We start from the raw sequence: 70,365 nt of genomic DNA on the forward strand, positions 1-70,365 counted from the left end.
GAGAGGGTGTTTTAAAGACCAAAAAGGGTATCGGTGGGCTTTTGGTATAGCAGCTGTAGACACTGAGGATGTTACACAGCTGTCTACCTTACCCGGTCTTTCAGATGACCCTTCTGTTGTGGGACTGCTGAGGGTTGAAGATCAGCAGGTGCCAATTGCTACTGCCACGGTGCATCGACGACAGTATCGCACCAACCGAGACTCCCTGATTCCCATCCATCCCCTGATTCGCCGGCTAGAGAGCCAAGGAGTGATCAGCAAAACTCGCTCACCCTTTAACAGCCCTCTATGGCCAGTGCGAAAGTCTGACGGGGGACTGGAGATTAACAGTAGACTGTCGTGGCCTGAATGAAGTCACACCACCACTGAGTGCTGCTGTGCCAGACATGCTCCAACTTCAGTATGAACTGGAGTCAAAGGCAGCCCAATGGTATGCTACAATTGACATTGCTAATGCCTTTTTCTCTATTCCTTTAGCAGCAGAGTGCAGGCCACAGTTTGCTTTCACCTGGAGGGGTGTCCAGTACACCTGGAATCGACTGCCCCAGGGGTGGAAACACTGCCCTACTGTTTGCCATGGACTGATCCAGACCGCACTGGAGAAGGGTGGAGCTCCAGAACACCTACAATACATCGATGACATCATTGTGTGGGGTAATTTGGTGGAAGAAGTTTTCCACAAAGGTAGGAAAATAATTAAGATTCTTCTGAAAGCAGGTTTTGCCATTAAAGGAGGTAAGGTCAAGGGACCTGCACGAGAACTCCGGTTCTTGGGAATTAAGTGGCAAGATGGCCGTCACCAGATCCCAACGGATATGATTAACGGAATAACATCTATGTCCCCACCTACTAACAAAACGGAAAGACAAGCCTTTTTAGGTGTTGTGGGTTTCTGGAGAATGCATATTCCAGGTTATAGCCAGATTGTGAAACCTCTCTATGAAGTGGCTCGAAAGAAAAATGAGTTTCTGTGGGGCCCTGAGCAATGACAAGCCTTTGAGCAAATTAAACAAGAGATTGTGCATGCAGTAGCCCTTGGAGCAGTCCAAACTGGACGGGACATTAGAAATGCGCTCTACACTGCAGCCGGGGACAATGGCCCTACCTGGAGCCTCTGGCAGAAAGCACCAGGGGAGACTCGAGGTCGACCCCTAGGATTCTGGAGTGGAGGATATAAAGGCTCCGAGGCCAACTATGCTCCAACTGAGAAAGAAATCTTGGCAGCATATGAAGGAGTTAGAGCTGCTTCAGAAGTAATTGGTACTGAGGCACAGCTCCTCCTGGCGCCCCGATTACCAGTACTGGGCTGGATGTTCAAGGGTAAAGTTCCTTCTACTCATCATGCCGCCGATGCTACCTGGAGTAAGTGGGTTGCCTTAATCACGCAGTGAGCTCGAATAGGAAAGCCAGATGGCCCAGGAATCGTAGAAGTCATCACAAATTGGCCCGAAGGCAAAGACTTGGGGAAGGCACTAGAGGAGGTGGTGACACGTGCTGAGGAAGCGGCACCATATAATGAACTCTCAGATAATGAGAAACAGTATGCCTTGTTTACTGATGGGTCTTGTCGTATTCTAGGAAAACATGGAAGGTGGAAAGCTGCTGTGTGGAGTCCTACACGACAAGTCACGGAAGCTGCTGAAGGACAAGGTGAATCGAGTCAATTTGCAGAGGTAAAAGCCATCCAGCTGGCGTTAGATGTTGCTGAACGAGAAAAGTGTCCAATACTCTATCTCTATACTGACTCATGGATGGTGGCAAATGCTCCGTGGGGGTGGGTAAAGCAGTGGAAGCAGAGCAACTGGCAGCGCAGAGATAAACCCGTCTGGGCTGCTGAGCTGTGGCAAGACATTGCTGAGCGGCTAGCGAACCTAGTCGTAAAGGTACATCACGTAGATGCCCACGTACCCATGAGTCGGGCCACCGAGGAACATCAAAACAATCAGCAAGCGGATCAGGCTGCTCAAATTTTCCAGACAGACTTGGACTGGGAACATAAAGGTGAACTATTCTTAGCTCAGTGGGCCCGTGACACTTCCGGTCATCAAGGAAGGGATGCAACATATAAATGGGCCCATGACCGAGGGGTGGATTTAATCATGGACACTATTGCGCAGGTTATCCGCGACTGTGAAACATGCGCCGAAATCAAGCAAGCTAAATGGTTAAAACCTTTGTGGTATGGGGGACAGTGGCTGAAATATAAGTATGGGGAGGCTTGGCAAACTGATTACATCACGCTCCCTCAAACTCGCCAGGGTAAGCGCTATGTGCTTACAATGGTGGAAGCAAGCACCGGATGGTTGGAAAGCTCTGCCGTACCCCATGCCACTGCCCGGAATACTATCCTGGGCCTTGAAAAGCAAGTCGTGTGGCGACATGGCGGCCCAGAAAGAATTGAGTCAGACAACGGGACTCATTTTGAAAACAATCTTATAAGTAATTGGGCAAAAGAAGATGGCGTAGAGTGGATATATCCTATCCCCTATCATGCACCAGCTTCTGGGAAGATTGAGCGATACAATGGACTGTTAAAAACCACCCTAAAAGCAATAGGAGGGGTGGAACTTTTAAAAATTGGGACAAGCATTTAGAGCAAGCTACCCGGCTAGTTAACACCAGGGGATCCATCAATCGAGCTGGTCCTGCTCAATCAGACATTTTACATACTGTAGAAGGGGATCAAGTCCCTGTGGTGCATGGAAGGAATTTGTTAGGGAAAGCTGTTTGGGTTTTTCCTGCTTCAGGCAAAAGCAAACCCATTCGTGGGACTGTTTTTGCTCAAGGACCTGGATGTACTTGGTGGGTGATGCTGAAGGATAGAGAAGTTCAATGTGTACCTCAAGGGAATTTAACCCTTGGTGAGAATACTCAATCCTGAGCAGTATGATGCTGATCACTACATAATACTAACAGTGTTCCATACGTGCTTTTCAGGATAATAGAGAGGTGATGAAACCTGAGATAGCTTCATCAAGTGGCATCCAGCAAGCTCTTCAAGATGAACATGCTATCCATGGGCACAAACCAGAGTGAATTTCGTACCATCTTTCCTGCCCTGAGATGAGATCCTGCAATCATGAACTAAATGGACTTTTGCATATAACTTTTGTAGGTAAATGTAAACCATAGATGAGTGACCTGCATGTATCCATCTCATATATATAATCTGTGTGTGTGTAAATTTGATAGATAAAAGTAATAGTAATCTGAGCAAGATGCAAATGGTATGGAATAAGGGGTGGAATGTCCTGGTTTGAGGTAAAACAGAACCAATTTTGTTCAGTAACTTCGCTTGTTAGCTGGGCCTCTTCTAACTACTGAAATTAACTGCATATTGTGCAGACAGCGTTCACTCTCTCAGAGTGATAAGACCACTTGTTTGTAGCTGATGCCCAGACATGGTATGCAGAGAGGCTCTTGCTTATACTTATTGCTATAACCCCCAAGGCCAACCAACTTTGTTATTTGCCCCGTTGGAGGGTCGGAAGCGGAAAAGCATAGTGGAGTCCCACCTGCAGGGAGGAGCGGACAGGACAGGTGACCCAAAACTCACCAACAGGGTATTCCATCCCATCTGCCTCATGCTCAGTATAAAAGCTGAGGGATCAAAGGGTCAGCTCTTCCTTCAACGGCCGACGTCTGAGGAGGACTCTGTTCATCTGCCTGTGATCCCGATCCTGAATCCAGATCCAGAATCCAGTTCCCGTCCGTCACTGCGTCCAGCCCGGGACTGCCCCAGTGCCAGCCGGTGACGTCATTGTCATCTCGAGAGCTTGATAGGGTTTTGTGTCTATTTTTCATTTTTTCTTTTCTTTTATTATTAATACTTCATTAAAGTACTTTAGTTCCTTCTAAACTCATAAGTCTCTTTTTCCTCCTCTGCCTCTCTCTTTGAAGAGGGGTAGAGGGGAGCATCTGTCGGTGCCATCTGGGGTGCCACAGGTCCCCAGTAGTGGATTTTGGCCTAAACCACGACAGTCCCGTAGCTTGTGAATTTGACTGGTTTCCCTGTGCCATGAAGTCGATTTTAACCCGACTAAAGCAAGACATGTATTTAAAGTGAAATCAAAGTGTGCTAACCTTTGTATACAGAAAACAGTTGGAGTTCTTCTCTATCTCAGATCTTTGGCAGCAGAGGCATTGCTTTCTCATGGAGGCCGGCTCCGTGTGTACGTGTGCACAGAAAGGAGGAGCGGTGGGGCAGGGTGTCAGTGCACTCCTGAGAAGCTGTAAAACATTTGGTCCGGTCTCAGTGCGCAGCTGCAATAGCTGGGAAAACGGGAGGAAACCAAAGGCGGCAATGAGAAGACAGCTGTATCAGCCTGAGTATTTGATGAGCCATATACATAGCTCACAGTTAACCTCAAGTGGTAACATGAAGGAAATGAAAATGTTTCTTCTGGGGACAATGGGGCACAGGGGTGCTGACAGTTGGCCTGATGGGTGTTATCAAAAGTTGGAGACAAGTCCCCTTGATTGGCCGGAGCAGACGCCCAAAGGCTGTACTGGGTTGCCCATGGATGGCAGCGGGAGCTGTCCAGGGACGGGATCAATTGTCCCAGCAAAGGCAGTCTGGTTGCCCAGAGTCTGCACTGAGCTGCCCACGGGTGGCCCCGGGTTGCCCATCAAGAGCACCGGGCACCAAAGGGCTGCATCAGGTTGCCATAGCGGCTGCAGGGAGCTGCCCAGGCAGAACCCGGTCCCTGAGCGCCCTGCGCCCCTGGCAACGCTGCCCTGGTTCTGTGTCACACAGGGCACTGGGGACGCTGCAGTGTCTGGCAGTGCTGCCACCGAACCCCACAGCACAGCAGGGAGTAGCCGCCCTCCCGGGCACTCCCAAGCCTCTGGAGGTTTCAGGTGAGTATGTACCATTATGGGAAAGTATTTTTTATGCAAACTTCCCATTTTTGAAGGACTCAAGTGGCTTTCACGCTGTAACAGATGGGATTGAGCACATGCTTTGTGTCAAACCCCACTCCCACCCAGGCATCTTGTTGCAGCACACCAGTGTCCTCACCTTTCACTGGGCTCTGAGCCAGGCTGGGAGCCGTGGGGAAGGGATGGGGTACCTCCTGAGTCCCCTCCTGAGGGTTTGGCCTCAGATGCGGTGTGTTAGGGACATTTGCTGGCCCTCTGCATGATGTTTCTGACAACAACTGACTGATACCCTGAATCTGAAAAGAGCAGTAGCACCCACAATGCCGTATGCAGTTCTCGGTAGCAAAATCTTCACGTGTGGCCATTCCTCCTAGGGCTCCTGCAAGGCTGCTGTTTACACACCCCTCTGAAAAGACTGTCTGGGATTTCTCCTTTCCAAGTGCATCGATTTTACGTCAGGTGAGGCGTAGGCATTTTTCTTCCTTTGCAAGTCAAGAGAGGGCTGTTCTCTTGAGACTGAAATAGCTGGAGGGGGGTCAAATTTGGATATAGATCTGCAAAGCATCAATGCAAGTGAAGGTGGGGGGTGAGGATTGAGTCCCTGACCCACCAATCACACTGGGTTGGTCCAAAGGGGCGCAGCTATCGGGGCTGGAAAGGGCACTTTGAAAGAGAAAAGGACATCTGGAGTACTAGAAGATCAGCACATACGCCAACCAAAAGAAGCCAATGAACACAAGACAATCACCAGCTACACTTTCACGGGATTGACAGATTTGAGGAGAATGAAGGCTAATATCTGTCATTCTCCTGAGCAGCCACGCTTTGCTTTTCTCCGCATTTCAATACTTGAGGCTAGATACTAAACAAATTCAAATCCCTTTCCAGATACAAATGCTTGGGGTGCTGTGAGAAGGCATTTGCTTTCAAGAGTTTTAGGCCTGTACAGGTGACCTGTGGGTGCTGTGTGCATTGGTGTTTGTGTTAGAAGCTGCATGTGTTGCTGTAAGAAGGAAGGCAAGTGCAGGAGCTGACTGAGGGAAGTTGTCTTCTATCTCCTCCTCTGTGCAGGACAAGTACTTGAAGAGCAGTGGTCAGGAATGGAGGCTGTCGGCTTTCCCTTAACGGCAAGACGTGCCAAGGTTCTGCCTGCCATCAACACCATGACTGCCAGCTATAAAGACCGTTTCCCGTACTACCCGTTGCCTCAGAGCTCCAGCCTCCCCTGGATGCCCAGCACCTACTCTAAAAGAGATGCCATCAAACCAGCTTTGGCTCCCTTTTCCAAAACTTCCCAGGGGATGACCACCAGCGAGAAGCTCCCTTACATTTCCAACAGAACAACCCTCTTCACCCGCTACACCCCTGATGACTGGTACAGGTCCAACCTGACCAAGTACAAAGAGTCAGAGACTTCCCGGCACAATGCGGAGGCTCTGAGAGTTGATACCACCCGCATGATTGGGGATAAATACCAGCAGACAAAGAAAACACAAGCAGAAAGCACCAAAAGCCTGGGAGGACGTGTGAATGCTATTGAGTTTTGGAAAGGGGAGCTCTGCCGTGAGCTGGATGAGATGATCGGGGAGACCAACACGCTCACAGACATGAAGAAGAGACTGGAGAGAGCCTTGGCTGAGACGGAGGCCCCTCTCCAGGTAAGCACTCTGTCCAGTGGGCTGCAAGCTGTAGCCTACTGCTGGAACAACTGCAGCCATTCAAATGTCTAACTAAGTTCCACTGCAGCTCCGCAAGACCTAGAGAGTTTTTATGAAGAGACCATAAGTTAAGTTTGCAATGTCTTCCCATCTGCTGCATCCCCTATCAGCCCGTTATGAGCTCATCACAACTCCATTTGCTTAACCAAATATTTGTGTAGGCGGAACATCCAAATTCCTGGACTGGGAGACAGAAGCCCATGTCTTCCTACAACACCCTGGGGAGGTCAGCATCAAGGCTGACACAGGTGCCTGTGCCACAGCTCTGGTTGCAGCCGGGACATGTGTGCTCCCTCATGTTGATTTGATGCGTATGGTGCAGTTCGGTTGCTTGTGGTCAGCTGAAGCAGCCGCCCTGGGCACTTTGTTCCCCTGGTGTCCCCTCTGTGCCCGCCTAGAATTTCTTTTCTTGCATTTCTTGAGATGGGGACTCTCTCTATAGAGAATCCTGCCCCTGCACCCAACAGTGATGGCATGTCCCCAACAGGTCGCTCAGCAGTGCTTGCTTCAGCGGGAGAAGAGGATGGGCATTGACCTCGTCCATGATGATGTGGAGAAAGAGCTCTTCACGGTAAGTTGGGCCACCCAGATCATGTGTTAAAGCCAGTTTTACCTAAACTGCCCTACAGAGGCTTTGCAGCCTTCTTCCCTACCTGGCTCCTTACTGCTGGGGAGGTGCTCAGCTCTTCAACCCCCCAAAACCTGCTGGGCCAGGGGATGGTGTTCCCCCAGGCAGCAGCATGCCCACGCCATGTGGGTATGACTTGGCCGTACAGAGGATGGAATAGCTGAAGAGCAGCTGCGTGTTTGTGTAGCGTGTGGGGGTTCTGTGTCCCTCTTCAGGGAGTAGTGCACTAAAGACATGCACGCAGTTTGGGGGCACTTTCTCCACTCCCTGCCTGTTTACTCTGGGCAGAAAGACAAGCAGGCAAGTTCTTGCTGTGTGCTTGGTTGGGGAGGTCTGAGGGGACGAGTGGCATCAGGACAACTGAGTACAGACACTGATGATGGGGCCATGTGTCCTTTACCCAGGAAGTCAATGTCATCAGGTCGTGCCAGGAGAAGATGCAGCGGTACCTGGATGAAGCCAAAGCCCAGCTCACGTAAGGAGGAGCTCCTTATGTCATGCCCTAGGGCTGATGTGCATTTGCAGTTGTGATGTGGACCCCCAGCAGACCCCGACCTCTCCCCACACCCTGCAGATGGAAAAGCCAGGCGGGCTCCCCGGGAAGTGGGCAGTGATGCTCATGGGAGGACAGAGCTGCGTGGGAGGGAGCTGCGGGGAACTGGAGCGGGGAGGAAGCCCTTCCACCTGAACATCCCCAGCGATGGCTGTTGTTTGCATGTTGAAGGTCCAACAGGGCGGCCCAGCACGAGCTGGAGAGGGACCTGGCCCACAAGCAGGCGGCCCACCGCATCGATGACAAGTGTCACCACCTGAGGAGCACCTCCCACGGCATCAGCTACTACCCAGCGGTGGAGCGGGTCGATGCCACGTGAGTGCACGCTGGGCGGCACGCCAGCAGCAAGCTGTGCCCGGGATGCACGGTGCCTCTCCCTGGCAGGGAGCTGCTTGTCCCCAGCCCACTGTCAAGGCACGTCCATCCCGCCTGGAGACAGCTGCCTGAGTGGGACCGTTTCTCTCTGCTTATTGTTATTCTTACTGTTATTGTTATTGTTAACCTTACCTTTATACTTACCCTTACTCGTACTCTTCTTCTCATTCCTATTATCTGTTGTTGTTCTATTAAACTGTCTCTATCTCCACCCGTGAGTCCTGGTCTTTCTCTTTCCCCTCCATTGAGAGTGGCTGTGTGGTCCTAGCTGCTGGCCAGAGTTAAACCACAACCTATGCTCAAATTAAAGACGGAGATTTCAGATATATTTAATCAGTGCTGCTCCCAGGCAGGCTTCATGCCTGCCCACGTCCAGCTTCAGCACTACGGGCTTACCGGGGCTTCTTCTTCCCCCTCACCTCCTGAAGGATCTCGGTGCCGGACTCTTGGGCCAAGATCACAGACGACAACATCCTCCGCTCACAGAGCCAACGGGCGGCCTCCTCCAAGCTGCGGGACAACATCGAGAACCTGCTGGTGGTGGCGGCAAACGAGATGCGGAGCCAGTTCAACAGGGTGAACATCGCCTTCACCAAACGCATCAGCGAGACAGCCGATGCCAAGAGCAAGATCCGGACCCACCTGGCCAAGGTAGTCGGAACCCCTCCCTTTCGGTGTGTCACTGTCACTTCCTAGTGACACCCCTGAGGTGGGACCCTTAGGAGTTGGCACCGTAATTTCATCTCAAGGGATCTGTTTTTGCTAGGGCGTCCTCACTGGCAGCCTGGAAGCACAGGGATTGCCAGCAGAAAATGCCAATGCTGGTTGCATCTCCTGGTAGTTCCTTCAGAAGCGCTGGCTGCCCTCCAGAACGGCCTTGCTGGGCCTCTGCTGGGCTGCCTGCTGGGGGGGTTGCAGGCTTGCTTCTCCTCCAAGGACGTGCTTTCACTCTCCGTGCTCTGGGGCTGCTGCATGGGCATGCGTGTGTTTGCTTTGCCGAGCAGAGTCAGTGGAAATCAGTGATGGACACCTGCCTCAGAGCTGTGGGTCTCATAGAAAGCTTCCTGAAACGTGCCTGACACTGTATTGAGTAACTGAGGGAAGACGGGGCTTGCAGCACTGCGAGCTGATGCCACGTCTTTCAGTGAGGATCCATGAAGAACCTTCCCTCTCTGAGTTACTGTTGATGGATGATTAGTTCCAGCAAGCGGTAATTTTGGGAAGCTGGGAATTCAATAGGTCCATCAGTGCTCCAAAACCTCCTCTGATGTGACAGCAAGAGCCAAGAGAGGTTTTTCCCTGAAGAAAAATTACTCTTGGCTCTGCGCCTTGATGTGTAGCAGAATGACAGGGGTCTGAGCCCAGGGTCTGCTTATTGAACTTGTATTGTTCTGCAGATGGACAAGAGGAAAGGGTAATTATGTAGTCACTTGAGAAGATACTTTTTAATTTGTGCATGGGTTTCTTTTTTACGCCAGACGCTGCAGGAAATCTTCCAGGTGGAGAAGACCTTAGAAGCCATCCAAAAGGCCATTAGGGACCAAGGGCCTTCCTTAAAAGTGGCTCAGAGCCGGCTGGACGAGCGCACACGCAGACCAAACGTGGAGCTGTGCCGGGACACTGCCCAGCTCCGGTAAGGCAGGAGTGTGGGTCTGGTGGGCTCCTTGAGGAGTTACGGCTGGTAGCACCCGAGGGTAGCACCCGGGAGTAGCACTGCATGAAAAATTAAGCATGGGCTTTTTTTTCAACAGTCCTTCCATAAGTGCACTGCTATAATCAAAAGCAATGAGCAGGTATTGCAGCCTTTGGGTGCTGGGAGAGCTCTGCGCCCACAAAGGAGGCTGTACACCATGGCCGGGTATAGCCTGATGGCACCCCATGAGGGGATGGATTCTTCCCGCTTGGGTAAGCCCCATCTTCTCTCCAGCCTGCTTCCCGGCAGTTGGATGTGCTCAGTTTTGAAGGACGAGCCCTTTACTCTCCAACAGGATCCTGCTGAGATCCCTTAGGCCCTTCCTTTTGGGGAACTGCAAGGAAGGGTGCCCCCTATGGAGAAGCAGAAAGGGCTGTCCTCACCTTCTCCGAGGACACTGGAAATCCTTTCAAGGACACAGTGGTCTGTTTGGGATTGCACGCCGAGGAGCTGTGGAGGAGTAGGCTGGCCTGAGCGCCCAGCAGCACCCCCTCTGAGGCACCCCAAAGTTCACCCCTCCTGGGAGCCCGTTGGGCAAGACTCCAGCTGAAGCCTTTTCAGAGCAATTGAAACCCAGCCCCACAGCCTTTGCAGCATCTCGTACAACAAGGGTTTTTTCCATCCTCCCCTTGTTTCACATTCACTTTTAGCCTCTCCCAGATGTCCTGTTTTCTTTGTGTGCATCTGTGGGCATGGGGAGGATGCCTGCACAGGGAAATCCAGGAGGGGGAGCCAACAAACCCCCCAAACCAAGCAGGAACAGGAAACCACACCTGCTCATCCCTCTTCTTGCTGGCCCGAGCTGCTCTGGGAGAGGCGGCTGCGCATTGCCAAAGCCTTTGAGCAGACTTAACCATGCCTCCCCGCTGAGGTCTGGAGGAGCTCTGCCCTCAGCTTTCCCATGCGTCTGCCAGAAACGGGGGGTCTGAGTTAGTCTGAGCACGCTGAAGGGGGAAATCCTGTGACCAAGGGGCCCTTCAGCAATGCCACGCTAGAAACCACCCCCACGATGGCACTGTTAACCAGGGTTTCTTGCTGTTTTCCAGCCTTGTCAACGAGGTCCACAAAATCAACGAGACGGTCCAGAGCCTCCAGCAGCGCCTGAGAGACACCGAGGACACCCTGCAAATGCTGGTTCATACCAAGTCGGTCTTGCAGCATGACCTGGCCGTCAAAGCCAACACACTCTTCATTGATGAGGAGAAGTGCATGGGCATGCGCAAGACCTTTCCCAGCACGGTGCGGCTGCTGGGTTCCATTTAGGCTCAGCTGAACTCACTGAATCTGTTGTGGGAGGGATTCCCAGTTTGGCTAAGATGCTTTGGAAATACTTGATTAGAGTTTCACTTCCTGCTGAAAGCCATGAGTAGAAATTAAATGATCTTTTTGTGTGTTATACGGTCTACCGGTATTTTTTTTGCCTTTGGTTTTTCTCTTTCCACTGTACTTTCACGGTGTGCCAGAAAGTCACTGAAAATACTTTGTAAGCGACTAAGAGTAAATCCACCCACGGGGATTCAGTCCTACCCTCTCAGTCGGTGATTTTAGGAGAAAAACTGTCGTGTCTGCCTCCTTTTGAGTCTGTCTGATGTGGGAAAAGCACAGGGTGAAGCCATGCCGGCTGTCTCGAATCACCTCCCTGTCCTCCACGGGCCTTAGCATAGCTTCAAGGAGAGTCCGTTCCAGGATCTTCCCAGGCACAGAGGTGAGGCTGACAGCTGGGGACTTCCCAGGCTCCCCCTTTCCCCCTTTTTCAAAAATGGGTGCCACATTTCCCTTCTTCCAGTCACTGGGGACTTCCCCTGACTGCCATGACTTTTCAAATATCACCTTCTTAGGTGATATCACCCTTTCATTCCTTGGAGGTATTTCACTGGTGTTTCCTTCTTGCCTCATCGCTGGAAGACTTCAGGTGTCCTGCAGCGTAGCCAGCACATCTCAGAGCAACAGCCTGTGGGCCCTCGCTAGCACCCTGTCCCTCTAACCTTGGCGTGTCATCTCACAGCTTGTCACGGGCAAGCCTGATATTGTCCCCCTCTCCCTTCAAGCCTCGTTTTAAGCGCTGTCAGGGAGCCCTGATAGCTGGTGAGCAAAGACCTTCTTCCCCCTTTGAGACAAGTGAATCCCATCTGACGCCGGCAAGCCTGGTGCTGTGTAGGCCATCCCCTTATCAAAAAAAACAAAATTCTGTTGGTCACACCAGCCACGGATCCACCTATTAATAGACTGGGCCTGTCTGTATGTTTCTTCCAATGTCGCTGCCTGTAACTGGAAGGAAAGAGGAAAAAATAACCTGTGCCCCACATCCCCTTACCAACCGTCCCAAGGCCCTGAAGTCTCTTTTGATCGCCATTGGAGGACATGTTGCAGCTTCACCACCACACACACGGAAGAGTAATAATGGGTAATAGTCCGAGGGCCGTACCAGGCTTGGAAGTTTCCTAGTGATGACCTTAAGCTGGGGCCCAGGGAGGAAGCAGACATCCCATCGGAAGAATAAAGGTTTGGACCAATTTATGTCATTCATGTTCATGGTATGAAAATAATCTTGTATGTTATGAAATAATCTTGCTGGCCAGCTTGGGTCAAGTGCTCACGTCTCACTCCTCCTCATCCCTGCGCCTGGCAAGCTCAAAATCTCTGAGCCCTTGAAACCCACACACCATAGCCAGCTATAAAGTACATATTTTCACAAGTTCAGACACTGGAGTCTTCTAAAAGTGCAGGCTTCCCAACTATTAGAAGAGAAGTTAGTCCTGTGTCGCTCAAAGCAGGACACACTATAACAGTTTTTCATCGCAGGAGAGAGCATATTATTCTCTTTGCATAACCTCATGCAAAATGACTGCAATTCAAAGTGCAGAGCACTCAGGCCTGGTGGCCCTATCTCCCTTAAGCTCTCAGTTTCGCAGCTGCTCACTGAGTTCACGAAAAACACAGTCAGAGTTTTTATTCATTAAGCACAGTCTTTAAGGCAGCTATCTTGTCAGGTTTTGAAAGCCGAGCTCTTGTCCTCAGCTCCTCTGCTCTTCTCCTGGGCACACAGTAGCTACTGGAAACAGCTGAAGAGGCACTGCTCATTGTGTGTTGCTATCAACATATTTACATTAGTTTAGTCTAAAATACACCCCGTGATTATGTAAAGGTTTGGAAAGGACCAGGCCAAGTCGGGACAGCTGAGGCCACCTGGGCTAGTATCAATGCTGATTTGGTATTAGCAGACGATTGTTTCTCTTTGGAAGAGCAATTACACAAAACAGTGAAGGTGATCTGAAGCTTTGTTGAGGCGGGTGCACTGCAAACCCTGACCTCTGAGTTCATGATCTGCTTCCCCTCCTAATCAATGGGCAGAAATAGCACTTCTTTGATACAGTTCCAGTGACTTCAGACATTGGTTTTAACAGATTTTGACTTGACGCACAGAGGCACGCGTCTTTCCACTGAAAGAGGGTTTAGTTCATGACGAGGCAGGAAGTTGCAATAATACTGTTAGGTGAGATTGCATCCACTATGAACAGCCATGCAAGGATGATGATGGTTTTGAAAAGAATCAAAATTTTTATCACAGCTCCCATAAAATTCAATAGAGCCCAAAACCTCTGGTGCAAACTGTAGGAACAAATCTCAAGAATGTGGCAAAGTTCAAAGCACGGAGGGGAGGAAGATTTTTATTTCAAGATAAAAGTGATTTCACCCCTTCATGTGCATGCTGTCCTATCCTCCCAGCAGCTAAATGTGTATTTCCACCCAGCCTGGACACAATTCCCCGAGCCGAGACAGAGGACAAGAGACACAGCTTTGGGAGGCCTCTGCATATCTCCCGGATGGTCCCTGCCTGGGTGAACAACGCTCACATCTGCCCCTTCACACTGGGTTATACCAACAACCAAACCACTCAAGTGCCCCTACTGGAAGAGGCCTCTTGTGCAACTCGGAGACGGCTCAGGGAAGGGTCAACAAGGAATATAGACCTGGATGCTCTGGAGTGTGGCATCGCAGGTCTGGACGGATTGACCTCCAGGCTCAGGGATCCCACAGCCTCTCTGGCAACCCACTCCACTGCTTTATGAGTCTCACAAGGATTTTCTTCTGGATTCCTGCTCTCCAGCCTGAACCTCTCCACTTTCAGGAGATGCCACCAGGCAGTGCTGGCAAGACGTTCCAAGTGATGGGTTCTGTTGTCACCGAGGGATGGGCTCTGATGTCACCAAGCGACGGATTGTGAACACGTGCCCCTCGCTGCTTAAATCCGGGCGCCGAGTCCCATCCAGCTGGTTCATACCCGCATTCCAGCTGAGCAGTTGGCGAGGCTGGAGTGTTGAGCCAAGCCTTGGCGCTAGTGTCCTGACTGGGGAGTTAGTTGCTCGCGGCAGCTCTCCATCTGTGCCCCAGAGCCCGCAAAGGATTTTCCCTGGCCCTGTCAGCTTCAGGCAGCCGGGGCAGTCAGGAGGCACGCTCGCAGCAGCAGAGGTGAGCTGTGTGGGGACACCGCACCCTGGGGAGCTGGGAGGGTTTCTTTCTTGAGGGACCTGGGCATTTCTTCCAGCCCTCCTCAGGCCAGCCAGTGACCGTGGCCTCTCTTCCTTTTCCAGCCTGACACCGGCTGCTGCAGTGCCACAGGGAGGGAGCACTTGGTCACCCCCAGCTGCCCCTAGCACGATGCAGCGAGTGGAGAGCATGGCAATGGACCTGGACAACCGCTGCCCAGTGTGCCTGGACAGCTGGGACGATGCCGCCTATGCCATGCCATGCCTCCACCAATTCTGTTACCAGTGCATCCTGCGCTGGGCTAACAGCAAGCCCGAGTGCCCTCTCTGCAAGAGGAGAGTGCGATCCATCGTGCACTCGGTGAGGGCAGACAATGACTTCGAAGAGGTTCCCATCGCGTCATCTGCCTCAGCCCCCGCACCAGTTGGCACCCGGCAGGCCGGAGGAGCGCCCAGGCCCCCAGACACCCACAGCCCCCCTCGCCGCTCTGTAACACCTCAGCCGCTGGCAGTGGAGTCGGTGCCCAGGGCTCTGGTGGGCGGCCTCCAGCCCCATACCTGGGCGTTCCTCTTTGACGACCACCCGGCTCTCCTCCAACGCTTTCTGCCCTGGCTCCAACAGCAGCTGGGGCTGATCTTTGCCGAGGAGCCTTCAGCAGCCGTTGTGATGGAGGACCTCATCCTGGCCGTCCTGGGCTTCTTTGGTCTGGACGAAGAGGTCCTGGTCCGGCTGCTGCAGGTCAGCCTCCAGGATCGCGCGGCGACATTTGTACAGCAGCTTATCAACGTCGCCGTGCAACGCTGCAGCGCGGAGGCCCACCGTCTGCTGGGCCTCGAGGACAGCCATGCTGCCGAGGAGCGGGAGGGCAGCCCCGTGGCTGTCCCTCCTCCTGCTGCCTCCAGAAGGGGGTCTCCTGGCCCTGGCCAAGCCACCTCCCGCAGCCCTGCTGCAGACGATGAAGAGGAGCGACCCAACACCTCCACCGCTGCTCTTCATGGGGCTCCCGGCAGCTCCCCCGATGCCCCTGTTCCAACCAACGGGGAACAGGAGGAGCTGTATGAGGATCCAGGGGAGGTTGCCGCAGGTCCCTCTACTCCCAGCCGCAGCAGGGACCTCTCCCGTGGGGGGCCACGGCGAGGCCCGAAGAGGAGGGCCAGCAGCTCCCAACATTCACCTCAGCCACCCAAGAGGCCACCCCGCCGGCACAACTAGAACAAGGCCCCAGGAGCTGCCAAAACCAGGGCCAGGCCAGCAGCTGGGACACATGCCGGCCAACGGTTCAGTCAGAAGGGGGACTCCAGGGCTGGACCATGCCCCACTGCTAATCGTCCCATGCCTGGTCTCCTCCTCACCACATCATCTGCCCCCACCTCCCGGGGATCTGCTCTCCTACCAGCCTCTACTGCCCCGTCATGCCCTGCAACACTGGCACCCAAATCCTTCCTCCTGCTCAGAGTCTGCACCACTTGGCTCTGCCCTCTGCATCACCCCATGCTCACACCCTGCCAAGGCAGGAGCCACAAGAAGTTCAACAGGAGAAAGAAGTGAAGTCCAGAACCTGGCGAGGGACAACCCCAGGAACCAGCACATTTGGCGCGCTGCTCGGCTGGAAAGCAGCTTGGCGTAAAAAGCCCTGCAGGTCCTGGTGGCCACCCAGCTGATCATGAGCCAACAGTGTGCCCTTGCCACCAGGAGCACTGATGGTGTCCTGGGCTGGACTGGAGAGAGAGTCTGGCAAAGGAGTGTGAAGATGATAAAGGCACTGCAGCATCTCTCCTCTGAGGAAAGGCTGAGCGAGCTGGCACCGTTTAGCCTGGTGAAGAGAAGGCTCGCAGGGGAATTGATCAATGCATAAAAAGCCTGATGGGAGGCTGCAGAGAAGATGGAACCAGACCCTGGCTGAGCGGCGCTGGCTGTCTCTGCTGCAGCAGGCAGCTATCGCGAGATGACTTCCAGAGGTCCCTTCCAACCTCAGCCTTTCTGTCATTCAGTTAAAGTATTTGAATTGCCTAAAGAATCTATATGAATAACTTCAGTGCTGTTCTATAAAGTCAATAAAGAAGAGAAAGTAGTACAAACTTGCTGACGTTCCTCAAACTCTATTGATCGAATCATTAATACTGTGAAGTTCCAACACGCAGGGACGTCCCCAAATTCACTTATATGTTCTGGAAGACTGCCTCAGCTCAGTCAGCATGACCCCGACATGGGGTACAATTCTGCTGTGCTTATACTTAGTTGCCATCCTCAGGACACGTACCAGATGTATGACACAGGTGCAGGTTCTGCTGCTGAATAAAAGGACTGTAATCTAGGGCTGCTAAGAAAGACCCATAACAATTATGCTATAGAAGAAATATTTCCTCTCTCTTCTGCTGATCTTGCAATTTTTAGTTTAGTGGAAACTGCTCAGTTTTCTTCACCTTACTTTGAGTATTTCCCACTGTTATGCCTGTCCTCAAGGATAAAAAAACCAACAGCAACAAAATCACACATCTCTACTTCCACTATTACACATAAAACCATTCTGGGAGCTCAATACAGTTTTGTATATATTTCATTATTTCCTTTTTATTTTATTCTTAACGTTTTAGTCAAGTAGTTCAGTTCCTTCTGAAATCCTGAGTCTCTCTTTCTCTCTCCTGCCTCTCTTTGAAGACACGTTGACGAGAGCATCTGTCCTGCCACCCAGTGGCCAATCCGGCCCAAACCACAACAGCCATAGAGAATCATACCTCCAGTATCAACTCTGTGCTACAGCTCATAATCAAACCTTACCAGCTATTTAGTCCTCTCAGTTTTTATTGACACAGAGCAAGTTTTGCAGACCCAGTCCAGTTTTGTTCCGGGGAAATTCTATCTGGCCTCATCTTTCCAGGGCCAGGCATCACACACCGCAGCAGGTAAAACATCCTGTCCTGCAGAACGCCCGTTTTCATGGGGGAGGGAAACAGCACTGCGGGTAGCACTGATAACGTAGACCACAGAAGCAAGTGGGCAGAGCTCCATGAAAACACTGCCAGGCTTTTTGCCACACAAGGACTACCCCTGCAGTCTTGTCAGAGGTTGCTTACTTAGCTTATAGCAGTCCACCCCTCCAACGTCAAAGGTGTCGCCGCAAGACTGAGACCCCAGAGATGCCACAGAAAGCACCATCTCCACCCCTTTACCAAAGCGGTTCCCGGTTAAGTACCAACAGCAGGAATTGCTGCTGCCCACTGCTCTGGGCATCCGCCACCATCCACCCCACACAAAGGGCCAGCTGGGTATCTCCCCCATGGGCACACCAACTCTGCAGACTCCTTTCAGGTGTCTTTTCAGGCAGAGCAGACACAGACCAGATGAGTTTCAAGCTGAAACACGACTTTGTCATGCAGGCAGAGAAAAAAGCTCTCAGAACTTGAGAGTTTTATTTCTCAATCTGAAAAATGACACACAGCGTAGGTACAAAGACAAGGAGACGCTACAGTCCACAGCAGGAGCGGTGGTCAGGCACTCTCCCTGCACCTCTTTGCCAGGGACGGTGCTCTTGCACAGGCAGAGGTATCTTCTCCCCTCCCCAAAAGCGCACCGACCCCACAGACAGACATTTCTCCCACACCTCCTTTGAAGGAAGGCTACCAGCGACCCACCTGCAGAATTAGCCAGAGACTTCTCAGCACCTTATCATGCCGCTGTGCTTTCAGTCAGAACGGCATTTTTGATTATAAGCAACTAAGGGCAGAACTAAAGTAAATCTCTATCAAAATGCAGCAAAACCATGACACTGTTCTTATTCCTCCGGCTTCTTTCCAGAGTCATTTACAAAATACCATTCCTCTCTAGGCCACTCCTAATGGACAGCCTTTCAAGATTTTTCAAATCTACATCAGCATCTTCTTTAAGAGTTTAGCACCCAACACAGAGCTGAAGGCATTTCTCCTTCTCCTAAGAAAGCCCAGCTCAATCTCTACTTTGCTTCCCGTCTTCCCCACCCCAACTCACACCAACACAGCGCACGCACCTCCTCAAGCAACACTTTCTTTCACCAAAACACAGGACCTGTTTCTGAAGTCAACTGCCGGAGGGACCAGCGAGAACTGCTTGGGCTCTTCTACCTGTGACATTGAAAGGGATGTTGAAGTGGGATTTCAGTAGTGAACTCAACATGACAAACTCCAGCAGAGGTAAGAAAAACACGTTTTTTAGGAACTAGTTCAAAACAGGGCCCAGGAGCACCACTAAGTGTTTCAGTGCCACATCCCCCCTCTCCAGTAACACCAGAGTCGCAGCAGAACTCTAATCTGTAACAATAAACGTACGAGGCACATACTGCCTGTAAAAGCAGAATATCCAAAACTGCAGGCAAATCCTCACTGGCACAGAGCAGCACACTTCAGTCCTCCTCAGGGTCTCTGTTGAAAGGGTGGTAACTGGAGCAACGGGATTTGCCACTGCCTCCTTTCTTCCTACAGAAGAAAGCTATCGAGTATTGCCATACATTTGCCTTTCTGCTCTGGCAGAGCCCTTTCTTCCGCAGGCCTCTCTGAAGTCCTTGGGAAGTGCGGAGTGCCCACAGCTCTCCTGTCCCACCCCCAGCGCTGGAGGCAACCCAGGGGAGAATTAGAGCAGTCGAGAAGCTGCTCTGGCTTGCGTTGCTGTGTGAACGCATGCCGACCACCTCCACAGACGCAAGGCTAACGGCAACCCACCAGCAAGGAACGCTTCTTGCACCAGCCTTCTTCAATACCTACATACTTTTGTGGGCCTAAGCCCAGGTCTCCCATGACAATTTTCATTAAGCTGCATTCTAAGTGATGATTTTTCAAAACACTCTGGAGATTGTCCTTTCTTAGCAGCTTTCTAACTGCTCAATCAATGCAAAGTATTATTTTTCCCACACAAATGGAAACTCATTGGTCTCAACCTGATATTACTCGGTGTTCCTCAAGAGTATCAGCCTTTTCTCCCAGCTGACACTTCAAGAGCAGATGCAGCAGCTCAGCCATTTCCCAAGAAATTCTACACAAATTTGCAGTACCTGGAACTAGGTGCCTACACAGAAGTCACATCTCATGGGAAAACACACGTTTAAGGCCATCCCTCACACTCTGGTGTTGCTGGCCTTCTTTTGCATACATTTGTTTTCCTAGGTATAAGGATTAACAAAACCATGAATCATTTGGGTCAGTCTGCCACACCCTGCAGGTAATACTGCATAGCATGTTTTCCAAGTGTTCACGGCCCTGGGAGTCACGCTTGCCCACATGGAACAATAAATGCTCAATAATGCCCAGATCACAAAGCCAATACGCTGCTTGTGTGCACCAAATAGAAGGCAAAAGCACAGGAACTCCTATGCAACAAGGGTCCGAAGAAGCAGAAGAAGCTGCAAGTCGAAACCTGAGTCATCAGATCCCAAATTTGGTCCAGTTGTTTTGTGAGTACGAGTAGCAATGAAGACACACAGAGCGACAAACACAGCAATCCTCTTGGTGTCTCCAGGAAGAACCTAAATCATTAGGCACAGTCAGAAATGGTGAGCGTCCTCAGATCATGTGCCTGAGCTCAAAAAGGAAACGTTTCTCCTCCAGACTGGCACAAACTGTGGAAATAAGACTATCAGGAATGCTGCTGAGAAGGAGAGAGATTAAGATGGGCAGATCAAAAGTCAGCCTGTTGCACCTTAACCTGCGGAGGGACAAGGGCAAAAGGTTACAGAATTTGCAAACGCGTGCTCAGGGAACAAAGAAATACTGGAAGCAAAGCCGCGGCTCCCCAAGGCTTGTGTCCTGGGCTCATGGGAAGGAAGCACGGCTAGCAGCTTGGAAACCTGCAAAGCTGATGCTCAGGCTTTCCTGAGATAAGGCTCCAAGGCAATCCTCAACAGCTGTCTTTTCCCTCTACTTCCAGGAGCTGCAACAACAGAGAGGAAAGAAGGAGGAGAGAGACAATGGAGGAAAGAGGAATGAAACCAAGCCCACCAGATGCCAAGGTATAGCCATCCCTGCTGAAAGGAGCACTCCCCCATTGTTTAAATCCTTCCTTTCTGCTCCTTGGCTCCGTCAGGATCCTGCCAGCCTGTGCTTTCAGCAGCAGCCTTTCTCTCCCGGGTGAAAGCAGAGCGCTCCAGCTCGCTCTTAGCTGCCCTTGAGCATCTGCCCGTGACAGCACACACACCCAACTTCACGCATCTCCTGCCACGGGCAGCCGAATCCCAGAGGCGTGCATGCAGCAGCTCTCTTCTCCCCCAAACACTCTTGCTGGCATGTTACCCACCTGCCTACTCAGAGGTCGACAACTGCTTAGAGGGTCTGCTATCTTAACCGGCAGTCAAGTAGTGCCAGACCATCCAGTCCACAAGCCAGCTGTAGCTCGCAAATCTCTGGGTGGGGGTTCAGCACACCAGTAAAAATTTTGCTGCCACCCACCCACTGATGCTCCGTGGATTCCCTCCTGTGCTGCAGCCCTGACTTCTGTGGCTCCCTTTGCTCAGGGGCACTTCAGACTTGCAGCAAATTGTGCTCAGATTCCAGCCCTTCAAATACAAGCCGCATGTTTTAGTCATTCCACATAGGGGAATCAACCCAAGATCACAGTACATCATCAATCAAGTTCATAAAGAAAAAGGCTGTTAGTAGGTGAGGGGTTTGGGGGTATTTTATAGGAAAGAGCACCTGCTCTTCCAGGTGTCTCAGCCTTCCAAGACCGAAGCGTGGAATACTAAGAACTACGTAGATACAGCATTTCCATCGCTTGAGCCTGCACTTGTTTGTGGCCTCAGAAGGGTCCGCACAGCTCCGTCATTTAAGAGAGCTGCTGCTCTAAAGGCAGGCACTCCAATGAAGAATTCTCAAGCAGTTCACCACACTCCATCATGAAGCTGCCTCTCCTGAACAATGCAGAAAAACAGGCTGCATATAAGGTGTTTCTAAGGAATCATTTTTCTGGTACTGGTTCAATAAGTCACACACCTACCTAAGCACTAAGGCTCTGCATAAGAAAGCAACGACACAGAGAATTGCTCACACCACAACTAGAAAGTACAAAGTTAAATCTTATCAAAATGAAACGGAAATATTGGAACGGTCACAGGTTTGTTGTTGTTTTAGTTTTTGGGTTTTTTTTAAATTTATTGGATGTCACCAGGTCTCTCTTTAAACCATAAAGCACTGATTCAGCTGATGAAGAACATGACATGACATCACTGAGGTAATGAGCTCTGTGCTTGAGTTCTCTTCCCTCAACTCTGAAGGCACAGAGAGTCCCCACCAAGCAGCAGATCTTCTCTGTGCAACACCAGGGTGGGTCTGGCGTCATCTTCAACCACCCATTGGGTAGCTGAGGCAAGAACCGGCCGGGGACAGCAACCCGCCATGGGCCTTCCCGTCCGCAGACTGAACACCCCTCCTCCAGGCCCCAAGGACCTCGGTGGCCCTACAATGGACTCCTCCTGTCGCCCCTGCGCAGCAGCATGCACCAGGCCAGGCCCTCTGACACTGTGGCCGCTGTCCTGTTGAGGCCTGGCACAAGGAGGGGGCTGGAGCCCAGGGCACACCAGGGGACATGGAGGGCAGACCCACTGCTCCAGGGGCAGCCTTTCTCTCTGGAAGCAAAAGGGCCGCCCGCAATGGGGCCTTCAGGGCCTCAGGGGCCCCCCTCCCAGCCACAGCAACGTCCGTTGGTGACATCACCGGCTGGCCGTTAGGCAAGCAGGCAGCCCTGTGGCTGGCCCACAGCTCGCTCAGCAGCCGGACACACTCACGCCAAGCCTGCTTGCGAGAGGAGGAGGCGGCCAAGGGAGGCGAGTGCCCACAGTGAGTGGCAACAGTGCCTACATTGAGTGGGCCCAGGGCCAAGAGGCTCATTGGAAGCCCTGAGGATGCCTCCCCAGCCCAGGAAACGCTCAGAAAGGGCACGGCGGTGCTGAGCGTGGATGAGTGGTTGAGCCAGGGCTGCAAGAGAAGCCAGAGGTGCCTTTGCCTCCTCCAGCAGAAGCTGCTCATTGCCAAGTTGCAGTAAGTGCCTGCAAGCCCAGCCGCCTTTCCCCCAGCCCTGTCCCTGGCAGCGGGGCAGGGACACCCTGGCACCAGCCTCAGCCCCCGGGGGCACCTTGCTGCTGGATGCACCCATGTCTGCCCCAACGGCAGGCGGGGGACAGGGCTCCGGCAGGCTCCACCTCCAGCTCCCTGCCTGCCTCTCCGCTCTTCAGATGTGGCACCACCCTGCGCCCACGGCTCTGCCTGGCCCTGGACCAGCTGTGGGTGCTGAGTGCTGACAAGGAGGCAGCAAGAGCAGAAAAGGAAGGAAGTGATGAGGATGGGACCTCCATCATCCTCTCCTGGCCCAGCAGCTCCTGTGTTGCCACTTTCAGGTGAGTCATGGTGCCACGTCCCATGACTGGGCAGGAGAGGTTCCCAACTGGGCCCATGGCATCCTGTGAATGGCCTCTGCCCTCCGAGCAGAGCCTGAGCAGGGAGCAGGCAGCACGCTGGCACGGAGGAATAGGGGCATTTCTACATCCTGAATCCCCTGGTCACCTTTTGGTGCCCAGAAGGGAAGGGCAGAAGAAGCTGCAATGCCAAGAGAAAGGGAGAAGAGGCAGCTTGGGCTTGACCCAGCTCCCTCCCTGTCCCTTCCTGGTGCACAGGACACCAGAAGGAGACAAGAGAGCACGGGTGAGCTGCCTCCCATCCATCAAGCACCTGGAAAAGCAGCTGAGCCACTGCCACGCTGTGAGTGTTTCTGTCCCTAACAACCGCTCCTCCAGCCGAGCAGCAGAGGCATCGCTGCTCACCTTCTTCCACTCCTTCTTGCCCAGTGGAGGACATTCAATCCCAGGAGCCTGGAGAAGCTGCTAGAGGTCCAGGCAGAGGTGAGAATGGCCTTTCCCCCACCCATGGCTGTGCAGGATGTGTGGTGAGTGGGTTGAGCCCCGGAAGGCAGAGGGTCTCACCGCTAATGCTCTCAGGCTGCTGGTGTCGCGTGGCAGCTTGCCAGTGGCCCTTTCTGCTGTGAGGCTGCTCTCTAACCGCTCTCTGATTCTTGTAGGATGATCCCAAGCAAGCACCGCTGCTTACCCCATCTGTCAATAAAGGAGGACATCACCGCTCAGGTAAGTTTTGGAAAGAAAGGCAGGGAGGGCCTTTTGTCCTCCTGCAAGCGGCACGTCTGCAGAATTGAGGATGCTGCTGCCCTTCACCCGGAGGAAGTCTGTGCCCATCACGCTGCAGCAGGAGAGAGCTCAGCCCTTGGTACCCTTCGACATTGCGGAGCACTTGAGGTGCTTCCTGCTTCACTCCGTCCCCAGAACTAAATTGACCTCTGCTCCTCGGCCAGAGCCGGGAGGAGCCATGCTCACTTGTCCCTTGAGTGTCCCTATGCAGGTGTGGCAGCCCAAGGGAGGACGTCACCTGGAGGAGCAAGGGGACCCGCTGGGCAGCGGCTGCTGGACCTGGTTCTGCGGGGACACGGAGCCTCTGCTGCTGCCCACAGCTTGGAGGAGGAGGGCAGGGCGAGGGCTGGGCAGGGCTGTCGTGGTGGCATGCCGGCTCTCAGGAGCATCCCAGCTGGAACTGCTGAGCCAGAGCTGCGGTTCCAGCTGCTGGCCCCCTGCCCGTCCTGCCCCATCGCACCACGCTGCAGGCAGGGCAGGGTAGGGCAGGCTCTGGGAGCGCTGGGCTGGTGGTCTCCATTGACGGGCTCTTACTCTGTTTTCCTTTGCAGCGGGAGGGAGCAGCAGCAGGAGGAGGAGGGGGCTGCCCTTCCCCCAGGTACAGGGGTAGCAGCCATGGTGCACCAGGCAAAAGCTTTCCTGGAGGCACCACCCTCTCTGCTAGTCCTCAAGGAAGCAGAAGGGACAGATACGGAGGCAGGATTGGAAATAGCAGAGGTATGGCAGGTCCACAAACACTGCAACAATGTGTCTCGTGGAGGAGGGTATGTCTTAATTAGTCCAAGGAGCTGCTGTGCCTCTTCCCAGCATTCATTGCCATGTGGCTTTGTGTGGCTTTTTTTTATCCCCCAGAACAGGACGGTGTAAGTGAAAGTGGAAAGGTGGTTTCTCCAATGTGTTAGGAATGTGCTTATTCAAAGGAAATACCTACAAAATACCTGCCAAGGACAGACTCCAAAAGCAAAGCCTGCCACCGCAGAAGGGGGTGTTGCACCAAAGGGGTATCTGCAGAGTTCTGTCTCAGGAGGGCAGAAGAAACGGCAGGAGAAAGAAGTGGGCAAGCCTTTTCTTGCCCGCAGGGGACCGCAGGGTGTCTGCTGAATGGCCCCTGCAAATTAGCAGAGTGTCACACACCTGTGAGAACGTTGTGTTCGAAAGTGAGGCCCTTGGAAGAAAGGGCTAATGCCAACCAGCCCAAGGCACCTTCTCTAGAGAGCTAAGGGAGCAATTTGCCAAAAAGTCGCTTACTCCTCCAGGGCATCCCTTGCCACCTGCTAACGCCAACATTTCTGGTTTAGGACACGACCACTTTTCCTCCAACCGCCCCCGAGACCACGACAGAGTCCCTGCGATGTGCAGAAGATCAAAAGAACCTTTCAAAGGCACAAAGGTAAAAGGAGTGAGCTTGGGTTAAATGGAGAACTGATTGATCCAGTTGATCCTGGCTTTACCTCTCCAATCCACTGTGGGATGGAAAGGTTTGCAGGCTCCCTTCAGGAAACCGAAAACCAAAGCAAAAGGAAGAGACCAGAGGCCTGGGAAGAGGAGATGGAATGTAAACAAGAAGAAAAAAGAAGGAAGAGAGGAAGAAGACTGCGACTGAAGAGAAGAAGAAAGGTCCAGATGGTGAAGAAGCCCAGGTGAGTCCCAGGATCTGCTGCCCATCTTTCCCAACTCCTTAAACTGCGCTAAGTCAGTCCAAGGGGCTGGCAAGGGACGGCCAGGGATGGTGCCGTGCAGGCTTTGGGAAGAAGTCCATGGCAGCTCCCCAGGGGCTCCCGATGGAGCCCTGCTGCGTGGCACAGGCGCACTGTGCATCCCTGCAGACGCACAGTCTCAAAGGGCGTTCCCCATGGGGACAAGGCGCCAGAGCCACCCCCTGCTCAATGCCAGCTGGGCTAGAAACCCTTCCTTGCCGGCTGTGTTTCCCAAAGGAAGGGGAACCAAGTCCTGTCTCGTCCTGCCTTTGGGCTTTACCAGCGTTTTCTGACTCTGTCCTTGTAGGTGCCCGTTTCCTGTTAGTGCCTGAACCCCTGTGACTCCTGGGCTCCCGCACGCCATGTTCACAATAAAAGGATCTTTTCTCTCTTAATACAGTTGTGGATATAGTGTGCATGTGTCTTTAGTTTCTCTCTTTTTTTTGGTTGAGGTTTTCATTAAAGTAATTTAATTTGTTTTTTAAACGTGTAAGTCTCTTTTCTCTCTCATCCTCTCCCTCAGAGAATTAAACTTACTGGAGTTGTGGGAACTTGTGCTGTGTGCCCAACTGCAAAAGATAACTTATGACGCCCTGGCAGAAACGCGTATGACATATCCTGCACCACAAAAGGGGTAACCTCTCCGGCCTTCCCCACCCAGACCGTTCCTGTTTTCTGTCTTTTTAACAGACATGATGTACTCCACCAATGACATCATGGGACAAATAGCATCTGTCCTTGTTTGAAGTAAAACGGAACCGATTCTCTCTTCAGTCACTTCACTTTTTAGCTAAGCCTCTTCTAACTACTGCAGTGAGCAGCCTATTGTGCAGAAACTGTTCACTCTCAGAGTGACGAGACCTGTGTTGATAGTTGATGCCAGGCATGGTATGCAGAGAGGCTCTTGCTTAGACTTAGGGCTATAACACCCAAGGGCAGATAACGTGGCTATTTGCCCCGTTGGAGGGTGGGAAGCGGAAAAGCGCAGAGGGGTCGCACCTGCGGGGAGGAGCGGACCAGACAGGTGACCCAAAATTGCCCAACAGGGGATTCCATCCCATCTGCCTCACGCGCAGTAGAAAAGCTGAGGGATCAAAGGGTCAGCCCTCTTTCTTCGATGGCCGATGCCTGAGGAGGACTCTGTCTGTTCGTGTGCATTTGGTCTCGATCCTGAATGCAGCTCCGGAATCCAGTTCCCATCCGTCACTGAGTCCAGTCTGGGACTTCCCCAGGGCCAGCTGGCGAGGTGACTGTCATCCTGGGAGCTCGATACGGTTTTCTATACATTTCATTATTTCCTTTTTACTTTTCTATTAATATTTCATTAAAGCAGTTTAGTTCCTTCTAAACTCGTATGTCTCTCTCTCTCTCTCTCTCTCCTGCCTCTCTCTTTTTTTTTACTGAAGAGAGGGAGTGGGGAGCATCTGTCACTTGCCTTGTGGCCGTTTTGGCCCAAACCATGAGAGGCAGGTAGAGTGTTTACAGGAGAGAGAGCAATATTCAAAAGTTGCATGAAAACGGCGACTTGGCAATATTATGGGTACGTGTAGACTCATGACGGATGCTATAAAAGATCTGGATCGGGGTATTTTCAGAAGGGCAGCTTATGAGCCAGTGTAATCCTGTAGTAACGGACAGCAAGAACGTAGCACTGCAACAGAAAGATGGACAGCTTTTGGCAGTCAATTTTGTGCTTAGGTGTCTAAGTAGTTAGATTCTCAGGGAGATACTTAGAGAAGTACTACTTGAACTAAGTAGTTTCGATAACTAGGCAGACCTGGGCCGATGTGCAGAAAATTGGCGCCCCTGCTTAGTATCTGCCGCACGTTTTCACCCTGGGTTTTCTTTTTTGGTGAGCTAAAATGGTCGAGGCTTTGGGACAAACTGTTTCCTCCCATGTCTATCAAAACTGGACATGCCTTAGCACAACTGGGAGTGGTAGTTTTGTAATTTTAGTGAATTTGCTGCTGTTGGAGCTGTAGTCAAAATTAAGGAAGGAGTTTAATTACTTGCATAAAGGGAGAGCATGCGAGTAGTCTACTGACTTTGGTGTGGTCCCCAGAGCACAAGGGATTTGGGGACCACTTACTACTGGGTGTAGTTGAGAACTTCGTGCTGGAGAGTCACTGTCCTGGTTTGAGGTAAAACAGAAACAATTTTGTTCAGTAACTTCACTTCTTAGCTGGGCCTCTTCTAACTACTGAAATTAACTGCATATTGTGCAGACAATGTTCACTCTCAGAGTGATAAGACCAATTGTTTGTAGCTGATGCCCAGACATGGTATGCAGAGAGGCTCCTGTTTATACTTATTGCTATAACCCCCAAGGCCAACCAACTTTGTTATTTGCCCCGTTGGAGGGTCAGAAGTGGAAAAGCATAGTGGAGTCCCACCTGCAGAGAGGAGCTGACGGGACAGGTGACCCAAAACTCACCAACAGGGTATTCCATCCCATCTGCCTCATGCTCAGTATAAAAGCTGAGGGATCAAAGGGGCAGGTCTCTTCCTTCAATGGCTGACGTCTGAGGAGGACTCTGTTTGTCTGCCTGTGATCCCGATCCTGAATCCAGATCCAGAATCCAGTTCCCGTCCGTCACTGCGTCCAGCCTGGGACTGCCCCAGTGCCAGCCGGTGACGTCATTGTCATCTCGGGAGCTTGATACGGTTTTGTATATATTTTTCATTTTTTCTTTTCTTTTATTATTAATACTTCATTAAAGTACTTTAGTTCCTTCTAAACTCATAAGTCTCTTTTTCCTCCTCTGCCTCTCTCTTTGAAGAGGGGTAGAGGGGAGCATCTGTCGGTGCCATTTGGGGTGCCACAGGTCCCCAGTAGTGGATTTTGGCCTAAACCACGACAGTCCTGTAGCTTGTGAATTTGACTGGTTTCCCTGTGCCATGAAGTCGATTTTAACCCGACTAAAGCAAGACATGTATTTAAAGTGAAATCAAAGTGTGCTAACCTTTGTATACAGAAAACAGTTGGAGTTCTTCTCTATCTCAGATCTTTGGCAGCAGAGGCATTGCTTTCTCATGGAGGCCGGCTCCGTGTGTATGTGTGCACAGAAAGCAGGAGCGGTGGGGCAGGGTGTCAGTGCACCCCTGAGAAGCTGTAAAACATTTGGTCCGGTCTCAGTGCGCAGCTGCAATAGCTGGGAAAACGGGAGGAAACCAAAGGCGGCAATGAGAAGACAGCTGTATCAGCCTGAGTATTTGATGAGCCATACACATAGCTCACAGTTAACCTCAAGTGGTAACATGAAGGAAATGAAAATGTTTCCTCTGGGGACAATGGGGCACAGGGGTGCTGACAGTTGGCCTGATGGGTGTTATCAAAAGTTGGAGAGAAGTCCCCTTGATTGGCCGGAGCAGACGCCCAAAGGCTGTACTGGGTTGCCCATGGATGGCAGCGGGAGCTGTCCAGGGACGGGATCAATTGTCCCAGCAAAGGCAGTCTGGTTGCCCAGAGTCTGCACTGAGCTGCCCACGGGTGGCCCCGGGTTGCCCATCAAGAGCACCGGGCACCAAAGGGCTGCATCAGGTTGCCATAGCGGCTGCAGGGAGCTGCCCGGGCAGAACCCGGTCCCTGAGCGCCCTGCGCCCCTGGCAACGCTGCCCCGGTTCTGTGTCACACAGGGCACTGGGGACGCTGCAGTGTCTGGCAGTGCTGCCACCGAACCCCACAGCACAGCAGGGAGTAGCCGCCCTCCCGGACACTCCCAAGCCTCTGGAGGTTTCGGGTGAGTATGTACCATTATGGGAAAGGTTTTTTTATGCAAACTTCCCATTTTTGAAGGACTCAAGTGGCTTTCACGCTGTAACAGATGGGATTGAGCACATGCTTTGAGTCAAACCCCACTCCCACCCAGGCATCTTGTTGCAGCACACCAGTGTCCTCACCTTTCACTGGGCTCTGAGCCAGGCTGGGAGCTGTGGGGAGGGGATGGGGTACCTCCTGAGTCGCCTCCTGAGGGTTTGGCCTCAGATGCGGTGTGTTAGGGACATTTGCTGGCCCTCTGCATGATGTTTCTGACAACAACTGACTGATACCCTGAATCTGAAAAGAGCAGTAGCACCCACAATGCCGTATGCAGTTCTCGGTAGCAAAATCTTCACGTGTGGCCATTCCTCCTAGGGCTCCTGCAAGGCTGCTGTTTACACACCCTTCTGAAAAGACTGTCTGGGATTTCTCCTTTCCAAGTGCATCGATTTTACATCAGGTGAGGCATAGGCATTTTTCTTCCTTTGCAAGTCAAGAGAGGGCTGTTCTCTTGAGACTGAAATAGCTGGAGGGGGTCAAATTTGGATATAGATCTGCAAAGCATTAATGCAAGTGAAGGTGGGGGGTGAGGATTGAGTCCCTGACCCACCAATCACACTGGGTTGGTCCAAAGGGGCGCAGCTATCGGGGCTGGAAAGGGCACTTTGAAAGAGAAAAGGACATCTGGAGTACTAGAAGATCAGCACATACGCCAACCAAAAGAAGCCAATGAACACAAGACAATCACCAGCTACACTTTCACGGGATTGACAGATTTGAGGAGAATGAAGGCCTAATATCTGTCATTCTCCTGAGCAGCCACGCTTTGCTTTTCTCCGCATTTCAATACTTGAGGCTAGATACTAACAACAAATTCAAATCCCTTTCCAGATACAAATGCTTGGGGTGCTGTGAGAAGGCATTTGCTTTCAAGAGTTTTAGGCCTGTACAGGTGACCTGTGGGTGCTGTGTGCGTTGCTGTTTGTGTTAGAAGCTGCATGTGTTGCTGTAAGAAGGAAGGCAAGTGCAGGAGCTGACTGAGGGAAGTTGTCTTCTATCTCCTCCTCTGTGCAGGATAAGTACTTGAAGAGCAGTGGTCAGGAATGGAGGCTGTCGGCTCTCGCTTAACGGCAAGACGTGCCAAGGTTCTGCCTGCCATCAACACCATGGCTTCCAGCTATAAGGACCGTTTCCCGTACTACCCGTTGCCTCAGAGCTCCAGCCTCCCCTGGATGCCCAGCACCTACTCTAAAAGAGATGCCATCAAACCAACTTTGGCTCCCTTTTCCAAAACTTCCCAGGGGATGACCACCAGCGAGAAGCTCCCTTATATTTCCAACAGAACAACCCTCTTCACCCGCTACACCCCTGACGACTGGTACAGGTCCAACCTGACCAAGTACAAAGAGTCAGAGACTTCCCGGCACAATGCGGAGGCTCTGAGAGTTGATACCACCCGCATGATTGGGGATAAATACCAGCAGACAAAGAAAACACAAGAAGAAAGCACCAAAAGCCTGGGAGGACGTGTGAATGCTATTGAGTTTTGGAAAGGGGAGCTCTGCCGTGAGCTGGATGAGATGATCGGGGAGACCAACACGCTCACAGACATGAAGAAGAGACTAGAAAGAGCCTTGGCTGAGACGGAGGCCCCTCTCCAGGTAAGCACTCTATCCAGTGGGCTGCAAGCTGTAGCCTACTGCTGGAACAACTGCAGCCATTCAAATGTCTAAGTTCCACTGCAGCTCCGCAAGACCTAGAGAGTTTTTATGAAGAGACCATAAGTTAAGTTTGCAATGTCTTCCCATCTGCTGCAACCCCTATCAGCCCGTTATGAGCTCATCACAATTCTATTTGCTTAACCAAATATTTGTGTAGGCGGAACATCCAAATTCCTGGACTGGGAGACAGAAGCCCATGTCTTCCTACAACACCCTGGGGAGGTCAGCATCAAGGCTGACACAGGTGCCTGTGCCACGGCTCTGGTTGCAGCCGGGACACGCGTGCTTCCTCATGTTGATTTGATGCATACGGTGCAGTTCGGTTTCTTGTTGTCAGCTGAAGCAGCCGCCCTGGGCACTTTGTTCCCCTGGTGTCCCCTCTGTGCCCGCCTAGAATTTCTTTTCTTGCATTTCTTGAGATGGGGACTCTCTCTATAGAGAATCCTGCCCCTGCACCCAACAGTGATGGCATGTCCCCAACAGGTCGCTCAGCAGTGCTTGCTTCAGCGGGAGAAGAGGATGGGCATTGACCTCGTCCATGATGATGTGGAGAAAGAGCTCTTCACGGTAAGTTGGGCCACCCAGATCATGTGTTAAAGCCAGTTTTACCTAAACTGCCCTACAGAGGCTTTGCAGCCTTCTTCCCTACCTGGCTCCTTACCGCTGGGGAGGTGCTCAGCTCTTCAACCCCCCCAAAACCTGCTGGGTCAGGGGATGGGGTTCCCCCAGGCAGCAGCATGCCCACGCCGTGTGGGTATGACTTGGCCGTACAGAGGAAGGAATAGCTGAAGAGCAGCTGCGTGTTTGTGTAGCGTGTGGGGGTTCTGTGTCCCTCTTCAGGGAGTAGTGCACTAAAGACATGCACGCAGTTTGGGGGCACTTTCTCAACTCCCTGCCTGTTTACTCTGGGCAGAAAGACAAGCAGGCAAGTTCTTGCTGTGTGCAGGGTTGGGGAGGTCTGAGGGGACGAGTGGCATCAGGACAACTGAGTACAGACACTGATGATGGGGCCATGTGTCCTTTACCCAGGAAGTCAATGTCATCAGGTCGTGCCAGGAGAAGATGCAGCGGTACCTGGATGAAGCCAAAGCCCAGCTCGCGTAAGGAGGAGCTCCTTATGTCATGCCGTAGGGCTGATGTGCATTTGCAGTTGTGATGTGGACCCCCAGCAGACCCCGACCTCTCCCCACACCCTGCAGATGGAAAAGCCAGGCGGGCTCCCCGGGAAGTGGGCAGTGATGCTCATGGGAGGACAGAGCTGCGTGGGAGGGAGCTGCGGGGAACTGGAGCGGGGAGGAAGCCCTTCCACCTGAACATCCCCAGCGATGGCTGTTGTTTGCATGTTGAAGGTCCAACAGGGTGGCCCAGCACGAGCTGGAGAGGGACCTGGCCCACAAGCAGGCGGCCCACCGCATCGATGACAAGTGTCACCACCTGAGGAGCACCTCCCACGGCATCAGCTACTACCCAGCGGTGGAGCGGGTCGATGCCACGTGAGTGCACGCTGGGCGGCACGCCAGCAGCAAGCTGTGCCCGGGATGCACGGTGCCTCTCCCTGGCAGGGAGCTGCTTGTCCCCAGCCCACTGTCAAGGCACGTCCATCCCGCCTGGAGACAGCTGCCTGAGTGGGACCGTTTCTCTCTGCTTATTGTTATTCTTACTGTTATTGTTATTGTTAACCTTACCTTTATTCTTACCCTTACTCGTACTCTTCTTCTCATTCCTATTTTCTGTTGTTGTTCTATTAAACTGTCTCTATCTCCACCCGTGAGTCCTGTTCTTTCTCTTTCCCCTCCATTGAGAGTGGCTGTGTGGTCCTAGCTGCTGGCCAGAGTTAAACCACAACCTATGCTCAAATTAAAGACGGAGATTTCAGATATATTTAATCAGTGCTGCTCCCAGGCAGGCTTCATGCCTGCCCACGTCCAGCTTCAGCACTACGGGCTTACCGGGGCTTCTTCTTCCCCCTCACCTCCTGAAGGATCTCGGTGCCGGACTCTTGGGCCAAGATCACAGACGACAACATCCTCCGCTCACAGAGCCAACGGGCGGCCTCCTCCAAGCTGCGGGACAACATCGAGAACCTGCTGGTGGTGGCGGCAAACGAGATGCGGAGCCAGTTCAACAGGGTGAACATCGCCTTCACCAAACGCATCAGCGAGACAGCCGATGCCAAGAGCAAGATCCGGACCCACCTGGCCAAGGTAGTCGGAACCCCTCCCTTTCGGTGTGTCACTGTCACTTCCTAGTGACACCCCTGAGGTGGGACCCTTAGGAGTTGGCACCGTAATTTCATCTCAAGGGCTCTGTTTTTGCTAGGGCATCCTCACTGGCAGCCTGGGAGCACAGGGATTGCCAGCAGAAAATGCCAATGCTGGTTGCATCTCCTGGTAGTTCCTTCAGAAGCGCTGGCTGCCCTCCAGAACGGCCTTGCTGGGCCTCTGCTGGGCTGCCTGCTGGGGGGGTTGCAGGCTTGCTTCTCCTCCAAGGACGTGCTTTCACTCTCCGTGCTCTGGGGCTGCTGCATGGGCATGCGTGTGTTTGCTTTGCCGAGCAGAGTCAGTGGAAATCAGTGATGGACACCTGCCTCAGAGCTGTGGGTCTCATAGAAAGCTTCCTGAAACGTGCCCGACACTGTATTGAGTAACTGAGGGAAGACGGGGCTTGCAGCACTGCGAGCTGATGCCACGTCTTTCAGTGAGGATCCATGAAGAACCTTCCCTCTCTGAGTTACTGTTGATGGATGATTAGTTCCAGCAAGCGGTAATTTTGGGAAGCTGGGAATTCAATAGGTCCATCAGTGCTCCAAAACCTCCTCTGATGTGACAGCAAGAGCCAAGAGAGGTTTTTCCCTGAAGAAAAATTACTCTTGGCTCTGCGCCTTGATGTGTAGCAGAATGACAGGGGTCTGAGCCCAGGGTCTGCTTATTGAACTTGTATTGTTCTGCAGATGGACAAGAGGAAAGGGTAATTATGTAGTCACTTGAGAAGATACTTTTTAATTTGTGCATGGGTTTCTTTTTTACGCCAGACGCTGCAGGAAATCTTCCAGGTGGAGAAGACCTTAGAAGCCATCCAAAAGGCCATTAGGGACCAAGGGCCTTCCTTAAAAGTGGCTCAGAGCCGGCTGGACGAGCGCACACGCAGACCAAACGTGGAGCTGTGCCGGGACACTGCCCAGCTCCGGTAAGGCAGGAGTGTGGGTCTGGTGGGCTCCTTGAGGAGTTACGGCTGGTAGCACCCGGGGGTAGCACTGCATGAAAAATTAAGCATGGGCTTTTCTTTCAACAGTCCTTCCATAAGCGCACTGCTATAATCAAAAGCAATGAGCAGGTATTGCAGCCTTTGGGTGCTGGGAGAGCTCTGCGCCCATAAAGGAGGCTGTACACCATGGCCGGGTATAGCCTGATGGCACCCCATGAGGGGATGGATTCTTCCCGCTTGGGTAAGCCCCATCTTCTCTCCAGCCTGCTTCCCGGCAGTTGGATGTGCTCAGTTTTGAAGGACGAGCCCTTTACTCTCCAACAGGATCCTGCTGAGATCCCTTAGGCCCTTCCTTTTGGGGAACTGCAAAGAAGGGTGCCCCCTATGGAGAAGCAGAAAGGGCTGTCCTCACCTTCTCCGAGGACACTGGAAATCCTTTCAAGGACACAGTGGTCTGTTTGGGATTGCATGCCGAGGAGCTGTGGAGGAGTAGGCTGGCCTGAGCGCCCAGCAGCACCCCCTCTGAGGCACCCCAAAGTTCACCCCTCCTGGGAGCCCGTTGGGCAAGACTCCAGCTGAAGCCTTTTCAGAGCAATTGAAACCCAGCCCCACAGCCTTTGCAGCATCTCGTACAACAAGGGTTTTTTCCATCCTCCCCTTGTTTCACATTCACTTTTAGCCTCTCCCAGATGTCCTGTTTTCTTTGTGTGCATCTGTGGGCATGGGGAGGATGCCTGCACAGGGAAATCCAGGAGGGGGAGCCAACAAACCCCCCAAACCAAGCAGGAACAGGAAACCACACCTGCTCATCCCTCTTCTTGCTGGCCCGAGCTGCTCTGGGAGAGGCGGCTGCGCATTGCCAAAGCCTTTGAGCAGACTTAACCATGCCTCCCCGCTGAGGTCTGGAGGAGCTCTGCCCTCAGCTTTCCCATGCGTCTGCCAGAAACGGGGGGTCTGAGTTAGTCTGAGCACGCTGAAGGGGGAAATCCTGTGACCAAGGGGCCCTTCAGCAATGCCACGCTAGAAACCACCCCCACGATGGCACTGTTAACCAGGGTTTCTTGCTGTTTTCCAGCCTTGTCAACGAGGTCCACAAAATCAACGAGACGGTCCAGAGCCTCCAGCAGCGCCTGAGAGACACCGAGGACACCCTGCAAATGCTGGTTCATACCAAGTCGGTCTTGCAGCATGACCTGGCCGTCAAAGCCAACACACTCTTCATTGATGAGGAGAAGTGCATGGGCATGCGCAAGACCTTTCCCAGCACGGTGCGGCTGCTGGGTTCCATTTAGGCTCACTGAATCTGTTGTGGAAGGGATTCCCAGTTTGGCTAAGATGCTTTGGAAATACTTGATTAGAGTTTCACTTCCTGCTGAAAGCCATGAGTAGAAATTAAATGATCTTTTTGTGTGTTATACGGTCTACCGGTATTTTTTTTGCCTTTGTTTTTTCCCTTTCCACTGTACTTTCACGGTGTGCCAGAAAGTCACTGAAAATACTTTGTATGCGACTAAGAGTAAATCCACCCACGGGGATTCAGTCCTACCCTCTCAGTCGGTGATTTTAGGAGAAAAACTGTCGTGTCTGCCTCCTTTTGAGGCACCTTCTTATCACCTTCTTAGAGGAACACCCTTTCATTCCTTGGTGTTTCCTTCTTGCCTCATCGCTGGAAGACTTCAGGTGTCCTGCAGGGTAGCCAGCACATCTCAGAGCAACAGCCTGTGGGCCCTCGCTAGCACCCTGTCCCTCTAACCTTGGCGTGTCATCTCACAGCTTGTCACGGGTAAGCCTGATATTGTCCCCTCTCCCTTCAAGCCTCGTTTTAAGCGCTGTCCGGGAGCCCTGATAGCTGGTGAGCAAAGACCTTCTTCCCCCTTTGAAACAAGTGAATCCCATCTGACGCCGGCAAGCCTGGTGCTGTGTAGGCCATCCCCTTATCAAAAAAAACAAAATTCTGTTGGTCACACCAGCCATGGAGCCACCTATTAATAGACTGGGCCTGTCTGTATGTTTCTTCATATGTCGCTGACTGTAACTGGAAAGAAAGAGGAAAAAATAACCTGTGCCCCACATCCCCTTACCAACCGTCCCAAGGCCCTGAAGTCTCTTTTGATCGCCATAGGAGGAAATGTTGCAGCTTCACCACCACACACACGGAAGAGCAATAATGGGTAATAGTCCAGGTGAGCTGTGTGGGGACATCGCACCTTGGGGAGCTGGGAGGGTTTCTTTCTTGAGGGACCTGGGCATTTCTTCCACCCCTCCTCAGGCCAGCCAGTGACCGTGGCCTCTCTTCCTTTGCCAGCCTGACACCGGCTGCTGCAGCGCCACAGGGAGGGAGCACTTGGTCACCCCCAGCTCCCCCTAGCACGATGCAGCGAGTGGAGAGCATGGCAATGGACCTGTACAACCGCTGCCCAGTGTGCCTGGACAGCTGGGACGATGCCGCCTATGCCATGCCATGCCTCCACCAATTCTGTTACCAGTGCATCCTGCGCTGGGCTAACAGCAAGCCCGAGTGCCCTCTCTGCAAGAGGAGAGTGCGATCCATCGTGCACTCGGTGAGGGCAGACAATGACTTCGAAGAGGTTCCCATCGCGTCATCTGCCTCAGCCCCCGCACCAGTTGGCACCCGGCAGGCCAGAGGAGCGCCCAGGCACCCAGACACCCACAGCCCCCCTCCCCGCTCTGTAACACCTCAGCCGCTGGCAGTGGAGTCGGTGCCCAGGGCTCTGGTGGGCGGCCTCCAGCCCCATACCTGGGCGTTCCTCTTTGACGACCACCCGGCTCTCCTCCAACGCTTTCTGCCCTGGCTCCAACAGCAGCTGGGGCTGATCTTTGCCGAGGAGCCTTCAGCAGCCGTTGTGATGGAGGACCTCATCTTGGCCGTCCTGGGCTTCTTTGGTCTGGACGAAGAGGTCCTGGTCCGGCTGCTGCAGGTCAGCCTCCAGGATCGCGCGGCGACATTTGTACAGCAGCTTATCAACGTCGCCGTGCAACGCTGCAGCGCGGAGGCCCACCGTCTGCTGGGCCTCGAGGACAGCCATGCTGCCGAGGAGCGGGAGGGCAGCCCCGTGGCTGTCCCTCCTCCTGCTGCCTCCAGAAGGGGGTCTCCTGGCCCTGGCCAAGCCACCTCCTGCAGCCCTGCCGCAGACGATGAAGAGGAGCGACCCAACACCTCCACCGCTGCTCTTCATGGGGCTCCCGGCAGCTCCCCCGATGCCCCTGTTCCAACCAACGGGGAACAGGAGGAGCTGCATGAGGATCCAGGGGAGGTTGCCGCAGGTCCCTCTACTCCCAGCCGCAGCAGGGACCTCTCCCGTGGGGGGCCACGGCGAGGCCCGAAGAGGAGGGACAGCAGCTCCCAATATTCACCTCAGCCACCCAAGAGGCCACCCCGCCGGCACAACTAGAACAAGGCCCCAGGAGCTGCCAAAACCAGGGCCAGGCCAGCAGCTGGGACACATGCCGGCCAACGGTTCAGTCAGAAGGGGGACTCCAGGGCTGGACCATGCCCCACTGCTAATCGTCCCATGCCTGGTCTCCTCCTCACCACATCATCTGCCCCCACCTCCCGGGGATCTGCTCTCCTACCAGCCTCTACTGCCCCGTCATGCCCTGCAACACTGGCACCCAAATCTTTCCTCCTGCTCAGAGTCTGCACCACTTGGCTCTGCCCTCTGCATCACCCCATGCTCACACCCTGCCAAGGCAGGAGTCACAAGAAGTTCAACAGGAGAAAGAAGTGAAGTCCAGAACCTGGCGAGGGACAACCCCAGGAACCAGCACATTTGGCGCGCTGCTCGGCTGGAAAGCAGCTTGGAGTAAAAAGCCCTGCAGGTCCTGGTGGCCACCCAGCTGATCATGAGCCAACAGTGTGCCCTTGCCACCAGGAGCACTGATGGTGTCCTGGGCTGGACTGGAGAGAGAGTCTGGCAAAGGAGTGTGAAGATGATAAAGGCACTGCAGCATCTCTCCTCTGAGGAAAGGCTGAGCGAGCTGGCACCGCTTAGCCTGGTGAAGAGAAGGCTCGCAGGGGAATTGATCAATGCATAAAAAGCCTGATGGGAGGCTGCAGAGAAGATGGAGCCAGACCCTGGCTGAGCGGCGCTGGCTGTCTCTGCTGCAGCAGGCGGCTATCGCAAGATGACATCCAGAGGTCCCTTCCAACCTCAGCCTTTCTGTCATTCAGTGAAAGTATTTGAATTGCCTAAAGAATCTATATGAATAACTTCAGTGCTGTTCTATAAAGTCAATAAAGAAGAGAAAGTAGTACAAACTTGCTGACGTTCCTCAAACTCTATTGATCGAATCATTAATACTGTGAAGTTCCAACACGCAGGGACGTCCCCAAATTCACTTATATGTTCTGGAAGACTGCCTCAGCTCAGTCAGCGTGACCCCGACATGGGGTACAATTCTGCTGTGCTTATACTTAGTTGCCATCCTCAGGATACGTACCAGATGTATGACACAGGTGCAGGTTCTGCTGCTGAATAAAAGGACTGTAATCTAGGGCTGCTAAGAAAGACCCATAACAATTATGCTATAGAAGAAATATTTCCTCTCTCTTCTGCTGATCTTGCAATTTTTAGTTTAGTGGAAACTGCTCAGTTTTCTTCACCTTACTTTGAGTATTTCCCACTGTTATGCCTGTCCTCAAGGATAAAAAAAACAACAGCAACAAAATCACACATCTCTACTTCCACTATTACACGTAAAACCATTCTGGGAGCTCGATACAGTTTTGTATATATTTCATTATTACCTTTTTATTTTATTCTTAATGTTTTAGTCAAGTAGTTCAGTTCCTTCTGAAATCCTGAGTCTCTCTTTCTCTCTCCTGCCTCTCTTTGAAGACACATTGACGAGAGCATCTGTCCTGCCACCCAGTGGCCAATCCGGCCCAAACCACAACAGCCATAGAGAATCATACCTCCAGTATCAACTCTGTGCTACAGCTCATAATCAAACCTTACCAGCTATTTAGTCCTCTCAGTTTTTATTGACACAGAGCAAGTTTTGCAGACCAGTTTTGTTCCGGGGAAATTCTATCTGGCCTCATCTTTCCAGGGCCAGGCATCACACACCGCAGCAGGTAAAACATCCTGTCCTGCAGAACGCCCGTTTTCATGGGGGAGGGAAACAGCACTGCGGGTAGCACTGATAACGTAGACCACAGAAGCAAGTGGGCAGAGCTCCATGAAAACACTGCCAGGCTTTTTGCCACACAAGGACTACCCCTGCAGTCTTGTCAGAGGTTGCTTACTTAGCTTATAGCAGTCCACCCCTCCAACGTCAAAGGTGTCGCTGCAAGACTGAGACCCCAGAGATGCCACAGAAAGCACCATCTCCACCCCTTTACCAAAGCGGTTCCCGGTTAAGTACCAACAGCAGGAATTGCTGCTGCCCACTGCTCTGGGCATCCGCCACCATCCACCCCACACAAAGGGCCAGCTGGGTATCTCCCCCATGGGCACGCCAACTCTGCAGACTCCTTTCAGGTGTCTTTTCAGGCAGAGCAGACACAGACCAGATGAGTTTCAAGCTGAAACACGACTTTGTCATGCAGGCAGAGAAAAAAGCTCTCAGAACTTGAGAGTTTTATTTCACAATCTGAAAAATGACACACAGCGTAGGTACAAAGACAAGGAGACGCTACAGTCCACAGCAGGAGCGGTGGTCAGGCACTCTCCCTGCACCTCTTTGCCAGGGACGGTGCTCTTGCACAGGCAGAGGTATCTTCTCCCCTCCCCAAAAGCGCACCGACCCCACAGACAGACATTTCTCCCACACCTCCTTTGAAGGAAGGCTACCAGCGACCCACCTGCAGAATTAGCCAGAGACTTCTCAGCACCTTATCATGCCGCTGTGCTTTCAGTCAGAACGGCATTTTTGATTATAAGCAACTAAGGGCAGAACTAAAGTAAATCTCTATCAAAATGCAGCAAAACCATGACACTGTTCTTATTCCTCTGGCTTCTTTCCAGAGTCATTTACAAAATACCATTCCTCTCTAGGCCACTCCTAATGGACAGCCTTTCAAGATTTTTCAAATCTACATCAGCATCTTCTTTAAGAGTTTAGCACCCAACACAGAGCTGAAGGCATTTCTCCTTCTCCTAAGAAAGCCCAGCTCAATCTCTACTTTGCTTCCCGTCTTCCCCACCCCAACTCACACCAACACAGCGCACGTACCTCCTCAAGCAACACTTTCTTTCACCAAAACACAGGACCTGTTTCTGAAGTCAACTGCCGGAGGGACCAGCGAGAACTGCTTGGGCTCTTCTACCTGTGACATTGAAAGGGATGTTGAAGTGGGATTTCAGTAGTGAACTCAACATGACAAACTCCAGCAGAGGTAAGAAAAACACGTTTTTTAGGAACTAGTTCAAAACAGGGCCCAGGAGCACCACTAAGTGTTTCAGTGCCACATCCCCCCTCTCCAGTAACACCAGAGTCGCAGCAGAACTCTAATCTGTAACAATAAACGTACGAGGCACATACTGCCTGTAAAAGCAGAATATCCAAAACTGCAGGCAAATCCTCACTGGCACAGAGCAGCACACTTCAGTCCTCCTCAGGGTCTCTGTTGAAAGGGTGGTAACTGGAGCAACGGGATTTGCCACTGCCTCCTTTCTTCCTACAGAAGAAAGCTATCGAGTATTGCCATACATTTGCCTTTCTGCTCTGGCAGAGCCCTTTCTTCCGCAGGCCTCTCTGAAGTCCTTGGGAAGTGCGGAGTGCCCACAGCTCTCCTGTCCCACCCCCAGCGCTGGAGGCAACCCAGGGGAGAATTAGAGCAGTCGAGAAGCTGCTCTGGCTTGCGTTGCTGTGTGAACGCATGCCGACCACCTCCACAGACGCAAGGCTAACGGCAACCCACCAGCAAGGAACGCTTCTTGCACCAGCCTTCTTCAATACCTACATACTTTTGTGGGCCTAAGCCCAGGTCTCCCATGACAATTTTCATTAAGCTGCATTCTAAGTGATGATTTTTCAAAACACTCTGGAGATTGTCCTTTCTTAGCAGCTTTCTAACTGCTCAATCAATGCAAAGTATTATTTTTCCCACACAAATGGAAACTCATTGGTCTCAACCTGATATTACTCGGTGTTCCTCAAGAGTATCAGCCTTTTCTCCCAGCTGACACTTCAAGAGCAGATGCAGCAGCTCAGCCATTTCCCAAGAAATTCTACACAAATTTGCAGTACCTGGAACTAGGTGCCTACACAGAAGTCACATCTCATGGGAAAACACACGTTTAAGGCCATCCCTCACACTCTGGTGTTGCTGGCCTTCTTTTGCATACATTTGTTTTCCTAGGTATAAGGATTAACAAAACCATGAATCATTTGGGTCAGTCTGCCACACCCTGCAGGTAATACTGCATAGCATGTTTTCCAAGTGTTCACGGCCCTGGGAGTCACGCTTGCCCACATGGAACAATAAATGCTCAATAATGCCCAGATCACAAAGCCAATACGCTGCTTGTGTGCACCAAATAGAAGGCAAAAGCACAGGAACTCCTATGCAACAAGGGTCCGAAGAAGCAGAAGAAGCTGCAAGTCGAAACCTGAGTCATCAGATCCCAAATTTGGTCCAGTTGTTTTGTGAGTACGAGTAGCAATGAAGACACACAGAGCGACAAACACAGCAATCCTCTTGGTGTCTCCAGGAAGAACCTAAATCATTAGGCACAGTCAGAAATGGTGAGCGTCCTCAGATCATGTGCCTGAGCTCAAAAAGGAAACGTTTCTCCTCCAGACTGGCACAAACTGTGGAAATAAGACTATCAGGAATGCTGCTGAGAAGGAGAGAGATTAAGATGGGCAGATCAAAAGTCAGCCTGTTGCACCTTAACCTGCGGAGGGACAAGGGCAAAAGGTTACAGAATTTGCAAACGCGTGCTCAGGGAACAAAGAAATACTGGAAGCAAAGCCGCGGCTCCCCAAGGCTTGTGTCCTGGGCTCATGGGAAGGAAGCACGGCTAGCAGCTTGGAAACCTGCAAAGCTGATGCTCAGGCTTTCCTGAGATAAGGCTCCAAGGCAATCCTCAACAGCTGTCTTTTCCCTCTACTTCCAGGAGCTGCAACAACAGAGAGGAAAGAAGGAGGAGAGAGACAATGGAGGAAAGAGGAATGAAACCAAGCCCACCAGATGCCAAGGTATAGCCATCCCTGCTGAAAGGAGCACTCCCCCATTGTTTAAATCCTTCCTTTCTGCTCCTTGGCTCCGTCAGGATCCTGCCAGCCTGTGCTTTCAGCAGCAGCCTTTCTCTCCCGGGTGAAAGCAGAGCGCTCCAGCTCGCTCTTAGCTGCCCTTGAGCATCTGCCCGTGACAGCACACACACCCAACTTCACGCATCTCCTGCCACGGGCAGCCGAATCCCAGAGGCGTGCATGCAGCAGCTCTCTTCTCCCCCAAACACTCTTGCTGGCATGTTACCCACCTGCCTACTCAGAGGTCGACAACTGCTTAGAGGGTCTGCTATCTTAACCGGCAGTCAAGTAGTGCCAGACCATCCAGTCCACAAGCCAGCTGTAGCTCGCAAATCTCTGGGTGGGGGTTCAGCACACCAGTAAAAATTTTGCTGCCACCCACCCACTGATGCTCCGTGGATTCCCTCCTGTGCTGCAGCCCTGACTTCTGTGGCTCCCTTTGCTCAGGGGCACTTCAGACTTGCAGCAAATTGTGCTCAGATTCCAGCCCTTCAAATACAAGCCGCATGTTTTAGTCATTCCACATAGGGGAATCAACCCAAGATCACAGTACATCATCAATCAAGTTCATAAAGAAAAAGGCTGTTAGTAGGTGAGGGGTTTGGGGGTATTTTATAGGAAAGAGCACCTGCTCTTCCAGGTGTCTCAGCCTTCCAAGACCGAAGCGTGGAATACTAAGAACTACGTAGATACAGCATTTCCATCGCTTGAGCCTGCACTTGTTTGTGGCCTCAGAAGGGTCCGCACAGCTCCGTCATTTAAGAGAGCTGCTGCTCTAAAGGCAGGCACTCCAATGAAGAATTCTCAAGCAGTTCACCACACTCCATCATGAAGCTGCCTCTCCTGAACAATGCAGAAAAACAGGCTGCATATAAGGTGTTTCTAAGGAATCATTTTTCTGGTACTGGTTCAATAAGTCACACACCTACCTAAGCACTAAGGCTCTGCATAAGAAAGCAACGACACAGAGAATTGCTCACACCACAACTAGAAAGTACAAAGTTAAATCTTATCAAAATGAAACGGAAATATTGGAACGGTCACAGGTTTGTTGTTGTTTTAGTTTTTGGGTTTTTTTTAAATTTATTGGATGTCACCAGGTCTCTCTTTAAACCATAAAGCACTGATTCAGCTGATGAAGAACATGACATGACATCACTGAGGTAATGAGCTCTGTGCTTGAGTTCTCTTCCCTCAACTCTGAAGGCACAGAGAGTCCCCACCAAGCAGCAGATCTTCTCTGTGCAACACCAGGGTGGGTCTGGCGTCATCTTCAACCACCCATTGGGTAGCTGAGGCAAGAACCGGCCGGGGACAGCAACCCGCCATGGGCCTTCCCGTCCGCAGACTGAACACCCCTCCTCCAGGCCCCAAGGACCTCGGTGGCCCTACAATGGACTCCTCCTGTCGCCCCTGCGCAGCAGCATGCACCAGGCCAGGCCCTCTGACACTGTGGCCGCTGTCCTGTTGAGGCCTGGCACAAGGAGGGGGCTGGAGCCCAGGGCACACCAGGGGACATGGAGGGCAGACCCACTGCTCCAGGGGCAGCCTTTCTCTCTGGAAGCAAAAGGGCCGCCCGCAATGGGGCCTTCAGGGCCTCAGGGGCCCCCCTCCCAGCCACAGCAACGTCCGTTGGTGACATCACCGGCTGGCCGTTAGGCAAGCAGGCAGCCCTGTGGCTGGCCCACAGCTCGCTCAGCAGCCGGACACACTCACGCCAAGCCTGCTTGCGAGAGGAGGAGGCGGCCAAGGGAGGCGAGTGCCCACAGTGAGTGGCAACAGTGCCTACATTGAGTGGGCCCAGGGCCAAGAGGCTCATTGGAAGCCCTGAGGATGCCTCCCCAGCCCAGGAAACGCCAGTGGGCTGACGCCAGCAGCAGCAGCCCTGGCCGGCGAGATGAGCCCATGGAGGTCGACCCGCCACAGAAGAGGGATGAGGAAGAGCCCATGGAAGTGGATCCCCCCACAGATGACACAGAGCCCATGGAGGTGGATCCATCTCCCGCAGGCCTGGTGGGGCACACCACCACCACAGCCAGGCTGCCTCCAGCAGCACGCTGTCCAAAGCGCCGCAGGACCCTCGCGGGCTGCCAGGGACAGCCACAGCGCAACAAGCGGCGCCAGCCGCGCAGACGACGCTAGCCGTAAGTGGGCAGCGGATGGAGGGAGGTGATGGGTGCCCTCTGCTGTGTCCTGCTCTGGGTTCCCCCGTGCCAGACAGAGATGGCCATAGTGGAGAAAAGCCATGCCCCGGTGCCTCCTGGTAACCACCCAGCTTCCGTTGAGCTCCCAGTGTTTGTCAGTTGCAGCCAAGAGCCACCAGAGACAGCAGGATGGAGCTGTGCTGGCCCAAAGCAGCACCAGCAGCAGCACCCCGCATCCCATCCTTACTGTGGCTGCCTGGGCCGTGTCCTTTGGGCACGGCCAGGGTCCTCCAGTCCCGGGTGGAATGGGCCAGGCCAACTGCTGCTGTGGCTCTAGGTGGGCTCTCCCTGGGGCTCGGGGACACGCGGGCATGGCCGGGCCCCACAGCAGCAGCCTTTCACATACCCACCACTCTCTGCTCTGCAGGGAGCCTCTCAGAAAGGGCACGGCGGTGCTGAGCGTGGATGTGTGGTTGAGCCAGGGCTGCAAGAGAAGCCAGAGGTGCCTTTGCCTCCTCCAGCAGAAGCTGCTCATTGCCAAGTTGCAGTAAGTGCCTGCAAGCCCAGCCGCCTTTCCCCCAGCCCTGTCCCTGGCAGCGGGGCAGGGACACCCTGGCACCAGCCTCAGCCCCCGGGGGCACCTTGCTGCTGGATGCACCCATGTCTGCCCCAACGGCAGGCGGGGGACAGGGCTCCGGCAGGCTCCACCTCCAGCTCCCTGCCTGCCTCTCCGCTCTTCAGATGTGGCACCACCCTGCGCCCACGGCTCTGCCTGGCCCTGGACCAGCTGTGGGTGCTGAGTGCTGACAAGGAGGCAGCAAGAGCAGAAAAGGAAGGAAGTGATGAGGATGGGACCTCCATCATCCTCTCCTGGCCCAGCAGCTCCTGTGTTGCCACTTTCAGGTGAGTCATGGTGCCACGTCCCATGACTGGGCAGGAGAGGTTCCCAACTGGGCCCATGGCATCCTGTGAATGGCCTCTGCCCTCCGAGCAGAGCCTGAGCAGGGAGCAGGCAGCACGCTGGCACGGAGGAATAGGGGCATTTCTACATCCTGAATCCCCTGGTCACCTTTTGGTGCCCAGAAGGGAAGGGCAGAAGAAGCTGCAATGCCAAGAGAAAGGGAGAAGAGGCAGCTTGGGCTTGACCCAGCTCCCTCCCTGTCCCTTCCTGGTGCACAGGACACCAGAAGGAGACAAGAGAGCACGGGTGAGCTGCCTCCCATCCATCAAGCACCTGGAAAAGCAGCTGAGCCACTGCCACGCTGTGAGTGTTTCTGTCCCTAACAACCGCTCCTCCAGCCGAGCAGCAGAGGCATCGCTGCTCACCTTCTTCCACTCCTTCTTGCCCAGTGGAGGACATTCAATCCCAGGAGCCTGGAGAAGCTGCTAGAGGTCCAGGCAGAGGTGAGAATGGCCTTTCCCCCACCCATGGCTGTGCAGGATGTGTGGTGAGTGGGGTGAGCCCCGGAAGGCAGAGGGTCCCACCGCTAATGCTCTCAGGCTGCTGGTGCCGCCTGGCAGCTTGCCAGTGGCCCTTTCTGCTGCGAGGCTGCTCTCTAACCGCTCTCTGATTCTTGTAGGATGATCCCAAGCAAGCACCGCTGCTTGCCCCATCTGTCAATAAAGGAGGACATCACCGCTCAGGTAAGTTTTGGAAAGAAAGGCAGGGAGGGCCTTTTGTCCTCCTGCAAGCGACAAGTCTGCAGAATTGAGGAGGATGCTGCCCTTCACCCTGAGGAATTCTGTGCCCATCACGCTGCAGCAGGAGAGAGCTCAGCCCTTGGTACCCTTCAACATTGTGGAGCGCTTGAGGTGCTTCCTGCTTCACTCCGTCCCCAGAACTAAATTGACCTCTGCTCCTCAGCCAGAGCCGGGAGGAGCCATGCTCACTTGTCCCTTGAGTGTCCCTATGCAGGTGTGGCAGCCCAAGGGAGGACGTCACCTGGAGGAGCAAGGGGACCCGCTGGGCAGCGGCTGCTGGACCTGGTTCTGCGGGGACACGGAGCCTCTGCTGCTGCCCACAGCTTGGATGAGGAGGGCAGGGCAAGGGCTGGGCAGGGCTGTCATGGTGGCATGCCGGCTCTCAGGAGCATCCCAGCTGGAACTGCTGAGCCAGAGCCGCGGTTCCAGCTGCTGGCCCCCTGCCCGTCCTGCCCCATCGCACCACGCTGCAGGCAGGGCAGGGCAGGGCAGGCTCTGGGAGCGCTGGGCTGGTGGTCTCCATTGACGGGCTCTTACTCTGTTTTCCTTTGCAGCGGGAGGGAGCAGCAGCAGCAGGAGGAGGAGGGGGCTGCCCTTCCCCCAGGTACAGGGGTAGCAGCCATGGTGCACCAGGCAAAAGCTTTCCTGGAGGCACCACCCTCTCTGCTAGTCCTCAAGGAAGTAGAAGTGGCAGATACGGAGGCAGGATTGGAAATAGCAGAGGTATGGCAGGTCCACAAACACTGCAACAATGTGTCTCGTGGAGGAGGGTATGTCTTAATGAGTCCAAGGAGCTGCTGTGCCTCTTCCCAGCATTCATTGCCATGTGGCTTTGTATGGTTGTTTTTATCCCCCAGAACAGGGCAGTGTAAGTGAAAGTGGAAAGGTGGTTTCTCCAATGTGTTAGGAATGTGCTTAGTCAAAGGAAATACCTACAAAATACCTGCAGAAGGACAGACTCCAAAAGCAAAGCCTGCCACCGCAGAAGGGGGTGTTGCACCAAAGGGGTATCTGCAGAGTTCTGTCTCGGGAGGGCAGAAGAAACGGCAGGAGAAAGAAGTGGGCAAGCCTTTTCTTGCCCGCAGGGGACCGCAGGGTGTCTGCTGAATGGCCCCTGCAAATTAGCAGAGTGTCACACACCTGTGAGAACGTTGTGTTCGAAAGTGAGGCCCTTGGAAGAAAGGGCTAATGCCAACCAGCCCAAGGCACCTTCTCTAGAGAGCTAAGGGAGCAATTTGCCAAAAAATTGCTTACTCCTCCAGGGCATCCCTTGCCACCTGCTAACGCCAACATTTCTGGTTTAGGCAACCACCACTTTTCCTCCAACCGCCCCCGAGACCACGACAGAGTCCCTGTGATGTGCAGAAGATCAAAAGAACCTTTCAAAGGCACAAAGGTAAAAGGAGTGAGCTTGGGTTAAATGGAGAACTGATTGATCCAGTTGATCCTGGCTTTACCTCTCCAATCCACTGTGGGATGGAAAGGTTTGCAGGCTCCCTCCAGGAAACCGAAAACCAAAGCAAAAGGAAGAGACCAGAGGCCTGGGAAGAGGAGATGGAATGTAAACAAGAAGAAAAAAGAAGGAAGAGAGGAAGAAGACTGCGACTGAAGAGAAGAAGAAAGGTCCAGATGGTGAAGAAGCCCAGGTGAGTCCCAGGCTCTGCTGCCCATCTTTTCCAACTCCTTAAACTGCGCTAAGTCAGTCCAAGGGGCTGGCAAGGGTCGGCCAGGGATGGTGCCGTGCAGGCTTTGGGAAGAAGTCCATGGCAGCTCCCCAGGGGCTCCCGATGGAGCCCTGCTGCGTGGCACAGGCGCACTGTGCATCCCTGCAGACGCACAGTCTCAAAGGGCGTTCCCCATGGGGACAAGGCGCCAGAGCCACCCCCTGCTCAATGCCAGCTGGGCTAGAAACCCTTCCTTGCCGGCTGTGTTTCCCAAAGGAAGGGGAACCAAGTCCTGTCTCGTCCTGCCTTTGGGCTTTACCAGCGTTTTCTGACTCTGTCCTTGTAGGTGCCCGTTTCCTGTTAGTGCCTGAACCCCTGTGACTCCTGGGCTCCCGCACGCCATGTTCACAATAAAAGGATCTTTTCTCTCTTAATACAGTTGTGGATATAGTGTGCATGTGTCTTTAGTTTCTCTCTTTTTTTTGGTTGAGGTTTTCATTAAAGTAATTTAATTTGTTTTTTAAACGTGTAAGTCTCTTTTCTCTCTCATCCTCTCCCTCAGAGAATTAAACTTACTGGAGTTGTGGGAACTTGTGCTGTGTGCCCAACTGCAAAAGATAACTTATGACGCCCTGGCAGAAACGCGTATGACATATCCTGCACCACAAAAGGGGTAACCTGTCCGGCCTTCCCCACCCAGACCGTTCCTGTTTTCTGTCTTTTTAACAGACATGATGTACTCCACCAATGACATCATGGGACAAATAGCATCTGTCCTTGTTTGAAGTAAAACGGAACCGATTCTCTCTTCAGTCACTTCACTTTTTAGCTAAGCCTCTTCTAACTACTGCAGTGAGCAGCCTATTGTGCAGAAACTGTTCACTCTCAGAGTGACGAGACCTGTGTTGATAGTTGATGCCAGGCATGGTATGCAGAGAGGCTCTTGCTTAGACTTAGGGCTATAACACCCAAGGGCAGATAACGTGGCTATTTGCCCCGTTGGAGGGTGGGAAGCGGAAAAGCGCAGAGGGGTCGCACCTGCGGGGAGGAGCGGACCAGACAGGTGACCCAAAATTGCCCAACAGGGGATTCCATCCCATCTGCCTCACGCGCAGTAGAAAAGCTGAGGGATCAAAGGGTCAGCCCTCTTTCTTCGATGGCCGATGCCTGAGGAGGACTCTGTCTGTTCGTGTGCATTTGGTCTCGATCCTGAATGCAGCTCCGGAATCCAGTTCCCATCCGTCACTGAGTCCAGTCTGGGACTTCCCCAGGGCCAGCTGGCGAGGTGACTGTCATCCTGGGAGCTCGATACGGTTTTCTATACATTTCATTATTTCCTTTTTACTTTTCTATTAATATTTCATTAAAGCAGTTTAGTTCCTTCTAAACTCGTATGTCTCTCTCTCTCTCTCTCTCTCCTGCCTCTCTCTTTTTTTTTACTGAAGAGAGGGAGTGGGGAGCATCTGTCACTTGCCTTGTGGCCGTTTTGGCCCAAACCATGAGAGGCAGGTAGAGTGTTTACAGGAGAGAGAGCAATATTCAAAAGTTGCATGAAAACGGTGACTTGGCAATATTATGGGTACGTGTAGACTCATGACGGATGCTATAAAAGATCTGGATCGGGGTATTTTCAGAAGGGCAGCTTATGAGCCAGTGTAATCCTGTAGTAACGGACAGCAAGAACGTAGCACTGCAACAGAAAGATGGACAGCTTTTGGCAGTCAATTTTGTGCTTAGGTGTCTAAGTAGTTAGATTCTCAGGGAGATACTTAGAGAAGTACTACTTGAACTAAGTAGTTTCGATAACTAGGCAGACCTGGGCCGATGTGCAGAAAATTGGCGCCCCTGCTTAGTATCTGCCGCACGTTTTCACCCTGGGTTTTCTTTTTTGGTGAGCTAAAATGGTCGAGGCTTTGGGACAAACTGTTTCCTCCCATGTCTATCAAAACTGGACATGCCTTAGCACAACTGGGAGTGGTAGTTTTGTAATTTTAGTGAATTTGCTGCTGTTGGAGCTGTAGTCAAAATTAAGGAAGGAGTTTAATTACTTGCATAAAGGGAGAGCATGCGAGTAGTCTACTGACTTTGGTGTGGTCCCCAGAGCACAAGGGATTTGGGGACCACTTACTACTGGGTGTAGTTGAGAACTTCGTGCTGGAGAGTCACTGTCCTGGTTTGAGGTAAAACAGAAACAATTTTGTTCAGTAACTTCACTTCTTAGCTGGGCCTCTTCTAACTACTGAAATTAACTGCATATTGTGCAGACAATGTTCACTCTCAGAGTGATAAGACCAATTGTTTGTAGCTGATGCCCAGACATGGTATGCAGAGAGGCTCCTGTTTATACTTATTGCTATAACCCCCAAGGCCAACCAACTTTGTTATTTGCCCCGTTGGAGGGTCAGAAGTGGAAAAGCATAGTGGAGTCCCACCTGCAGAGAGGAGCTGACGGGACAGGTGACCCAAAACTCACCAACAGGGTATTCCATCCCATCTGCCTCATGCTCAGTATAAAAGCTGAGGGATCAAAGGGGCAGGTCTCTTCCTTCAATGGCTGACGTCTGAGGAGGACTCTGTTTGTCTGCCTGTGATCCCGATCCTGAATCCAGATCCAGAATCCAGTTCCCGTCCGTCACTGCGTCCAGCCTGGGACTGCCCCAGTGCCAGCCGGTGACGTCATTGTCATCTCGGGAGCTTGATACGGTTTTGTATATATTTTTCATTTTTTCTTTTCTTTTATTATTAATACTTCATTAAAGTACTTTAGTTCCTTCTAAACTCATAAGTCTCTTTTTCCTCCTCTGCCTCTCTCTTTGAAGAGGGGTAGAGGGGAGCATCTGTCGGTGCCATTTGGGGTGCCACAGGTCCCCAGTAGTGGATTTTGGCCTAAACCACGACAGTCCTGTAGCTTGTGAATTTGACTGGTTTCCCTGTGCCATGAAGTCGATTTTAACCCGACTAAAGCAAGACATGTATTTAAAGTGAAATCAAAGTGTGCTAACCTTTGTATACAGAAAACAGTTGGAGTTCTTCTCTATCTCAGATCTTTGGCAGCAGAGGCATTGCTTTCTCATGGAGGCCGGCTCCGTGTGTATGTGTGCACAGAAAGCAGGAGCGGTGGGGCAGGGTGTCAGTGCACCCCTGAGAAGCTGTAAAACATTTGGTCCGGTCTCAGTGCGCAGCTGCAATAGCTGGGAAAACGGGAGGAAACCAAAGGCGGCAATGAGAAGACAGCTGTATCAGCCTGAGTATTTGATGAGCCATACACATAGCTCACAGTTAACCTCAAGTGGTAACATGAAGGAAATGAAAATGTTTCCTCTGGGGACAATGGGGCACAGGGGTGCTGACAGTTGGCCTGATGGGTGTTATCAAAAGTTGGAGAGAAGTCCCCTTGATTGGCCGGAGCAGACGCCCAAAGGCTGTACTGGGTTGCCCATGGATGGCAGCGGGAGCTGTCCAGGGACGGGATCAATTGTCCCAGCAAAGGCAGTCTGGTTGCCCAGAGTCTGCACTGAGCTGCCCACGGGTGGCCCCGGGTTGCCCATCAAGAGCACCGGGCACCAAAGGGCTGCATCAGGTTGCCTGCGGCTGCAGGGAGCTGCCCGGGCAGAACCCGGTCCCTGAGCGCCCTGCGCCCCTGGCAACGCTGCCCCGGTTCTGTGTCACACAGGGCACTGGGGACGCTGCAGTGTCTGGCAGTGCTGCCACCGAACCCCACAGCACAGCAGGGAGTAGCCGCCCTCCCGGACACTCCCAAGCCTCTGGAGGTTTCGGGTGAGTATGTACCATTTTTGAAGGACTCAAGTGGCTTTCACGCTGTAACAGATGGGATTGAGCACATGCTTTGAGTCAAACCCCACTCCCACCCAGGCATCTTGTTGCAGCACACCAGTGTCCTCACCTTTCACTGGGCTCTGAGCCAGGCTGGGAGCTGTGGGGAGGGGATGGGGTACCTCCTGAGTCGCCTCCTGAGGGTTTGGCCTCAGATGCGGTGTGTTAGGGACATTTGCTGGCCCTCTGCATGATGTTTCTGACAACAACTGACTGATACCCTGAATCTGAAAAGAGCAGTAGCACCCACAATGCCGTATGCAGTTCTCGGTAGCAAAATCTTCACGTGTGGCCATTCCTCCTAGGGCTCCTGCAAGGCTGCTGTTTACACACCCTTCTGAAAAGACTGTCTGGGATTTCTCCTTTCCAAGTGCATCGATTTTACGTCAGGTGAGGCATAGGCATTTTTCTTCCTTTGCAAGTCAAGAGAGGGCTGTTCTCTTGAGACTGAAATAGCTGGAGGGGGTCAAATTTGGATATAGATCTGCAAAGCATTAATGCAAGTGAAGGTGGGGGGTGAGGATTGAGTCCCTGACCCACCAATCACACTGGGTTGGTCCAAAGGGGCGCAGCTATCGGGGCTGGAAAGGGCACTTTGAAAGAGAAAAGGACATCTGGAGTACTAGAAGATCAGCACATACGCCAACCAAAAGAAGCCAATGAACACAAGACAATCACCAGCTACACTTTCACGGGATTGACAGATTTGAGGAGAATGAAGGCCTAATATCTGTCATTCTCCTGAGCAGCCACGCTTTGCTTTTCTCCGCATTTCAATACTTGAGGCTAGATACTAACAACAAATTCAAATCCCTTTCCAGATACAAATGCTTGGGGTGCTGTGAGAAGGCATTTGCTTTCAAGAGTTTTAGGCCTGTACAGGTGACCTGTGGGTGCTGTGTGCGTTGCTGTTTGTGTTAGAAGCTGCATGTGTTGCTGTAAGAAGGAAGGCAAGTGCAGGAGCTGACTGAGGGAAGTTGTCTTCTATCTCCTCCTCTGTGCAGGATAAGTACTTGAAGAGCAGTGGTCAGGAATGGAGGCTGTCGGCTCTCGCTTAACGGCAAGACGTGCCAAGGTTCTGCCTGCCATCAACACCATGGCTTCCAGCTATAAGGACCGTTTCCCGTACTACCCGTTGCCTCAGAGCTCCAGCCTCCCCTGGATGCCCAGCACCTACTCTAAAAGAGATGCCATCGGCCGACGTCTGAGGAGGACTCTGTTTGTCTGCCTGTGATCCCGATCCTGAATCCAGATCCAGAATCCAGTTCCCGTCCGTCACTGCGTCCAGCCTGGGACTGCCCCAGTGCCAGCAGGTGATGTGATTGTCACCTCGGGAGCTTGATACGGTTTTGTATATATTTTTCATTATTTCTTTTTATATTATTAATAATATTTCATCAAAGTACTTTAGTTCCTTCTAAACTCATAAGTCTCTTTTTCCTCCTCTGCCTCTCTTTGAAGAAGGGTAGAGGGGAGCACCTGTCGGTGCCATCTGGGGTGCCTCAGGTCCCCAGTAGTGGATTTTGGCCTAAACCATGGCAGATTAATTGGCGCCCAATGTGGGGCCCGAGCAGTGCTCGGTCAGACCTGTGATAAATTGCCCAAATAGTTTGAGTTCCAGCTTGCTCAGAGATTAGAACAGACAGCTTGCATCGTGTCATTCTTAGACGAAATCTTGTATCATGTCTTTAAGCAGCTTTGTTCGACCTTAATGCAGTCAGCTTGGTTTAACCTGCCAAATGTGTTTCAAAGTTCATTTATTCTTTGTCTTTTTATGCGAAGGTTTAAAGGTGCTGTTTTGGTGTGGTTCGCAATTCAGATGTATAACATGATGAGTTGTGTAAGGGCTCTACCTGTATATCTCGGGCCTCTCTTGATGGATTCTGTTATTAATTATACTTTCGGTTCTACCTGGGGAATGTTTACTTCGCCCTTTGATAATTATGCTAATGTGACACCATCAGAGGTGGGGCACGGCAACCTTCTGGGCTCTGAGGATAAGGATTGGTGCCCTGTTAAGACCGTGCTTTTGTTGTCAGTTTTCCTGAATGTGATGCAGGGGTGGTTTCATGTGAAACACCGGTGCAGGGAGAGCAGTAGGGGGACCGGGCGCTGCCGCCACTCAGACCCGCGCAGCCGCTCGGCGATCTGCAGCGGCGCAAACCGCGGCCCCGCCCGGCCCGGCCGCAGCCGCCCCCCCCCACCGCAACGGCACAGGCGCCTGCACCGCCGCGCCGCCGCCGCCTGCAGCGGCACCGGTACCACCGGCAGCCGACCCCCCCCCCCCCACACACACACCGCAACGGCACAGGCGCCTCCGCCGCCTGCAGCGGCACCGGTACCACCGGCAGCCGACCCCCCCACACACACACCGCAACGGCACAGGCGCCTCCGCCGCCCGTCCCGGCGCAAGCCCTGCCCCCGCCCTGCAGCGGCACAAGCCACGCCGCCGCCTGTCCCGGCACAAGCTACTCCAGCCACTACGAGCAGTACCAAAACTACTCAATCTCCATCAAAATCGGTACAAGCTGCCCCAGTAACCAGGAAGAAGAGAAAGCAGTCAGATCGTTCCCCTGTCGCTCACGACAAGGACCAGCTGTCCCAAGACAGCTTGGGAGGGAGTTCTGAAGGAGATCCAGGAGAAGGCCCTTCTAGAGTAGATCCAGGAGAGGGTCCTTCAAGCAGCCAGGGACCAGGTTAGGAAAGCTAAAGGCCTGAAAGAATTAAATCTTGCCAGAGAGGTCAAGGGCAACAAGAAAAGCTTCTACAGGTATGTCGGTAATAAAAGCAAGACTAGGGAAAATGAAAGGAAGAGGAAAACATTAAAAATAGAAATGATCCAGAAAAAGCCAGGTCACTGAAGCCTACAAACAACTTAATACCTTGCAAATGGATAATGTTAGTTATACACGAATTTCAAGTCTTTGATCTAAAACACAGGACACAATTATAGTGTTGATCTTCTCTGCTAAAAGTTTGCTCCTAGCAAGAAAAAAAGCTCCTATAGAAAGTTCTTATTTCGGACAAAAGATGCTTAAGCACAAGGTGCATTAAACACAGTCGAACCACATCCATTTTTAGAAACACTTTGTGTCTGTTTCACAGATATTTATGGCCTACACAGTTGATTTGATTTCTCAGGCGCAAAGGATATTGCATTCTTCCTGACCTACACTATGTATTTTGAACCTGGGGCGTTTCCACACAAACAGATTGTTGAACCGAGTCCTGTGAAAGTCAGTGTGCCTCTGAGCAGGTGAAGAGCCTGCCAATACAGATGAGCCTAAAGGTAAGGATTGGAAGCCCACGTGCTTATGTTGTAGTATCGGAGGCTTATTTGCAAGCCAAGATGAGTCCACACTTAATTCTGACAGCAGGATGAAATAGATCAGCCTTTCAAGGTCCACAGGCCACTTGCTGTGCTTGTTGGGGACGGCAAACACTCCTTCATTAATGAACGTGTACAGAGTTGGAAGTTTACCGCTGCTTTACAGTTTGGGGATTTTCACTGCATCTCTTTTTTACGCCAAACTCTGTCTTTATTTTAAGAACTGCAACGTGACAGCATCCTCCTTTATTCCCTTAACAATCAAACCAACTTTCGATTTAACTTAAATGGACATTTGTTCCTTAATGGAAAACTTTATCATAATTTTGTCAATATCGTCCCAGAGCAGTTCCGTTTACCTATACAGATCGGACCTTGCAGACTATCTATGGAAACGACATCTCAGTTACTGTGGCTCTTCTCCTTTACTGATATCGGTCAGTGCTGTCTTGTCTCTCTGTCTTACTCTTTTCCACGCTGCAAAAAGGAAAAAGCAGACCTCGAAATCAATGCGAGTTCCTCTTTTCCCCAAATTAATCCTCAGGCCTCCTCTTTTGAGAGTGAGGGGAACAGGTCTCTGAAGAGCAGCAACAGTGACACCCAGTGGCCACCTACAAATTAGACTTGAAACAGCCCTCAGGGCACAGGAGGTCCATGTTGTCTACCACTGAAAGTGAACAGCTCGAAAGAGTAGTTTAAAGTCACAACGTCCTGGGCAACCTGTTGTAGGTGACCCTGCTTGAGCAGAGGGTTGGAGTACGCAATGACCGGAGGTCTCTGCCAACCTCGGTCACTCTGGGATCTTGGATCCAAATTCTGAGATGTGATAATCAGCTGTGATCGAGTTTGCAATGTTTAGCACTGATGGCAAGTAGCCCAAACTGGTTTGTGACCACATAACAGTTATTTCCTAATAGAAAAAAAGAAAGATGAGTGTCTCTAGACCTACTTTACTTGACTGCCTTTGTCTCCCATTTATCTTGAAAACTTTATGCAATTTTCACATTGAAATAAGTAAATGAACTAATACTGTTGTTACCATTCCATAGTAAGAGAAAGCAACTCATCACAATTAATCAAACATGCATGGGTAGTCTGAATATACCCTACTAGAAAACTTGCATTTTCATTTCCTCAGACTGGCAGACTCACTTGAAAAAAAAAAAAAAAAACAACCCAGAAAAATCCATGAGATGGAATTCAAGTAGGGCCACTGTAAGAGCACGGGGCCGGGTGCCATGGCACTGTGCTCAAGGGAAATGGGCCCTGCAAGAGCAGAGGGCCAAGACCCAGGGGGCTGTGCTCTGGGGAGAGATGCACTCTGAGAGTAACAGGGGAGTAACTACCCTGGGGTAGTCCAAGCAGGGTAACGAGGTTGTGCCAGACCAGAGGGGGAAGCCCCGTGCTGCTCTTCTAAGAACACAGAGAGGAAACAGCGGGTATAGCACCGGGAAAAGACAGCACGGGTGAGGATAGCAACGCCACCTGCATTGTTAGGAACACGGAGACTGTTTCTGGAGCTTTCGTGCCTTTATTCCTCTCTCTGATCACTACATCCAGACTACTAAGGAGAGGCTTCTGATCTTCCTGGGGGCTGGCACATGCCCCAGATGATGGCCCAGCCCTGGTTTCAGCAGCTCCTGGGTCGTTCTTCTAGCGTTGCTGGTGGGCTGGCCTCTTGCTGGGTGGTGAAGAGTCCTCAGGGCTGCCAGCCCTCCTCTTTGCGGGTCGCTGTGTCTCCCCAGGGGAGCGTTCCCTGCCCTGGCTGGAAGTGGAGGGACCTGGCGCAGTGTCCTCTGGCTCCTCCTGCGGCTCTTCTTGCTCCTCTGGGATGGGAATGGGGGCAGAGGCGGAGCTGCCGGCATCCCCAGCAAGGGCAGCTGTGGGGGTGCTGGGGAGCTGGCCCACGTTGTGTGTGGCAGGGCTTCCGGAGGGGGCTGGGCTGGGTGCAGGAGACCCTCCCCGGGAGGCAACAGGGCTGCCCTCCCACCCCCCAGGAGCATGGATGCCCTCCAGCTCCAGCACATGGTGGGCTGCCCCGGCTGCCCGAACCTGGCAGGGCCGGGGAAAAGCAGAACCCATCGCTCAGTGATGTCACTGTCCCTTCCTCGGGGACATGGCAATGGGCTGTCCTTGCCCACGGCGCTTGCCCTGGCAGTGCTGCGGACCCAGCACATGCCTCGGGGGTTACCGCAACGCCACTGCTCATTCCGTCTGCCACCTCTGGTCCCGTGCTCGGCGTCAGTGTTTCATGCCAGTCAGTGAGGTCTTGGCTGTGTCTTCCCAGGGTCCCGTCAGGTTCCGGTGGCCGTGGTACATATCTCCAGGCACATACAGCAAGAGGGTTCATTTGATAATGTCCCATGCCTCCCTGGGAGGCTGCAGGACAACGTCCCACAGGCTGTCCACGTACTCCAGGACTGTTGGCCAGCCCTTTGGGCTCCCCTGCTTCCTCCCACAGCACATCGAAGAACCAGCGCCTAAGGACAAATAGAAAGAGGGGAAGAGGCCTCCAAAGGCTGTGCCTCTCGTCCTCTGCCTCACCTCCAGGAATTCTTTTCCAGACTGGGTGGAAAGACATGTTCAGCTGCTGAGAAATATGCGCCTATGACACCATACACGGGAATGGGTGAAATCAATTCTATTTTGAAATAAAAATCTTCCTCCCCGCCTTGCTTTGAACTTTGCAAAATTTTTGAGATTTGTTGCTCCTGTTTACAACAGAGGATTTTATCTGGGATGCCCTGAATACCCCAGGGAATGCTCACAAACTCTGCGTGGAGACCAGTGATGCAACTTGATCAAAACAATTCAAGGATAAGATTACTTACCATATTGCATGGCCCTTCTCCTCGCTCACAGTGCGGTTTAGGGGGCACATTGCTATTCAGGAGTTAAAATCATTCCATTTCTAAATGAATACAGTGTGCTATAGGGAGTCTGGAAGCAAAGCATGGCCTCTACCTGTTTCTATATCCCCAGGTTCTTTATTTGAGTCTGACATTCTAACATATGTTGCCTCACGTTCTAACGTGATATACGTTTCCGCATGGGGAAACATATAGAAAAAAGAGCGAATGCCTTGCACTATGAGAAGCTGTCCTCTAATTTGATGGTATAGTTATAACCTGCTGTGCACGTGGTCACAAAGCAACCAACAAAGACAAGAAAAACAAGCCAGCAAGCAAAGTCTCACAGTCTCTCCCCACGCTTCAGCACTGCTGGCCAGCCCTCTTGGGCTCCCCTGGTTCCCCCCACGGGGAGTCAGGGGCAGCACTTGGCTCTCTTGCAGGGAGTTTTTCCAATTTTTCTCCCCTAGCCAGAGGGCGCAAGGCTGATCACCTCTGCTCAGCACCCATCAGGCCTCATCTGGGCACTGCGTCTTGTTTGGGGTTCAGCAATGGGCCCACGTTTTCTCTAGTGCTTGAGAGAACAGACCGGTGAATGTAGCATTACAGCGTTGGTGGATAAGGGAAGAGCAACTATCACCTACCCGGAAAGGATTTGACGCTGTCACACACAACGTTCACGTCTCCCAGTTGGAGAGACATGGGTTCCACGGATGGACTACTCGGTGAAGAAGGAATTGGCTGGGTGGCTGCACTCAAAGAGTTGCGGTCAACTGATCAATGTCCAAGTAGAGACCAGTGAGGAGCGGCATTCTTCAGGCGTCGCTATTGGGACTGGCGCTGTTTAGCGTCTTTGCCGGTGACATGGGTGTTGGGATGGAGCGCACCCTCGGCAAGTTTGCCAATGGCACCCAGCTGCGTGTTGCAGTCGACACGCTGGAGGGAAGGGATGCCATCCAGAGGGACCTGGACAGGCTGGAGAGGCGGGCCCGTGCCGAGCTCGTGATGTACAACAAGGCCAAGTGCAAGGTCCTGCACGTGGATCAGGGCAATCCCATGCACAAATACAGGCTGGGTGGAGAATGGATTGAGAGCAGCCCCGCCGAGGAGGACTTGGGGGTGCTGGCTGGTGGGAACCTGCTTAGCATGAGGCGGCAATGTGCGCTCACAGCCCAGAAAGCCAACTGCCTCCTTCTGGTACCTTCCTCATCACCACCTACCTGAAATATCAGTAGTGGGTAGTAAGCTGATGTCTTAACCAGGGAAGGGAGTTTTCTCCGTATGTCCTTAATTCTGGCGCCAGGCAGGCAGCTGACTTCCCTGTGGGATGTCTCCGGTCTACAGATAGGGCCCTCTGTTCCCCTCAGAAGGGAGTCACCTACTACAATTACCTTGCTTTCTTTCTTGGTTGAGGAAGTCCTGAGGCGTGGGGGTGGGTGCCCAGCACTGGGCATCTCACTGGAGGGATCATCCTTTCCATCCTCAATCGCCTGGTCCTCGATTTCCAAAGCCCCATACCTATTATGCAAGGGCAATTGGGATGGTGAGGGGGGCTGTGAGGGGTTTCGCTTGCCTCTCCGAGGAGGGATCTGACTCCACTCCCCCTTATCCCTTGAGTTCTCTCCTTCTGCAAACTGATAAGCAAACCGATGAGTTGAGCAAACTGATAAACTGTTTGATAAACTAACCAAGGTGGAGGAAAAACTCATTCTTTCCCTGCACAGACCCATGTTGCAGCTGCTAAGAAGAAACGCCCTCCTACTCAAGAGAAAAAACACCCTCTGACTCAAGAGAAATCAAACCCGATACAAGATATCCTGTGGTTTTGCCTCTGTGAATATGGAGAAGACATGAAGAAACGGGATGAAGAACCTACGTCAGCCCTACAGGCACGGGTGCTTGAGTTGCAAAATGAAGCAGATAGAAGAAAGGATTCTTACAGGAGGAAGGCTGCTCTGACCTACGGTAGGCGATCCTACGGACCAGGTAGGAACCGATCTGATAATCGTAGGTACTACGGTCAACGTTAGAGGTGCCCTGCCTCCGGCCAGGAGGAGGAGAGGGACAACCGAATTTATTGGACTGTGTGGATTCGATGGCCTGGCACATTAGAGCCACAAAAGTATAAAGCCCTGGTGGACACTGGTGCACAGTGTACCCTATTGCCCTTGAATCATAAAGGGGCAGAAACAGTCACCATGTCTGGAGTGACAGGCGGATCTCAAGAACTGACTGTATTAGAGGCTGAAGTGAGCCTACCTGGGAATAAATGGGAGAAACACCCCATTGTTACTGGTCCAGATGCTCCGTGCATCCTTGGCATAGACTACCTCAAGAGAGGGTGTTTTAAAGACCAAAAAGGGTATCGGTGGGCTTTTGGTATAGCAGCTGTAGACACTGAGGATGTTACACAGCTGTCTACCTTACCCGGTCTTTCAGATGACCCTTCTGTTGTGGGACTGCTGAGGGTTGAAGATCAGCAGGTGCCAATTGCTACTGCCACGGTGCATCGACGACAGTATCGCACCAACCGAGACTCCCTGATTCCCATCCATCCCCTGATTCGCCGGCTAGAGAGCCAAGGAGTGATCAGCAAAACTCGCTCACCCTTTAACAGCCCTCTATGGCCAGTGCGAAAGTCTGACGGGGGACTGGAGATTAACAGTAGACTGTCGTGGCCTGAATGAAGTCACACCACCACTGAGTGCTGCTGTGCCAGACATGCTACAACTTCAGTATGAACTGGAGTCAAAAGCAGCCCAATGGTATGCTACAATTGTCATTGCTAATGCCTTTTTCTCTATTCCTTTAGCAGCAGAGTGCAGGCCACAGTTTGCTTTCACCTGGAGGGGTGTCCAGTACACCTGGAATCGACTGCCCCAGGGGTGGAAACACTGCCCTACTGTTTGCCATGGACTGATCCAGACCGCACTGGAGAAGGGTGGAGCTCCAGAACACCTACAATACATCGATGACATCATTGTGTGGGGTAATTCGGTGGAAGAAGTTTTCCACAAAGGTAGGAAAATAATTAAGATTCTTCTGAAAGCAGGTTTTGCCATTAAAGGAGGTAAGGTTAAGGGACCTGCACGAGAACTCCAGTTCTTGGGAATTAGGTGGCAAGATGGCCGTCACCAGATCCCAACGGATATGATTAACGGAATAACATCTATGTCCCCACCTACTAACAAAAAGGAAAGACAAGCCTTTTTAGGTGTTGTGGGTTTCTGGAGAATGCATATTCCAGGTTATAGCCAGATTGTGAAACCTCTCTATGAAGTAGCTCGAAAGAAAAATGAGTTTCTGTGGGGCCCTGAGCAATGACAAGCCTTTGAGCAAATTAAACAAGAGATTGTGCATGCAGTAGCCCTTGGAGCAGTCCAAACTGGACGGGACATTAGAAATGCGCTCTACACTGCAGCTGGGGACAATGGCCCTACCTGGAGCCTCTGGCAGAAAGCACCAGGGGAGACTCGAGGTCGACCCCTAGGATTCTGGAGTGGAGGATATAAAGGCTCCGAGGCCAACTATGCTCCAACTGAGAAAGAAATCTTGGCAGCATATGAAGGAGTTAGAGCTGCTTCAGAAGTAATTGGTACTGAGGCACAGCTCCTCCTGGCGCCCCGATTACAGTACTGGGCTGGATGTTCAAGGGTAAAGTTCCTTCTACTCATCATGCCGCCGATGCTACCTGGAGTAAGTGGGTTGCCTTAATCACGCAGTGAGCTCGAATAGGAAAGCCATATGGCCCAGGAATCGTAGAAGTCATCACAAATTAGCCCGAAGGCAAAGACTTGGGGAAGGCACTAGAGGAGGTGGTGACACGTGCTGAGGAAGCTGCACCATATAATGAACTGTCAGATAATGAGAAACAGTATGCCTTGTTTACTGATGGGTCTTGTCGTATTCTAGGAAAACATGGAAGGTGGAAAGCTGCTGTGTGGAGTCCTACACGACAAGTCACGGAAGCTGCTGAAGGACAAGGTGAATCGAGTCAATTTGCAGAGGTAAAAGCCATCCAGCTGGCGTTAGATGTTGCTGAACGAGAAAAGTGTCCAATACTCTATCTCTATACTGACTCATGGATGGTGGCAAATGCTCTGTGGGGGTGGGTAAAGCAGTGGAAGCAGAGCAACTGGCAGCGCAGAGATAAACCCGTCTGGGCTGCTGAGCTGTGGCAAGACATTGCTGAGCGGCTAGCGAACCTAGTCGTAAAGGTACATCACGTAGATGCCCACGTACCCATGAGTCGGGCCACCGAGGAACATCAAAACAATCAGCAAGCGGATCAGGCTGCTCAAATTTTCCAGACAGACTTGGACTGGGAACATAAAGGTGAACTATTCTTAGCTCAGTGGGCCCGTGACACTTCCGGTCATCAAGGAAGGGATGCAACATATAAATGGGCCCATGACCGAGGGGTGGATTTAACCATGGACACTATTGCGCAGGTTATCCGCGACTGTGAAACATGCGCCGAAATCAAGCAAGCTAAATGGTTAAAACCTTTGTGGTATGGGGGACAGTGGCTGAAATATAGGTATGGGGAGGCTTGGCAAACTGATTACATCACGCTCCCTCAAACTCGCCAGGGTAAGCGCTATGTGCTTACAATGGTGGAAGCAAGCACCGGATGGTTGGAAAGCTCTGCCGTACCCCATGCCACTGCCCGGAATACTATCCTGGGCCTTGAAAAGCAAGTCGTGTGGCGACATGGCGGCCCAGAAAGAATTGAGTCAGACAACGGGACTCATTTTGAAAACAATCTTATAAGTAATTGGGCAAAAGAAGATGGCGTAGAGTGGATATATCCTATCCCCTATCATGCACCAGCTTCTGGGAAGATTGAGCGATACAATGGACTGTTAAAAACCACCCTAAAAGCAATAGGAGGGGTGGAACCTTTAAAAATTGGGACAAGCATTTAGAGCAAGCTACCCGGCTAGTTAACACCAGGGGATCCATCAATCGAGCTGGTCCTGCTCAATCAGACCTTTTACATACTGTAGAAGGGGATAAAGTCCCTGTGGTGCATGGAAGGAATTTGTTAGGGAAAACTGTTTGGGTTTTTCCTGCTTCAGGCAAAAGCAAACCCATTCGTGGGACTGTTTTTGCTCAAGGACCTGGATGTACTTGGTGGGTGATGCTGAAGGATGGAGAAGGTCAATGTGTACCTCAAGGGAATTTAACCCTTGGTGAAAATACTCAATCCTGAGCAGTATGATGCTGATCACTACATAATACTAACAGTGTTCCATACGTGCTTTTCAGGATAATAGAGAGGTGATGAAACCTGAGATAGCTTCATCAAGTGGCATCCAGCAAGCTCTTCAAGATGAACATGCTATCCGTGGGCACAAACCAGAGTGAATTTCGTACCATCTTTCCTGCCCTGAGATGAGATCCTGCAATCATGAACTAAATGGACTTTTGCATATAACTTTTGTAGGTAAATGTAAACCATAGATGAGTGACCTGCATGTATCCATCTCATATATATAATCTGTGTGTGTGTAAATTTGATAGATAAAAGTAATAGTAATCTGAGCAAGATGCAAATGGTATGGAATAAGGGGTGGAATGTCCTGGTTTGAGGTAAAACAGAACCAATTTTGTTCAGTAACTTCGCTTGTTAGCTGGGCCTCTTCTAACTACTGAAATTAACTGCATATTGTGCAGACAGCGTTCACTCTCTCAGAGTGATAAGACCACTTGTTTGTAGCTGATGCCCAGACATGGTATGCAGAGAGGCTCCTGCTTATACTCATTGCTATAACCCCCAAGGCCAACCAACTTTGTTATTTGCCCCGTTGGAGGGTCGGAAGCGGAAAAGCATAGTGGAGTCCCACCTGCAGGGAGAAGCGGACAGGACAGGTGACCCAAAACTCACCAACAGGGTATTCCATCCCATCTGCCTCATGCTCAGTATAAAAGCTGAGGGATCAAAGGGGCAGCTCTTCCTTCAACGGCCGACGTCTGAGGAGGACTCTGTTCATCTGCCTGTGATCCCGATTCTGAATCCAGATCCGGAATCCAGTTCCCGTCCGTCACTGCGTCCAGCCTGGGACTGCCCCAGTGCCAGCCGGTGACGTCATTGTCATCTCGGGAGCTTGATAGGGTTTTGTGTCTATTTTTCATTTTTTCTTTTCTTTTATTATTAATACTTCATTAAAGTACTTTAGTTCCTTCTAAACTCATAAGTCTCTTTTTCCTCCTCTGCCTCTCTCTTTGAAGAGGGGTAGAGGGGAGCATCTGTCGGTGCCATCTGGGGTGCCACAGGTCCCCAGTAGTGGATTTTGGCCTAAACCACGACAGTCCCGTAGCTTGTGAATTTGACTGGTTTCCCTATGCCATGAAGTCGATTTTAACCCGACTAAAGCAAGACATGTATTTAAAGTGAAATCAAAGTGTGCTAACCTTTGTATACAGAAAACAGTTGGAGTTCTTCTCTATCTCAGATCTTTGGCAGCAGAGGCATTGCTTTCTCATGGAGGCCGGCTCCGTGTGTACGTGTGCACAGAAAGCAGGAGCGGTGGGGCAGGGTGTCAGTGCACCCCTGAGAAGCTGTAAAACATTTGGTCCGGTCTCAGTGTGCAGCTGCAATAGGTGGGAAAACAGGAGGAAACCAAAGGCGGCAATGAGAAGACAGCTGTATCAGCCTGAGTATTTGATGAGCCATATACATAGCTCACAGTTAACCTCAAGTGGTAACATGAAGGAAATGAAAATGTTTCTTCTGGGGACAATGGGGCACAGGGGTGCTGACAGTTGGCCTGATGGGTGTTATCAAAAGTTGGAGAGAAGTCCCCTTGATTGGCCGGAGCAGACGCCCAAAGGCTGTACTGGGTTGCCCATGGATGGCAGCGGGAGTTGTCCAGGGACGGGATCAATTGTCCCAGCAAAGGCAGTCTGGTTGCCCGGAGTCTGCACTGAGCTGCCCACGGGTGGCCCCGGGTTGCCCATCAAGAGCACCGGGCACCAAAGGGCTGCATCAGGTTGCCATAGCGGCTGCAGGGAGCTGCCCGGGCAGAACCCGGTCCCTGAGCGCCCTGCGCCCCTGGCAACGCTGCCCTGGTTCTGTGTCACACAGGGCACTGGGGACGCTGCAGTGTCTGGCAGTGCTGCCACCGAACCCCACAGCACAGCAGGGAGTAGCCGCCCTCCCGGGCACTCCCAAGCCTCTGGAGGTTTCGGGTGAGTATGTACCATTATGGGAAAGTATTTTTTATGCAAACTTCCCATTTTTGAAGGACTCAAGTGGCTTTCATGCTGTAACAGATGGGATTGAGCACATGCTTTGTGTCAAACCCCACTCCCACCCAGGCATCTTGTTGCAGCACACCAGTGTCCTCACCTTTCACTGGGCTCTGAGCCAGGCTGGGAGCTGTGGGGAGGGGATGGGGTACCTCCTGAGTCGCCTCCTGAGGGTTTGGCCTCAGATGCGGTGTGTTAGGGACATTTGCTGGCCCTCTGCATGATGTTTCTGACAACAACTGACTGATACCCTGAATCTGAAAAGAGCAGTAGCACCCACAATGCTGTATGCAGTTCTCGGTAGCAAAATCTTCACGTGTGGCCATTCCTCCTAGGGCTCCTGCAAGGCTGCTGTTTACACACCCCTCTGAAAAGACTGTCTGGGATTTCTCCTTTCCAAGTGCATCGATTTTACGTCAGGTGAGGCGTAGGCATTTTTCTTCCTTTGCAAGTCAAGAGAGGGCTGTTCTCTTGAGACTGAAATAGCTGGAGGGGGGTCAAATTTGGATATAGATCTGCAAAGCATCAATGCAAGTGAAGGTGGGGGGTGAGGATTGAGTCCCTGACCCACCAATCACACTGGGTTGGTCCAAAGGGGCGCAGCTATCGGGGCTGGAAAGGGCACTTTGAAAGAGAAAAGGACATCTGGAGTACTAGAAGATCAGCACATACGCCAACCAAAAGAAGCCAATGAACACAAGACAATCACCAGCTACACTTTCACGGGATTGACAGATTTGAGGAGAATGAAGGCTAATATCTGTCATTCTCCTGAGCAGCCATGCTTTGCTTTTCTCCGCATTTCAATACTTGAGGCTAGATACTAAACAAATTCAAATCCCTTTCCAGATACAAATGCTTGGGGTGCTGTGAGAAGGCATTTGCTTTCAAGAGTTTTAGGCCTGTACAGGTGACCTGTGGGTGCTGTGTGCGTTGCTGTTTGTGTTAGAAGCTGCATGTGTTGCTGTAAGAAGGAAGGCAAGTGCAGGTGCTGACTGAGGGAAGTTGTCTTCTATCTCCTCCTCTGTGCAGGACAAGTACTTGAAGAGCAGTGGTCAGGAATGGAGGCTGTCGGCTCTCGCTTAACGGCAAGACGTGCCAAGGTTCTGCCTGCCATCAACACCATGGCTTCCAGCTATAAGGACCGTTTCCCGTACTACCCGTTGCCTCAGAGCTCCAGCCTCCCCTGGATGCCCAGCACCTACTCTAAAAGAGATGCCATCAAACCAGCTTTGGCTCCCTTTTCCAAAACTTCCCAGGGGATGACCACCAGCGAGAAACTCCCTTACATTTCCAACAGAACAACCCTCTTCACCCGCTACACCCCTGACGACTGGTACAGGTCCAACCTGACCAAGTACAAAGAGTCAGAGACTTCCCGGCACAATGCGGAGGCTCTGAGAGTTGATACCACCCGCATGATTGGGGATAAATACCAGCAGACAAAGAAAACACAAGCAGAAAGCACCAAAAGCCTGGGAGGACGTGTGAATGCTATTGAGTTTTGGAAAGGGGAGCTCTGCCGTGAGCTGGATGAGATGATCGGGGAGACCAACACGCTCACAGACATGAAGAAGAGACTAGAAAGGGCCTTGGCTGAGACGGAGGCCCCTCTCCAGGTAAGCACTCTGTCCAGTGGGCTGCAAGCTGTAGCCTACTGCTGGAACAACTGCAGCCATTCAAATGTCTAAGTTCCACTGCAGCTCCGCAAGACCTAGAGAGTTTTTATGAAGAGACCATAAGTTAAGTTTGCAATGTCTTCCCATCTGCTGCATCCCCTATCAGCCCGTTATGAGCTCATCACAATTCTATTTGCTTAACCAAATATTTGTGTAGGCGGAACATCCAAATTCCTGGAGTGGGAGACAGAAGCCCATGTCTTCCTACAACACCCTGGGGAGGTCAGCATCAAGGCTGACACAGGTGCCTGTGCCACAGCTCTGGTTGCAGCTGGGACACGCGTGCTTCCTCATGTTGATTTGATGCATACGGTGCAGTTCGGTTTCTTGTTGTCAGCTGAAGCAGCCGCCCTGGGCACTTTGTTCCCCTGGTGTCCCCTCTGTGCCCGCCTAGAATTTCTTTTCTTCCATTTCTTGAGATGGGGACTCTCTCTATAGAGAATCCTGCCTCTGCACCCGACAGTGATGGCATGTCCCCAACAGGTCGCTCAGCAGTGCTTGCTTCAGCGGGAGAAGAGGATGGGCATTGACCTCGTCCATGATGATGTGGAGAAACAGCTCTTCACGGTAAGTTGGGCCACCCAGATCATGTGTTAAAGCCAGTTTTACCTAAACTGCCCTACAGAGGCTTTGCAGCCTTCTTCCCTACCTGGCTCCTTACCGCTGGGGAGGTGCTCAGCTCTTCAACCCCCCCAAAACCTGCTGGGCCAGGGGATGGTGTTCCCCCAGGCAGCAGCATGCCCACGCCGTGTGGGTATGACTTGGCCGTACAGAGGAAGGAATAGCTGAAGAGCAGCTGCATGTTTGTGTAGCGTGTGGGGGTTCTGTGTTCCTCTTCAGGGAGTAGTGCAGTAAAGACATGCACGCAGTTTGGGGGCACTTTCTCCACTCCCTGCCTGTTTACTCTGGGCAGAAAGACAAGCAGGCAAGTTCTTGCTGTGTGCAGGGTTGGGGAGGTCTGAGGGGACGAGTGGCATCAGGACAACTGAGTACAGACACTGATGATGGGGCCATGTGTCCTTTACCCAGGAAGTCAATGTCATCAGGTCGTGCCAGGAGAAGATGCAGCGGTACCTGGATGAAGCCAAAGCCCAGCTCGCGTAAGGAGGAGCTCCTTATGTCATGCCGTAGGGCTGATGTGCATTTGCAGTTGTGATGTGGACCCCCAGCAGACCCCGACCTCTCCCCACACCCTGCAGATGGAAAAGCCAGGCGGGCTCCCCGGGAAGTGGGCAGTGATGCTCATGGGAGGACAGAGCTGCGTGGGAGGGAGCTGCGGGGAACTGGAGCGGGGAGGAAGCCCTTCCACCTGAACATCCCCAGCGATGGCTGTTGTTTGCATGTTGAAGGTCCAACAGGGTGGCCCAGCACGAGCTGGAGAGGGACCTGGCCCACAAGCAGGCGGCCCACCGCATCGATGACAAGTGTCACCACCTGAGGAGCACCTCCCACGGCATCAGCTACTACCCAGCGGTGGAGCGGGTCGATGCCACGTGAGTGCACGCTGGGCGGCACGCCAGCAGCAAGCTGTGCCCGGGATGCACGGTGCCTCTCCCTGGCAGGGAGCTGCTTGTCCCCAGCCCACTGTCAAGGCACGTGCATCCCGCCTGGAGACAGCTGCCTGAGTGGGACCGTTTCTCTCTGCTTATTGTTATTCTTACTGTTATTGTTATTGTTAACCTTACCTTTATTCTTACCCTTACTCGTACTCTTCTTCTCATTCCTATTTTCTGTTGTTGTTCTATTAAACTGTCTCTATCTCCACCCGTGAGTCCTGTTCTTTCTCTTTCCCCTCCATTGAGAGTGGCTGTGTGGTCCTAGCTGCTGGCCAGAGTTAAACCACAACCTATGCTCAAATTAAAGACGGAGATTTCAGATACGTTTAATCAGTGCTGCTCCCAGGCAGGCTTCATGCCTGCCCACGTCCAGCTTCAGCACTACGGGCTTACCGGGGCCTCTTCTTCCCCCTCACCTCCTGAAGGATCTCGGTGCCGGACTCTTGGGCCAAGATCACAGACGACAACATCCTCCGCTCACAGAGCCAACGGGCGGCCTCCTCCAAGCTGCGGGACAACATCGAGAACCTGCTGGTGGTGGTGGCAAACGAGATGCGGAGCCAGTTCAACAGGGTGAACATCGCCTTCACCAAACGCATCAGCGAGACAGCCGATGCCAAGAGCAAGATCCGGACCCACCTGGCCAAGGTAGTCGGAACCCCTCCCTTTCGGTGTGTCACTGTCACTTCCTAGTGACACCCCTGAGGTGGGACCCTTAGGAGTTGGCACCGTAATTTCATCTCAAGGGATCTGTTTTTGCTAGGGCATCCTCACTGGCAGCCTGGGAGCACAGGGATTGCCAGCAGAAAATGCCAATGCTGGTTGCATCTCCTGGTAGTTCCTTCAGAAGCGCTGGCTGCCCTCCAGAACGGCCTTGCTGGGCCTCTGCTGGGCTGCCTGCTGGGGGGGTTGCAGGCTTGCTTCTCCTCCAAGGACGTGCTTTCACTCTCCGTGCTCTGGGGCTGCTGCATGGGCATGCGTGTGTTTGCTTTGCCAAGCAGAGTCAGTGGAAATCAGTGATGGACACCTGCCTCAGAGCTGTGGGTCTCATAGAAAGCTTCCTGAGACGTGCCCGACACTGTATTGAGTAACTGAGGGAAGACGGGGCTTGCAGCACTGCGAGCTGATGCCACGTCTTTCAGTGAGGATCCATGAAGAACCTTCCCTCTCTGAGTTACTGTTGATGGATGATTAGTTCCAGCAAGCGGTAATTTTGGGAAGCTGGGAATTCAATAGGTCCATCAGTGCTCCAAAACCTCCTCTGATGTGACAGCAAGAGCCAAGAGAGTTTTTTCCCTGAAGAAAAATTACTCTTGGCTCTGCGCCTTGATGTGTAGCAGAATGACAGGGGTCTGAGCCCAGGGTCTGCTTATTGAACTTGTATTGTTCTGCAGATGGACAAGAGGAAAGGGTAATTATGTTGTCACTTGAGAAGATACATTTAATTTGTGCATGGGTTTCTTTTTTACGCCAGACGCTGCAGGAAATCTTCCAGGTGGAGAAGACCATAGAAGCCATCCAAAAGGCCATTAGGGACCAAGGGCCTCCCTTAAAAGTGGCTCAGAGCCGGCTGGACGAGCGCACACGCAGACCAAACGTGGAGCTGTGCCGGGACACTGCCCAGCTGCGGTAAGGCAGGAGCGTGGGTCTGGTGGGCTCCTTGAGGAGTTACGGCTGGTAGCACCCGGGGGTAGCACTGCATGAAAAATTAAGCATAAGAATGAGGGGATGGATTCTTCCCGCTTGGGTAAGCCCCATCTTCTCTCCAGCCTGCTTCCCGGCAGTTGGATGTGCTCAGTTTTGAAGGACGAGCCCTTTACTCTCCAACAGGATCCTGCTGAGATCCCTTAGGCCCTTCCTTTTGGGGAACTGCAAGGAAGGGTGCCCCCTATGGAGAAGCAGAAAGGGCTGTCCTCACCTTCTCCGAGGACACTGGAAATCCTTTCAAGGACACAGTGGTCTGTTTGGGATTGCACGCCGAGGAGCTGTGGAGGAGTAGGCTGGCCTGAGCGCCCAGCAGCACCCCCTCTGAGGCACCCCAAAGTTCACCCCTCCTGGGAGCCCGTTGGGCAAGACTCCAGCTGAAGCCTTTTCAGAGCAATTGAAACCCAGCCCCACAGCCTTTGCAGCATCTCGTACAACAAGGGTTTTTTCCATCCTCCCCTTGTTTCACATTCACTTTTAGCCTCTCCCAGATGTCCTGTTTTCTTTGTGTGCATCTGTGGGCATGGGGAGGATGCCTGCACAGGGAAATCCAGGAG

The 70,365-nt window shown here is 52.3% G+C and overlaps 3 protein-coding genes across 3 annotated transcripts in view; all 3 read left to right on the forward strand.

Annotated features, from left to right (window-relative positions):
- Nucleotides 1-5,981: 5,981 nt before the first annotated feature.
- On the forward strand, nt 5,982-11,111 carry LOC309683142 (tektin-3-like; the record flags this gene model as incomplete). The annotated part of the gene is made up of 7 exons (XM_082497344.1): nt 5,982-6,539; nt 7,087-7,170; nt 7,632-7,702; nt 7,952-8,095; nt 8,584-8,806; nt 9,634-9,788; nt 10,895-11,111. 7 exons carry the CDS (start codon nt 5,982-5,984, stop codon nt 11,109-11,111), a joined length of 1,452 nt encoding a protein of 483 aa, XP_082353470.1.
- An 18,939-nt stretch (nt 11,112-30,050) lies between these two features.
- LOC309683143 (tektin-3-like) lies at nt 30,051-35,164 on the forward strand (the record flags this gene model as incomplete). The annotated part of the gene is made up of 7 exons (XM_082497345.1): nt 30,051-30,608; nt 31,152-31,235; nt 31,698-31,768; nt 32,018-32,161; nt 32,650-32,872; nt 33,700-33,854; nt 34,948-35,164. The coding sequence occupies 7 exons, from the start codon at nt 30,051-30,053 to the stop codon at nt 35,162-35,164; spliced, it is 1,452 nt and encodes a 483-aa protein (XP_082353471.1).
- A 30,766-nt stretch (nt 35,165-65,930) lies between these two features.
- LOC309683144 (tektin-3-like) overlaps nt 65,931-70,365 on the forward strand; it is a gene marked incomplete at both ends in the record, with an annotated part of 4,972 nt that continues 537 nt past the window's right edge. Inside the window, 6 exons of the mRNA XM_082497346.1 lie at nt 65,931-66,488; nt 67,032-67,115; nt 67,578-67,648; nt 67,898-68,041; nt 68,530-68,752; nt 69,579-69,733. Coding sequence (XP_082353472.1) covers nt 65,931-66,488; nt 67,032-67,115; nt 67,578-67,648; nt 67,898-68,041; nt 68,530-68,752; nt 69,579-69,733 — 1,235 coding nt within the window. The remainder of the gene's footprint in view (nt 66,489-67,031; nt 67,116-67,577; nt 67,649-67,897; nt 68,042-68,529; nt 68,753-69,578; nt 69,734-70,365) is intronic.

Source organism: Vanellus vanellus (assembly GCF_965231255.1).
Source record: "Vanellus vanellus genome assembly, chromosome: Z".
NCBI classification, from domain to species: Eukaryota; Metazoa; Chordata; class Aves; order Charadriiformes; family Charadriidae; genus Vanellus; species Vanellus vanellus.